A 63,716-nucleotide genomic window follows, 5' to 3' on the forward strand; every position below is an offset into this window, starting at 1 on the left:
TTGTCTAAGTTCCTATCAAGGGCAGTGACCTCAGAAATTTAGAATTTTTTTTTCAGCCTCTGCTGAAGGAAGATTCTTCACAAGTGGGAACAGTCTGGGGCCCAGAGGGGTCAAAGCTCAGCAGGGGATGCAATGCAGGGGTCTTCACTGTTTTCTTGACAGACTATCTCAGTATTTGTTTAACAGTTACTGTCTCACTCCATCCTCATCAAGAGCAGGACTGTCTTATCTGTGTTAAGATAATGGGACCTGAGGCTGAGACAAGGTAAGAAAACCTCCCAAACTGAGGGACAAGTTGACTCTCAAAGCCACATCTGTGTGACCTAAGCCTTGCTCTGAATCAGGACACCTGACTGGCTCCAGACGCCACCAGGGTCTCCTGAGGAAGGCGACCTTCTCTTCACCCAGCTGAGGAACGTCTTGCAAAGGCCCCTGGAGAACCAGCCTGAGGGCCTTCCGCTGCAGCCCCGCCCCCTCCACCACCTAAAGGATATGACGAAGAAATAAATGAAGGGGCTAGTGAAGCTATTGACACAGGACAGGAAAATTGCAGCCTGTGGTCGGCGTACATATCAAAATCCTCCTGAATCCAGATTAAGAGGAAGCAATGGATGCTATAGGGCAGGCCAGCACTGTGAACCCCACCGTCACACTCAACCTGGTCAGCTGTATCTGCTGGGAGCCACACAACAATCTGGTCAGCACGGCCAGGCTGGACACAGAATGAAGCACACATGAAAATCAGCCACCCCGCAGTGATGAAATCAAATGCCTGGCACCAAACATGGTCAAAATCCCCAAACAGCAAGGCACAGAACTTCCTCTCTGGGAGGCTCAGCAGCAGGGACAAGGCCCAGAACAGGGCACACATGACAGCTGACATGTGTCTTGGGTGGTGGCAGTGGTAGCAAATGGGACACAAGACAGACAGGTACTGGCAGGCCAGGGAGCAACCCACATGGCGCAGCAGACCTCTCCTGCCTCTCCCGATGCTCAGTCAATCTGTCTGTTCTGCTTCCCACTCTGTCTCTGGTGAATCCTCTCATCCCCCACACCTCTGGCCTGTACCCCAGTTTAAATAGGGGCACCTCACACCTACCTGCTCTAGTCTGTTATTTCCATGACTAAAGAAAGAACAGCCAGAAACAAACAAAACAAACAAGGAGAGGCCAGGCCACTGAGCACTTACAACACCCAGCAAAAGAGGATGTACTTTATTCTTTAGCTCTAGGACCTCCAGGTGCAGAATACATTACTATACAGTGCTGCCCAGACTATTTGCCTCTGAAGGTTCTAGAACAATGATTCTCTATAAGAAGAACACTGGCTGGGTGAGGGTAGGCAGAGGTTGTGGTTGATCATCTTGTGAGTTTTTGTGTGTTTAGTGAATCTGGCCTCTAGTGATTATCAGGTCATTGGGAAGGAAGTCTCAGGACTATATGACATCTTGATAAGCCTTCCTCAGACACCAGTCTCCCCTGAAACTCATGCTCCCCCATCTCCACCAACAAGACAAAGAGTTAAACTCTTGCCTGTGTCACTTTGGAAGACATTCTTTTCTATCAGCCTGGGCTGCTTACCAACTCTGGTAAAAAATAATAGAGGAAAGATAGGGATATGCTAAAGAATTACTTTCTTTCAAAGTCAGTGGTAGTTTTTTCAATTAGCCCAGGTCTACATGGCTCCATCTGTGGGTAGGGAATGTGAGGGACCTGGTGTACCCTCAGGAAGAGACAGGAGACAGGAAGTTTCCTCCTGACAGCCTTCAGCACTGGAACATTGACTGTGGAAGGTCTGATTAGGATAAAGAACCTTTTACTTTTTTGATATGCCTTTCTGTTGTGCTTCATTTCCTTCAAGTAGTCACATCTGTGAAATGGGAAGAATCATGGACACTAATTCACATAGCAGATGACCATTGTTTGTGCTCACAGGGACATCAGAATATTTCGAACATGCATACAGTCCTCTCAGGTCAGATTATTGAAGTCGAAGTACGGAGGTCAGTGAGCAGGCCAGTCCTCCAGGCATGACTCTAGCTCCTAATTTTAGACCTTCTGGGGACCATCACCATTGCCTGGGTGGGCTGCTGGTCTCTGCGATCATCCTCTGGTTCTGGGTTTCTACATGTGGAGAACATCTTCTCCATCTACGTCCTCAACTTGGCCAAGGTCAGTAACCTCCTAATTTGCATGATTATGCATTTGATACTGCCATAAATGCACCTTTTCTTATTATGATGATGGCGATTTTAGCTTCCTGACTCCTGTGAAGTTCTTTTCCTGCACCATTGAATCCACTCAACACCATAAGCTCTGAGTACTGCCTGTCTATCCTTGATCCATCTGATATTGTTGCCACCAACTGAGTTCACAGTGGTCATCATGTATGCCTAGCTGGGTGTTCTTGAAGGAATGAATATATTGTGTCTCACCATTTATCAAAGGTGACTTTGAACTGTGTCAATGTCTTGACTTTATCAATATCCCACAACTGGTTCTTCTGTTTGTGTTTCTATGTGGGTCCACTTTGTCCTTGTTTGTCATGGTCCAGTGTGTCTTATGGCAGAAATGGTTTTCCAGGCTGTGTGTATGGTCATCCTCCTCAGGTCCTAATTTTTCTTTTCTGCTTCCTGCCACTTGGCATCCTTATTCATATGACTCTGGAGAGAGGACAACATATCTTGCCTTGTTTGCCTGGGCATTTACCCATGAGGGGATGGGTAATTTTAGGTGCTTGATTTGGAAACTATATTCTTTCTCTTCTCTTTATTGCACACTAATTGTATGAAAGTTTTTTCTATTGAAGGTCTTACACACTAGAGTATGTTTTGTCTTGATATGGTGGATGGCAGAACCTATTTAAAGCGAACAGGCTTAGGGGTTCCTGGAGTGACCTTCACCCTGCCCTGTAACATGTGTACTATGCATGGAGAGTGGTGGAGGATGGAAGCAAGTAACTCTCAGAGATATCTGAAATGCTCATTCACGTGTGGATTTTATTAACGAGGATAGTTTTATTCACTAGAATGGCACGGAACTGAAGCCCATCAAATCTGGAACAAAGAACACAATTCAGGACAGACCAAAGCCAAAAGGTCACTTCTTGAAAAGGTCCAATCACTCCAGATCACAGGGTTCACACAGGGCAGGAATGTCAGAGGTGGAGGCAGACAGGACCACAGCGTAGTGAGTTAGCTGCGAGGACTGAATTACCCCTACATGTTCTCCTCATTCCTGCAGTCCCGGTGTACCTGTTGAGGCTGAAGAAAAGCACAGACTGTTTTTCTCTACTAGGGTAACTTGTGCTTTTTATTCATGAAACCGAACAGTTCAAAGCTTTGTTTTTTAGGTGCATGTCTTTTTTGGTTGTCTTGTCTCACTTATTAAACCCAAAGCTTAATAATGCCTAGACTTGTCTGGTTTTTGTTGTTGTTGCTCACTATTGTGTACTCAGCATCTAGTGCAAGTCCCGTAGAGACATGACTATTGGAATATCCCGTAGAGACATGACTATTGGAGACATGACTATTGGAATATCCTCATGTAACACAGGCAGAAGCTGAGGCTTGAAGAGTCAAAAGGATTTTCCTGAGATCACATCACCAGTACCAGCCCTGGCTCCGGAAACCTGCTGAGACCTCCCCACTGCTCTTGCCACATCTCCCATTATGGGAGGAACTCCCATGAAAAGTCTTCATGTGTACACAGGTAGTGAGAGAGATTCAGGGTAACAGGACCTGCTAGTTGTTCCACATATATATTTCCTTCCTCTCTTCCATAATAATTCTGATCCCAGGCTCTCTTCATGCTGGATAGCACCTGTGACTAGATGCTGGGTAATGGGAGGTGAGCAGAATGATTACTAGCTCCTAAGCTGGACCTTCCCTGGATTCTTTTCCTTTCAATGGAATGTTGATGTACTGGGGAGCCGGGTAGGACCCTCCCTCCCCAAGATGAAGTCACCTCTCTGTGGAAGGGTAACAGCAAGTTCAAACTTCCTTGATGTCTGATTCTTGGACTCACCAGTTCAGTCCCAGGAACTTCTCTCTTGTTTAAGTTACTGTGATAAAGAATTTCATTCCAGAGCATCCCAAATCATGAAATTTGAGTATATATAAATACCTGTGTATTCTTTCCTTTAAACATACACTCCATATTCAAGACATTGGTGATAATTGTGAGGGATTGGCCAAAGAGGTGGCACTCGATAGAGGAGTAGAAACAAATAAAAGTGAAATTGAGGAGATACAAAGAGAAATTGATCCATCACATGGAGATAGAAAAAGTCCCAGGAAATATCAACTGAGAGCAGGTTATAAGATGTGATGGATCTTCTCTGTTTGGCTTCAGATCTCCTCTCCATTTTCTCCATACTTTTGTATTCTGGGAGGAGACATTTCTGTGCTTCCCACATTGGGCTCCCTCTTCCTCTGGTTCCTGGTGCTTTCACTGAAAGGGAGACAATGACAGCAAGTGGAGGCAGGAGAAAGGGGACTTGGAGTTCTCGCTTCCTGGTTCTCTGCTGGTCAGGCTATGAGTTGGCAGGGGCTGAAGACACAGTCCTTGTCTGGTGGTCTTCCTCTATAGCTGCAGCTACAACTACAACTACAGCCACAATATCCTTCCCTTTGTCTTTCGAGCTCAGTAATGTTAAGCCTCCCTGCTATTACTTTCCTTAGAGGACAGTAGCCACCACCCCATGTGACGTTTCTTCAAACCTGGTCATTTTGGTAAATTGTCCCTTAATTAAACTCTTCTCATCAATCACTCTTTTAGAAGTCTTTTGTTTATTGCTGGGATCCTGAGATATAGAAATGAAGAGAACTTCCAAAAAGCAAATAAAACAGATGACTGCGTAATTTATAGCACTTTAATACTGTTATACACACGTAACTTATCTTGCCCCCAAATCAGGAAATCAACACATTAGTAATGATGGTAGCAAATTTGAATGCTCGAGATTGAAGACAACTAGGGAAAAGGTCCAATAAAGAGGAACAATTTCTTTACTGGAGTGAAGGTGTTTTCCTTTACTCTTTCAGATCTCCATGGATGAGGCTGCCAACCTCCAAAGCACCAAGAGGAAACATCCTTTTTTTTCAGACTTTCTCTGTTGGAGCTCCTGTCCCAGTGGAGTGAATGTGGATGTGCGCTGAGAGGATAAACTCAACTGTGGCTTTGGAAATAAATAATTGATAAATATGCTTTTCATCTATTCTTCCTGTTGAAGGTGACAGGCTTATCTGTATTGAAGGGAAGAAGCTTCTGAGATTTACAGTCACTTGGGACATCTTGTGCCCTGGAGAGGAACCTGCAGGAGCAGGAGTAGATCTGGTGCTGGAGGGAGGCTGGAGGTCAGCTCCTGTGATTTTCATACTGGGCCTGCTGGTAAGTGAACCTGTGCAGTTTTTAGTCACGAGCCCTCTAGTGATGTTTCTAATATTAGATTTGATTCTTTTATTTCCTAATTTGCCCATGCCTACCCTGTCTGGCACACTTCCTACAAGTTGTAGAGTCTTTTACTGTCAATTTAGTGTATGGGCAGCAATACCAAGCAATATGAACCTTTTGCCCTCCAATGGGAGGTTTTTTAAAGCACACCCTTTTTGCTGGTCATTCACCCCCTCCATTTCTGGCCCAATTGTTTTCTTTTTGTGTAGTATAGCATGCAGGTTAGTTTCTTTCCATGTGACACAGAAGTATATTATGTAAATGGCAAAAGACTTTCTGGATCCTATTCTCCAGAGCAGCAACTTATTTTAATTCTTCTAAATTTTTTTTAACTTATGATTATAGTTTTGATAGTGAAGATATATTTCTACTTTTTAATTTTTCACCATTAACAATAGGATCAACTGATCCTTCTATAAGAAGTAAAAAATTTAGTATATGACAGAAAATTTGGTATGGTCAGACTGGAAAATTAAAATAACTGATAATATGCTAGTAATTTTAATGAAAAAAATGGATAATGTACAAGCAGATGAAAAATATAAGAAACAACTGAAAACTCTAAGAAAAAGGTAATGTAGAAATAAAAACATTTAACAAAAATGAAGAAAGCCTTTGATGGGCTTATCAGTAGATGAGAGAAAGCCTTTGAAAGAATCAGTGAACCTGAAAATATGTCAATATAAACTTCCCAATAGAAAAGTGAAGAGAAAAAAAAAAAGACTGGAAAAAATGTATCAGAGTGTTCAAGAGCTTGTGAGTTAAAATTGTAACATCACTAAATGAGGATATCAGAAGGGGGAAGAGAAAAGAAGGAGCTGGCCCTCAAAGTCACTTCTGTATGACTGAAGCCGAGCTCTGAATCAGGATACCTGGCTGCCTCCTGACATTTCCAGGGTCTCCTGGGGAAGGCTGACTTCACTTTCATCTCCCTCAGGAATGTCCTGGAAAGCTCTCTGGAGGACTAATTTGAGGGTCTGCCGCCTACGCTGTCGATGCCTAAAGTTGCCAACGAAGAAGTAAATGAAGGGATTGGCACAGCTGTTGACACAGTACAAGACAGTTACAACTGTAGAGAAGTGTCTGGAGTATGCATTAATCCAGATTAAGAGGAAATAGTTAATGCCAAAGGGCAGGCCGCAGAGGAGGAAGGCCAGCACTGTGAGGATGACCGTGACATACAGCCTGGTTAGCTGAATCCGCTGGGAGCCACACAGCAATCTGGACAGCAGGGCCAGGCTGGACCCAGAAAGAAGCACAAATAAGAAAATCAGCCACCCTGCAGTGATGAAATCAAACACTTGGCACCAAATGACATCAAAATCCCCGAACAGCAAGGCGCAGAATTTCCCTTCCACGACACTCAACAGCAGGGACAGGCCCCAGAGCAGGGCACACATGACAGCTGACAGGTGTCTTGGGCGGTGGCAGCGGTACCAGATGGGGCACAGGACTGACAGGCAGCGCTCAGTGCTGATGGCGCTGAGAATGCTCAGGCTTCCAATATAAGTAAATATTGATGCTATTATCAAAAAATCAGGAATGGCGATTTTGATGGGCTGATAATACTCTATGATTACCTTCAGGATGTCCATAACCGCTAAGGAGAGAAAGAGGAAGTCAGCAACTGCCAGGTTGAGGACGTAGATGGAGAAGGTGTTCTTCTTCATGCAGAAGCCCAGGAGCCAGAGCACAACAGCATTTCCTGCCAGCCCAACCAGGGTGATGAAGAAATCCAGAAAGACAAGGACCAGGGTTACTATATCAGTGGCTTCAGGAAAGGCCTGGTCACTCGAATTTAATGGTGTCAGGTCGGTTTTCCAGGCTGGGACAGTTGGATCCATGTTCAGAAATGCTCCACTGGTGCCCCTGGGAACACAGACAAGATTTGATCATCTGCTGTCTGATCACTGATCTCGGCCACGCTACTGGTGGAAAAAATTGTCCCTGTTATGGAGGAGGGCAATGGAGACTTGCCTAGATTAACATACTTCCCGAAGGCCATGTAACCTTGGCATGTTGTAACCTTCACTCCAATCCAGTTCAAACTGACTCTAAGAACTGGACTATCTCCACTGCAACAAGGACCTTCTACTATCATGAGATTATTCTGTGATCCAAACATCTGCTCTCACCATCCTAGGTCATCCCTTGTTCCCTAAAGGCAGGAGCAGAAAAGTCTGGGTAGGCTGTGTGATATTGCTACTGGACTCTGACCTCAGCATTTCTTCTACTCTGGGACTGAGGTTTCCTCTTAGGGGCAGGAAGTCAGAAGCTCTAGACATGACCTATAGGCTGTGAATTGTCCACCCACCAGGGAGAAAGGAGATTATGATTTAGGGCTATGGAGTAGATATGACCTCGGGTTATTATAGATGTGACTACGGCTGGTCTTATCAGGCTAGAAATGGCCCAGTGTGTTAGCTTTATGGGGACAGGATATGCTCCTATACTGTCCATTAGAATGTCCATTGCCAGGCTCTGCGTGAGGGACATAGTGGGGAGTCAAGAAATTTTTAATCAGAAAATGAATGAATGAATGAATGAATGGGAGCCTAAATGTAGTAGAAATTTGGGTTCAATGGAATAAACATTTCAAATGTTAGTAACCAGAAAAAAACACCTACAAAAAATAAGATAAAGTCATTCCTCATTATTTCCTTTGTGGAAATGCTACACGAGAGAAGTCATTATGCATGAATAACTGGTGACGGTTCCTGTGAATCTGCACGTGTGGAGGGCCAGCGTGTGGCTCAAGGGAGTCCTTCAGGGGTTTAATTACACAATTTGGTGAGAGGATTCAGTGCTTTTCTAAAGTTCTCAGCATGTTAGAGGAGAAGTCAGAGAAGGAGAGAAAGAAGTGGCAAAGGGGCTGAATGGAGAGACATATGACGTGAGAATAGCTAAGGGAGATGAGTGACTGATTAGAAATGAGCTGTAAAATAGAAAGTCACCACCCTCTCTCCCCACATTATATGGAGTGGCATTTGCTTTGTTGTTAAGCGTTTGTGATGTGGTTTCTTTGAATTAGGGGTGGGGAATAGAAAAACTGCCTGTTTCTACACTGTGCAGAGCTTGGGATGAATACATAGATGCTCGTGTGAATTCCAATCTGGAGAAGGACTGACGCATCTGTGTGAGACCAGTAGCTGGTTCAGAGGTCTTTAGGTGTAACCTCTTAACCCCCTTAAGACCCCAACGAGGGAAGTACTTTTCTTCCCATTTACAGGGAAGGACAGTGCAGCACCTAGAGGAGAGGACTTGTGCCAGGTCTCATGCAAACAGGCGTGGAGCCTGGCTCTGGACCACAGGTCTGTGTGGGGGTCCTGGTCCTCGGCCAGCCCTGCAGCCCCACTGCCCGGGTGGAGCGTCAGCTGCTCACGCAGAGTGGGGAGAGAAGGCAGCCAGTCACGCTCCTACAAATCTCAAGGGGAACATCAAAATCATGGGATTTTATTCTAGATGAAGCAAATTTCACCCAGCAAGAAAGACAAGACTAGCAAATCAGGAGAAAAGGGGATAGATTTAGAAGTCAACCAGGAGCAAGACTCAAAAGCACGAGCCCTTTCTTTCCTTTGTCTGAAAAGACAGTTTTTGCTCCAGACCACAGTGGACTCATGTGGTAGGAGGCCTCCAAGTGGGAAGAGGATACTCCCGGGGCAGAGAGGCAAGGGCAGACTCATCCACCGTGTGTCTTCTAGTTCCTGCAGTCCTCGTTGTCTTCCACCAGGCACCTGTGCTTCTCACTCATGGAACAATCACAGTTTGCAACTCAGATTTTCAAGTATTTCCTTTTGTTTCTTTGCTTGTCCCTTACTAAACTCCAAGCTCAATGATGACCAGAATTGCCTGGATTCATTGGTTGTTGTTGTTCACTATATGTCCATTATATGTCCTTTACCACATGCATGTCTTGAGCCAATCTATTATAATATCCTCGTTTAACAGAGGAGGAAACTGAGGATTAAAGAGTCAAAGACACTTTCCTGGCAGCCCATTGGCTATAGAAATTCCAGCATCAGGGCCTCCCCGATGGCGCAGTGGTTGAGCGCTGGGTTGCAAAGCTGCCCGCAGCCTCTGCAGCACCGGTTCGATTCCCAGCCGCCGGATGAGGGTCCCACGTGGCGCACAGACCTCTCCTGCCGCCCGCTCCTCCCTTCAGCAGTGTACTTCATCAGTCTGCCTGTTCTGCTCCCCGCTCTGGCTCTGGTGAATTCTCTCACCCTCCTGCGCTTCTGACTGTACCCAGTGCTTGTATAAATAAATAAAAATAAAAATAAATAATAAAGAAATTCCATTATCAGCCCCATCCCCTGGGCCTTGCCTCATCATTCATTATGACAGCGGCTTCTTTAAAAATTTCCATGTGAGCACAGACTCTGAGAGTCAAGGACTGAAGAGACAGTTTGTTGCCCCTTTATCCGTTCTCTTCCTCTCAGAACTTCAGCCAGAGACTTCGGAGAAAATGACCCCACTTTCCAGTGTTCTATGTTTATGCTGTAGGTCACCATGAAGTCGGCCCAACCAATGGGAGACAAGCAGATGTGAGGCACTTTCTTCTTGCGCTCCACCTGTCTCTCTCTGCCCCTGCCAGGCAAGCTGATGCGTGGGGGCTATGAAAGAGGGTGAAGTCACCTTTCTGGGTAAGGAGAACAGCAGGTTGGAAGAACTCTGTTATCTGATCTTTGGGGTCACAAGTCCAGTCCTGTTTAAATCATTGTTATAATGGATTTCTTTCTAGATTAACAAAAATTATAGACTTAAAATATTTATATAAACCTTTGTATCTCCCACCATTAAAAACAAAATCCACATTCCATTCTCAAGGCATTTATGATTTATGACTGAGGGACTGAAGTGACTAGATTAAGATGTGCTAACAAATATATTCAAACAAACAATATAGGAGGATTATTTTATAGGACAATGAGGAGGTGCGAGGTGATCCAATTGCATGGAGAAAGAGAAAGTCCCAAGAAATTCCAACGTGGAAGAAGCTATGAGAAGAGATGGATCTTTTGCATTTGCCATCAGGTCACATTTCTATCTTCTCTACCCTCCTGCATCTAGGTGGAGATGTCTCTGTGCCTTGTGGACAGGCTCCCTCTTCCTCTGGCCCCTGGGTGCTTTCAGTGAAAGGAGACGCTGACAGGAGCTGGAGGTGGGAGGAGAGGGATTGGGGATTTTAATTTCCTGGCTCTCTCCCAGGTTGTGAGTTGCAGTGACTGTTACTCTATCTAAGGACATGGCCCCCGTCACCTGGTCCTCTCATACAGCCACAGCGGCAACTATAGCTACAGCCCCAGTCCTCTTGAGTTCTGCAATTTTTTTGCCTCTTGTCTTTCAAGCTCAGATACTTTAAGGCTCCTTGCTATTGCTTTCCTTGGGGAGTAGTGGTCACCATCCCCATGTAAGAATTCTTAATCCTGCCCACATTGGTAAATGTCCTGTAAGCAAACTGCAAATCATTCTTTTTAGGCCATTTGCTTTCTGCTAAGATCCTGAATGACACACAAAGGAAAGAAGTTTCAAAAGGTGAGTAAAACAGATGACTGGATGAATCTCAGCACCTAGTTTCAGGATACTTGGATGTATCCTCTCTTTCTCCTGAAATCAGGAAATTAATATATTTCACCACCACAGCAAATTTGATTGTTGGGATGAAGAGGAGAATGGAGAGAGATTCAACATGGGTAACTGTGTTGTCTTACAATTCAGATCTCCCACCAGTGAGGCTGCCAACATCTAAAGTGCCAGGAGGGAGCTGGTCTCTATTCTCTGCTCTTTTCTTGCTGGAGCTCCCGTGGCTCCCTGAATACTCCATCCCCAGATGGAATTATATGATGTGCACTAGGAGGAAAAATCCAATAGAGCTTCAAAAAGAAATAATTCATAAATGTACCTTTCTTCCATTTCTTTTTCTGGAGATGAGAAGATAACCCTCGCTGAAGGGAAGAGCCTCCTTGGATTGATAGTCACGGGAGGACACTTCTCTTCCTCAGAGCAGATCCTGTTGGAACAGGAACAGACCTAGTGCTGGAGGGAGGCTTATTGAGATCTGCTCAGCCCCTGTGATTTCCTGTTTAGGGACCTGCTGGCAAATGGGAGCGTGGAGTCGTTTGAGTCATGTCCCCTCACAAGATGTTTCTTAACTTTTGGTCCATCTCTAACCCTATCTCTCAATCTGCCCCTCCCTACTCCATCCGGTCCCCTTCCTGCTAGTGAAATTGTGGAGCCTTAGCTGGCAACTGTGTGCCTGGGCAAAAATGCCAAGCATGTCCTTAAATCTTAAGAACAGAATTATGTAATTTATAAATCACTTCTCAATAACTGTCTGCATATGTGTCCAGCTTATTAGCAGGTGTTAACATTCTATTACTCAGAGGTCATGAGCACCTGCTGCTAGCAGTATAGATCATACACTATGACAAGGAAAGAATAGGAAGTATCCCAATTATGATTCCTTTCTGTTTCCTTCCAAGATCCAGAACACATGGGTTGTAATTTTGTTAGAAAAGAAAAATGCTAAGTATGTGATCCTGCACTGAAAGGCATTGTAATAAAGAATAAATACACTCTCCTCACTTGTCATTCAAGGTCCCCCATGACCTTTTCCTTTCTTTATCATGGGAGTAACACATTCAGGTGTCCATTTTCTTTCCTATTGACATACACATTTATCAAAGAAATGGTAAATGTCTTCCTGAATCCTATTTCTCAGAAGCTACAACTTGCTTTAGTTTTTCTCCGAAATTCTTTTTTTTATTATTACAGATTTGAAGAAAAAGGTACATATTCATTTTTTAATTTGTCTGTATTACCCCCAGGATCAATAGACTCTCCATATAATATGTAAAGAATTTAAGATAGGGCAGAGATTTTAGATTTATCAGATGGGGAATTACAGTGTGATTAATATGCTAGGGTTCGAATTTAAAAAAAAAAGAAAAAGAAGAAATATTTGAAGGAATGTTAGCTGAGATTTTTCCAAATCTTTGACAGGCACCAAACCACAGATCCTGATAGCTCAGGTATTACCAAGCAGGATTAAAAACAAAACAAAGCAAAACCAGCATATACCACCATTTTCATTTTTTTATACTTTATTTTTTTATACTTTATTTTTTTATCTGTATCTTTTACATCATTGTCATCATTGTGAATTCACCATAAAATTCCCACCGCCAGTTCACCCATGAGCCATCACCATAGTCCCTTGTGCTCTTTTCTCCCCTGTTTTGATCCCTTTTCCTCCCCTTCCCTCACAGAATGTCTCTTATTTATGGTTGCGTGCTAGTTTTGTGGTTTTATTTTTATTATTGTTATTTTTTCCCTGATCCCTTATTTGGTTCCCCTATATTCCTCCTATAAGTGAAACCATTTGATATTTTTCTTTTTCCTCCTGTCTTATTTCACTGAGCATGATCCCTTCAAATCTCTGTCCATGTTGCTGTGAATGGCATGAGTTTATCTTTTTTGATTGCTGAATAGTATTCCATTGTGTGTGTGTGTGTGTGTGTGTGTGTGTGTGTGTGTGTGTGTGCGCGCGCGCGCATGTATCACATCCTCTTGATCCAGACATCTGTTTTTGGGCATTTGGTTTGTTTCCATATCTCACTTATTGTGAATAGTGCTGCAATAAACATAGGGATACAGGTATCTGTTTGAATTCGTGTCTTTGTGTCCTTTGGGTAGATTCCTCAGAGTGGAATTGCTGGGTCATATGGTAGCTCCATTTTTAGTAGTCTGAGGAAACTCTACACAGCTTTCCATAGTGGTTGGACCAGTTTGCATTCCCACCAGCAGTGTAGTAGAGTTCCTTTTGCTCCACATCCTTGCCAACACTTGTTATTGCCTGCTTTTTTTAATGTGTGCCATTCTCACTGGTGTAAGGTATATAACCACCATTTTCAATTCACTTTTAGTGTCTTATACTACAATGGTAGAAAAGTGATATTCTGCACTGTCAAACTCATTGAACCAAAAACAAAGAGTGAACCTTATTGTAAGCTGTGAACATCTGCTTATAATGATATATCAGTATTCTTTTATTGATTTTAATAAGGGCCAGACTAATGGAAGATAATAATGACAGAAGAAACTGATGGGAAGTGGGCCTAGGGAGAAGGAATATATGGGAACCCTCTATACTTTCTGTTACTCTTTTATGAACCTAAAGATGTACCATGTTACAAACCAATGTTACCACAATAAAAATTTATTTAAAAAGTGCTATTAAGATATAAAATCTATTAACAACAAATAGACAAACCAGAAACTGGATTCATATATCTAATAGATATAACTAACATAGAACTCATATTGAACATATATAAAAACTCTTGCAGGGCCTTCCCGTGGCGCAACGGTTGAGCGCTGGGTTGCGAAGCTGCCCGCAGCCTCTGCAGCGCCGGTTCGATCCCCGGCTGCTCCCCGGCCACCAGAGGAGGGTCCCACATGGCGCGCAGATCTCTCCTGCCGCCCGCTGCTCCCCTCAGCAGTACACTTCGGTCCTTCTGCCTGCTCTGCTCCCCGCTCTGGCTCTGGTGAATTCTTTCACCCTCCCGCGCTTCTGACTGTACCCAGTGCTTGTATAAATAAATAAATAAATCTTAAAAAAAAAAGAGTTTAAAAAAAAAAAAACTCTTGCAAATAAAATATAGGCTAACTTGGAAATATTGCCAGTTCAGTTACAGACCACCACACACGCAAATGATGCAATATGGCATGTTACATGTATTTTTTGGTTTCCTAGTGCACATGGAAGTTATATTTACAATACACTGTGGTTCCTTAAGTATGAAATAACATCATGTCTAAAAAACAATATGCCTTGCACTTTTCTGTTACAGAGATCTTCCTTAAACCTTATGTAACGATCTCTGTTAAACATTTTCCCCCTAGATCTTCTTCACCTCTCTCAACTTTCATGGAATTGACTAGAGTTCGGGCTTTGTTCTGCATAAGGCTTTGGCTTAAGGGAATATGTGACTGATCTGATCTATCTAGGGAGTTGGGAGGAAGATGGAGGAGGGGTCAATATGATAGTGGTGAATGGTAGAACATTGCTGGTGTTACGGTGTGGTATACACATTTATTAGGGTGTGAGCAATATTCTTAAAACTTATATGGAACTGTAAATCAATAGTATATCAATAAAACCGTTTTATCATGGTATAACTCCACATTTCTAATTTTATTATATCTAATTTTATTTCTCTTGCTTTTTCTGCCACATTTGCAGTTATTTCTTCCACTGAAATCTTGAACCCTTCAAATTCATCTATGGGGTTGAAATCAATCTCTTCCAAACTGCTGTTAACTTTTTGACCTCTTAATATTTTGACCTCTCATGAGTCATACATGTTCTTCTTAATGGTGAGATCTTTCCAGAAGTTTTCAAAGTGCTCTGTCCAGATCCATCAGAGGAATCACTATCGATGGCAGCTATCTAGTCAAAAGGCATTCCTTAAATAACAAGATTTGAAAGTTGAAATGACTCCTTAATCCATTGGCTGCAGAATGGATGTTGCGCTAGCCAGCATGAAAACATCACTTTCCCTGCACATCTCCATCAGAGCTCTTGGCTAACCAGATGCATTGTCATTGATTTATAATATTTTTCAAGAAATCTGGCTCCTCCCCAAGCACGAGGTCTCAGCAGTGGATTTCAAATATCATTAAACCAAGTTGCAAACAGATATGCTGTCACCCACCTTTGTTGTTCCATTTATAGAGCACAGGCAGAATAGATTTAGCTGTATTCTCAAGGGTTTTTGGATGTTTGGAATCGTAAATGAACATTGGCTTCAAGCTAAAATCAGCAGCTGTATTTGCCCCTGACGTAATAGTCAACCTGTGCTTTGAAGTTTTGAGGTCAGGCATTGACTTCTCTCTAGCAACGAAAGTCCCAGGTGGTATCTTCCTCCAAGGTAAAATGGTTTCATCTACACAGAAAATGTGTTGTCCAGTGCAGCCACCTTCATCTCTAGATAACTTCCTACAGCTCCTATACCAGAGCTGCTACATCTTGCACTTTTCTGTTATGGAGACAGCTACCTTCCTTAAACCTTATGTAACAATTTCTACTAGCTTTCAACTTCTTCGCCTAGAGCTTCTTCACTTCTCTCAACTTTCATGGAATTGACTAGAGTCAGGACCTTGTTCTGCATAAAGCCTCAGCTCAAGGGAATATATGACTGATCTATCTAGAATACTACAACTTTCTCTACACCAACAATAAGGCCATTTTGCTTTCTTATCCATGTGTTCACTGAGTAGCACTTTTAATTTCCTTCAAGAACTTTTCCTTTAAACTTACAACATGGCTAAGTGTTTGGTGCAAGAGGCCAAGCTTTTGGCCTATCTTGGTGTTCAATACAATGTCCTCACTAAGCTTGATCATTTCTGGCTTTGATTTAAAGTGAGTATCAAGTGGGCCTCCCTGGTGGCGCAAGGATTAAGACACAACCTGTGAAGCTGTCTGCAGCCACTGTAGCACAAGTTCGATTCTCAGCCAGCCAGGGAGCAACCCACATGATACAGCAGACCTCTCCAGTTTCGCCCGCTGCTCCCCTCAGCAGTGTATTTCACTCAGTCTGCCTGTTCTGCTCCCCATTCTGTCTCCGGTGAATCCTCTCACCCCCCACATCTCTGGCCTGTACCCCAGCTCTTGTATGCATAAATAAATAAATCTTAAAAAAAAATAAAGTGAGTGCCAAGAGGGAAGGTGGGGGAGGAAGAGGTAGTAGGGGAGCGAGGCAGATGGCATATGGGCATGAGTGATTTGGTGAAGTGGCACATGTGCCCATATAGAAGAACAAAACTTCCTTTGACTTAAGCACTTAGGGACATTACAGGATTACTCCCCCATCCCTTGATCCTTTCTTCCTCCTGCCTCCCTCTTAAACTCAGAATCCTCTTTTCATTTTTAATGTCTGCTACTTTTGGTAAGTGTATTACTTCGTCAAATAATTTACTATACAAATGTTCAGTATTTGTTTTGTCATCCAGACTTGCTTTCCTATAAAAAAGTAATTTCCTCTAACTCCTTCCATTTTGCTGTAAATGGCAGTATTTCATCCCTGTTTATGGCTGAATGGCATTCCATTGTATGGTTATACCACATCTTCTTGATCCAATCACCTAGCTATTATAAATAATCATTACAGGTTGATTAATTGACCTAATTTAAATACTGTATCTCAAGGAATAGGGATGCCCAAGGAGGGAGATAGAGACTGTGAATGGCTGGTCAATGGAGCAATCAGTCCACAAGTTTATTAATTAAGTACATAGTCTTATAGGGGCATGGTTCATGGATTCTCAGAAGCAATTCTAATAGTAATATCATGATCACTCACCATAGAGATGGTGACATAAGATAGTCTTTGCTTTGTTCTCCCTCACAAGAGGAACAACTGACAACTATTCAGTAAAGAGTCACCACTGCAAGCATCTGTGTGATGGAAGGTGCATGGAAGCGGACACAGAGGTGGTGTCTGGGGGAGACAGAGATGGAAGATCCTGGGGAGAGACCCTGGGGAGGAGAGTGATGGCAGCCAGTAGGTGCATGGCCTTGTCTTGGATGAAGCTGAAAGAGGAACAGAGGTGCTGAGCCAGGCTGGGCCACAGCAACAGAGGAAGCACTCTGTACTCTACTCTGCTGTTCTGAGTCCTTGGCATCTGCAGTGGGGCTGTGAGGTGTCAATAATAGATATTAGAAGGCTGAGTCTCAGATGTAAACTCTCAAAGAGGAGGGATCATAACAGGGCAGGCCATCCCACGGACCAGCCACATTCGTTCATCCAAGGCAGCGGGAGGCACTGTCTGAGCCCTTCTCCTGCTTCACCAATACAGCAGTAGCTTGTCCACCACACCCTGCTTTCCTGCAGCTAATGCAGCTGCCAGCAGTAATCTAAATAAAATAGATGGATAGATAAGTAACTAATATATAACTAAACAAATATATTAATAAAACCAGAGCACCACCTGCTGGAATAGAAAAAGTTCAACATCTCAGTTCTAAATTTGTGATCTTTGTGGTTCTTACTTATGATGAAGGGATATTTTCTTTTACTAGCTTTTAAAAAAAAAATTTGACACCAAATTATGGTTATTGAAATAAAGTGGTTTACATCTTTGTATCTATTCCAGGGGCCATAGGTTCAAACCTCTACAAATGTATACTTTTATACCCTGCCCACCACCAGCACCCCAACAATCATCTACCATGTTCCATTAAGCCCTGTCCCTTCTCCTGCTACCCTCTGGTTGCCCAGTTTTGCAGTATGATGTTAAGAGTTTATTATCTGGAAATTGGACATGTGTCCAGATGACTCACTGCAGGAAACCCAGATGATCAGTGACTCTGTAGAGAGACAGGACTGCATCATCCCCAGGGACCACCGAGCCCCTGTTTCCAGGCCCTGCAACCAGAGGGGGTGCCATGGAGAGGGCAGACTGGAGACCAAGGCTGGCAGGAGGGGGCAAGATGGCTCCTCCCTCCTCCGCAAACTGAGGGTGCCAGGAAGCTTCTACCAATGTCCAGCAGGCAAGGCAGCAACCCCTGCTTAAATGGCAGCACCTCACACCTACCTGCTCCTGCTGCCCGTGATCCCAATGGGCCTCAGCTGCTCCTGTTGGCTGCTGTCCCTGCCTGGGCTCTACCTGTTTCTATGACTAACATCTCTGCCTAGGCCTCACCTGAATGTATCGGGCTATGATCTCTCATTCTAAAGCGAGCAGGGTGTCAGGTACTCCGTGGCCAGTGTTCTCAGAGAAATAACCCCAATATCTCAGGCCTCACCTGCTCCTGCTGCCCTCCATCCCATCTGGGCCCTCTGGGATCTTCAGAGAACAAACAAGTGTGGTTCTATGGACAGCGCCCTAGTTCAGATTCCAGAGTGGACAGCACCCTGCGGCCAGTGGGGTTGGTTTGCACTCACTCTTTCACACTTCCACTTGAAGCCCACCTTCCCAGCCTGGGGACTTTTTTTTTATATATATAATGAGATAAGAGCTGAGTGTGGAACAAGAAACCGAACTAGAGGCTCAGCTGAGCTGGGGAGCCCCGTACAGGCCCAAGGCTGGCCGCCACTGGCCCTGAGGGTTCCCACAGCCGTACCAGGAATTACTTTGGATTTTAGGCCCCTAAAACAAGCGATAACAACAACAAAAAATATGCAGGTAATAGACATCATCAACATCATAATCTTCCGTGCAGCCACCAACAAGAAAGCCACCTACTCAATGAAACGCTGCGAGTCACCATCTGACAGGCCCTTGCATCCAGAACTTGTGACTCAAGTTAACATGAAAAGGACCAATAACCACCTGGAAACATCACTCAATTGTCTTCTTAGGGGCCGAATTTGAAGTTGGTAAATTGAAGAATATTCACACTCAGAGGCAGTCCACACCCACCCTTGGGACCTGGAGGTGAGGCAGCCATGGACACACTTGACCACTGTGGGGTGGACAGAGAGGGTCCAGAGGCTGCAGGGGCATTTTCTTGATTTGTAGGACTTTGATTTTATGAACAAGTCCTTGATACACTTGATTTAACCTGGATTAAGGAGGGGGCGACAGTCAGCTGACTGTTTCCCATAGTCATCAACCCCCAAGCCACTTACATAATAACAATTGTTTTGTCCCAGCTGCGCTGGGTCTGCAGGCAGTAATGTTGCATGTATATTTGGGACCATGTTCATTCCTGCAGCCAGACTGTCACTTGTATTCACATTCTGCGCACTGGGTGCGCGTCCCTCCTGTGACTCTCTGCAGACTTCTTCTAGATATGTTTGGGTATTTGTCCCCACAATGTTTAGAATCAGCTCCTGTGGACCCCACAGTCACTTCCATGACATCTCCAGGTGCTCCTGGGCAGGGGGCGTGAACTCAGTGAAAGGGGACATATTCAGGGTGTGGACATTCATCAGGGCACCTGCACTGTGGGTTATGTGGAGTTATGTGGAGAGTAGGAACAAAAAAAGTACACTGTACAGCCCTAAATATATGAAGTTGAAAGTCAGGTGACTCTGATCTTAATGACAGAGGTGACACATGTGGCTCCTCTGCAACAGGAGGGGTGACTAGAAGGGACATATGGGGCTCTCAGAGGGGATGAAAATACCTTATATCTTGGTTGCTTGACTGAGATTTGAGTCATGGATGTATTCATTGCCAAAACATGAAATTGCAAACTTATGAACAATGCAAATCACCATCTCTTGTTGATATTATCAATGATAACATAATACCAATAAAGATGCAACATGTAAACTATCATTTTTTAGCAAATGTGAAGTTAATTTTGTATGTAATCAGATGAATGAAATGCATGTTTTTAGCTCTTAAGAATAAATGATAGATCTCATATAGATCCTGTCCTCAAAGAACACAGAATGTAGGAAGAACCATTGGAAACCTGCTGTGAAGGACTAGAGAGCCCCAGAGGGAAGAACAAAAAAGGTGCACATGGGATCCCCTAGAGGCATGTGAACAGAAACCACAAGGAGACAATATTCTTTTTAGATGTTAGCTCTGCCTTAGTATTGGTGGATCTGGTTGTAATACACATGCTTGCAAGAGTTGAAGATGGGGAAGTGTTAACTGAAAGGTGGTGTTCAAATCTGGTACCTAGCAAATGAGCCCTGGCCTGATCTAAACATTCCTGAAGTTATTTGTTCATTTCACTGTGTCATTTGTTCAATATAAATTTTAAGCTAGGGAGATATTCTGAGGTCTATCAAAATCAAAGATTACTCTTTGGAGCTAGCCTGAATTTCAACTCTTTGAATGTTATTCAGCAAAGTGTAGGAATATGACCAAAGGACTTGTCATTATGTAACGTTCCTTTAGTTTTGTCCGTCTCAGTGAACACAGAAATTTGGACTTTTCACTGCTCAGCATTCCGTGTCTGCTGAAGGGGATTCTTCAGAAGTGGGAAGAGTCTTGGATTCAGAGGTGGCAAAACTCACCTGGGGACACAGTGCAGACCCCTGGGTCAGGCTGTCTGAGAGGCTGGCTCTGTGCTTGTTTAGCAGGTGTTGGGTTGTCACAGTCTGTCCTCATGAGGAGGAGAATTATCTCACCTGTTTTAATGCAAGGGGCCCAGAGCTGAAAAAAGTTATGAAAATGTCCCACACTCATAGGGACAAGTTGACTCTTAAAGCCACCTGTGTGTGACCGAAGCTGAGCTTTGAATCAGGATATCTCCCTGCCTCCCGACATCTACGGGCTCTCCTGGGGAAGGCTGCCTTCATGAGTGTCCACCTCAGGGATGTCCAGTACAGTCATCTGGAGAGCCAACTTGAGGTTCTTCCACCAGCTCCCCTGTCGCTGCTTCCACCTCTGCCTGCAGGAGCTGACCAAAAAGTAAATGATGGGATTGGCACAGCTTCTGACACAGGACAGGACACATGCAAGCAGGTCGAGGTGATAGGGGAGCAGGTCAATATCATCCTGAATCCAGAACAAAAGGAAAAAAAGGATGTCAGAGGGCAGGCCAAAGAGGAGGAAGACCAGCATAGTGAGGCCGAAGGTCACACACTGCTTGGTCAGCTGTGTCCACTGGGCTCCACACACAAGTCTGGTCAGTAGGACCAGGTAGGATCCCAAGAAAAGCCCAAATAAGAAAATCAGCCATATGCTAGTGATGAACTGAACAATTTGACACAAACCATCATCAGTGTCTTCCTCCAGGATGTCACAGTAGAACCCTTCCAGGATGCTCAGCAGCAGGGACAGGGCCCAGAGCAAGGCACACACAACAGCTGACATGTGTCTTGGGTGGCAGCTACGATACCAGGTGGGGCACAGGACAGACAGGCAGCGCTCAGTGCTGATGGCACTGAGAATGCTCAGGTTTGCGATGCAGGCAAGGGTCGTCACAGTGCTGAGAAAGTTGGCGATGGAGGAGGAGCTGAATTGAGAGGAGGTGATGAGTCCCTGCAGGGAGAATATGATCTGGAGGATGAGATAGAGGACGTCAGCTGCCGCCAGGTTGAGGATGTAGATGGAGAAGGTGTTTCTCTGCGTGCGGAAGCATAGCTGCCAGAGCACAGCAGCATTTCCTGCCAGCCCAATCACGGCGATGATTAAATAGAGCAAGTCCAAGATCAGACTCTCGAAGTCAAAATTCCCAGAAAGGTCCAAGTCAGTTCCATTCCTTGTCATGGTTGGATCTATGCTCAGAAAACTTCCACTTGTATCTCTGGGAATACAAAGCAGAAGTGAACGTTTGCTGAGCCATCAGTGATTCATGGTCAGTCTGTTACCTGGGAATCGCTGTATAGATGTCTTAGAGAAAGGAAGGCCTGTGGAGACCACAGAGTCCTTGGAGTCCTGGATGCTGGATTCAAACCAAGTTCTCTCTTATTCTAAAGGCTGCGCTATCTCTACCTCTTCTGACATGGGAATACCCTATGGTGCCTATGGTCCTACCACCCCTACTTACTACTTAAGCCATGTCATACTTGCAGGAAGAAGAGAGACATCTGGCAGTTTTTGTGAGACAGAGACAGAACTGTGACCAGCATTTCTTCTATTGTGGGAGTGAGCTTTCCTCCTAAGGGCAGGGTGTCTTAAGCCCCAGGCCTGGCTTACCAATCATCACAGTGCCAGAGTGGTTCACGTGCCAGGGAGAGAGGACTTCCTGAGTGTCAGGAGGGAATACGACCTCTTTCTATGACAGTTGTGAGTACGCCAGGTTTATTGAGCTAGAAGTGACCCAGTGTGTGGGCTATTTGAACAGAAAGATTTTTTCTTATCCATTGTCATGTCTTCAGTGCCCCGCTGTGTGTGGGTGACACAGTGGTTCTCAAAATATTTGTGATCAAATGAAGGAGTGCATCCATAAGGAGCCCAAGGGTTGTAGAGACCTTGGGTTTAATGTCAAACTAAATTTTCCAAATGAAACAAGTCACCAGGAAACATGAATAGGTGTGAACCTTCCTCTGGTCAAATACAGTGTTGTAAATGAATGCCTCAATTAAAAAAAAAAGAAAAAAAAAGAGATAAATGTAGGAAATTTCATACTCATTATTCTGTCTTGGAAAGTACTGCTGTGTTTGGAAACATTCACTATGTCTGCCCACTTAACTCCACATTCCACCATGAGTTCTTCCACCTAGGGAGGGCCAGTAAATGCTTTGGTGATGTACCTGGAGAATTAAAGTACATAGTGTAGTGCGAGGAATCAAAATTTTTCTGAATTTCAATGCATTGTAGAGCAGAAAGGGGCAAGCTGGAAAAGGGAGAGGTGGCATGGGGCTAACCAGAGAGAAGTGAAGCGTGGATGTAGCTCAGTGATTTGCCATGAACTGTGCAGTACAAGTCTGCCTGTTCTGTTCCGCTGTGGAATGGCGAGCCATTTGCTTTGCTGAGAAAAGCATTTGCGAAATATTTCTTTGGCAAAGAGCTGGGAAATAGAACAAGTGTTTGTCTCCATACTGTGCACGGCTTTGAATGAAAAGACACATCTTATGTAAGGCCCAACTTGTCTCAAATCTGGGGGAGTCATGGCAGCTGATCCAGTGCTTTTCCAGGACAACCTCTTTTAATCCTCTTCAGAAATCAGTGAGGTAAATATTTTATGCCACTTACAGATCAGGATTGGAGCATGAAGCAGGAGAAGGATATATGGCAGGTCTCATGCAAACAGTGGTGCAGCCCAGAGCAGAACCCACAGGTTTTATATCAGGGTTCTGTTCTTAACCAGCCTTGAAGCCCCACAGCCAGGGTAGAGGGGTCATTTATTCATGGAGGGAGTGGAGGACAAAAAGCAAAGTAGCAATGCTCATACAAATACCAGAATAACAAAACTGTGGGGTTTGTAGCTTGGATTTAGCAAATTTCCAACAGTGAGCCCAAGGAAGCAATCCAGTAAGGAGGGACATGGATGTGAGTGGAAACCCAATAGGAGCAAAACTCAAGAGCTTGAGTTCTTTCTGCTTCAGAAAAAATAGCCACTGTTCCACTCAGCAGAGGACGCACGTGGCAGGAGGCCCTGAGTAGAAAGAGGACATGTCCTCCTGGGGCAAGGACTGAGCCCTCACATGCCCTCTTAGTTTCCGCAGTCCTGGTGACCTGGCGAGAAGACGAAGGAACAGCACATCCTCTTATTCTCTCTCAGAATGACTTGCGCTTTTAGTTTATGGGACTGAACACAGCCTGCACCTTTGCTCTCAGGTGGGTGTCTATAGCTGTCTCCCCCAGTGAACTAGAGATCAAGAGGCCTACCCCTGCCAGGATGGTGTTGTGGTCTTCAAGTCCCAGCATTAAATGCCCATTTTGAGAGAACATCCACCGCTGCATCCTCATGGACACAGAGAAAGTGAGGTTAAAGAGAACAAAATGTTTTTTTTTTTTTTTTAAGATTTATTTATGCATACAAGAAGTGGGGTATAGGCCAGAGGTATGTATGTGTGGGGGGTTTGAGAGGATTCACCAGAGACAGAGCAGGGAACAGAACAGGCAGATTGATGGAAATACACTGCTGAGGGGAGCAGCGGGCGAGACAGGAGAGGTCTGCTGCACCATGTGGGTATCTCCCTGGCCTGCCAGGAATCGAACTTTCTGCAGAGGCTGCGGACAGCTTTACAGTGCTGTGGTTAACCCTTTGAGCCACCAGGGAGGCCCGAGGACAAAACGTTTTGTGATAATTAGGTCCAAGACTGATGTGGGTCTTGGGTCCCCACCTGTAGGTGTTCCCTCTGTTCTTGCCCCATCATTTGTGTGTGTGTGTGTGTGTGTGTGTGTGTGTCTCCCAAAGGTCCCTGTGAGCACAGACACTCAGGAGACCCAAGTATAGAGACTGCTAGTTGCTCCCTCTATCCTTTCTCTTCTTCCCAAGTATTATCATTCTAAGAGTTAGGGACAAGTACAAGGACCTCGTTTTCCAGCCTCCCCTCATTCTGGACAGCATGAGCGGTTGGCTGCTGGCAACAGAGGTGAGAAGTAAGCATGAGCTCCTGCGATCTTGCTTCTCTCCCCGGGGCCGGGGTGCTGTGCTTCCTGAGGCGCGGGCCCGCAGGCTGCAGCCCCTTCTCTGGCCGAGGAGAGCAGCGGCTCGGAAGGGCCTGCTCTGTGGCCCCGCCAGTGCTGTCGTAGTCACCCCCTCTTTCCTCCAAGTCTCTGTGATAGGGGTTTCAACGAGAATTGTGAAAATCATACACTTCAAATATTAATAAATATCTTGCACTGCTGTCTTTTAAAATAAAAACTACATTCCTAATTAAGGCATGGTGGAAATAGAGGTTTTTCAGAGAAGCGGCACTCGAGAGGTGCGGACAATTAAACAACTAACCAACCGACAAATCGAGAAGATGGAGTGAGAAATTTTCTATTCTCCTTGAGAAAGTGAAAAGGCCTTTGGAAATACGTCTGGGGAGGCGATAAGCAGAGGTTGACCGTCTCCACTTGCCATCAACCCCCATTTACATCCAGCCCACCCTCCTGAATCCTGGGGGTGACATCTGTCTCAGGGATGGGCTCCCTCTCCCTCTGGCTCCTTCTTTCAGTGAAAGGGAGACACTGACAGGAGAGCGAGTTGACGTTTTACGTCCTGGCTCCCTCCCTGCCAGGCTGAGTTGCAGGACTGTGTTACTCTACCCAAGGGCCTGGCCCCCACAGCTACAGTTGCCACTGCAGCTAGAACACAGAGATCCATGAGAGTCTGGTACCTACCATATCTTGGAAACAAATAATTGATAAATGTACCTTTCCTCCATCTCCTTCACGAAAGTGACAAGGTGCGCTGAAGAGAAGAGGCTCCTGGGATCGACAACCACTTAAGACACTTCTGTGCTCTGGAGAGGAGCCGGCACTGGCGGGAGAGGAGCCTGGTGCTGGAGGGACACTTGTCACAACTCTGGACAGCCTCTGTGGTTTCCTGGACAGGGACTTGCTGGCAAATATGAGCCGGAGTCGTAAATGACACAGGACCCCTCACAAGGTGTTTCTCAGCATTGGATCCCGCTCTACTCCTGTGTTTCCCCTTGGCCCACTTCTACCCCCCCTTCCCTTCCTGCAGAATTGTTGCTGTGGGGTCTTTTGCTGTCAACTCTGTGCCTGGGCAGCAGTGTTAGCCTGGGAGGGTTTAGAGCCAAGAATCAAAGACCCTCATTATTTGCCAAGCATGCCCTTCCCAGTCTGTCCTAATTTTTTTCTTCATTGTAACAATATACAATGAAATATTACTCATTGTAAAGGGGGCCAAGTACTTAGCTACTGCTGACTAAGGTCAGCTGCATCTGCTGTGAACCACAGAGCAATCTGACCAGCAGGGTGGACACAGATGAGCAAAAATCAGAAAAGCAGCCACCACGCAAGTATGAACTCAAATATCCAATCCCGAAATTGGTCATGACCCCTAAACAGACAGTCACGGTACTTCCTTCCAAGATCCTCAGCAGCCAGGTTGGGGTCTAGAGCAGGGCCCGTGTGGCAACTGACAGTGTCATGGGCTGTGGTGGTGTGACCAGCCTGGCACAGGAGGACAGGGCAGTGCTTGGTGCTGGTGGTGCTGAGAATGCTCAGACCCATGAGGTAGGTAAAGTTCTACACACTACAGAAAAAGGTGGGGTGGAGAGTGAAATGGAATAGAAGGAGCAGGTACATTCCTCCAGGGAATGTGCCACAGAAGCACAACCCATTTTGTCTCTCATGAGAGCCTTAGTAGTGTGTGTGTGTGTGTGAGAGAGAGAGAGAGAGAGAGACAGAGAGAGACAGACAGACAGACAGACAGACAGACAGACAGACAGACAGACAGAAGCATTTTGGATGATGATGGGTCATTGTTCTGCAAACAGGAGAAAAAATAACTAATGGAGCTTAGATCGGAAATGACTCAATGACACTAAGAGACAAAACAGGAAGTAAAAAACTGTGGGGCAGTTAAGCAGATGAAGGGGAGTCAGACCCTGCTAGGATGAGGCTATACATGGAGAGCACACACCTCGGCATTAGGACGCCCAGGGTCCCCAGGACAACAGCATTTCTTACAAACCTAAGCAAAGTAATGATGAAAATAAGCAAAGCCAGAGTCAGGATCCCCAAGGTAAAAGTTAGAGGAGAGCTCTGATCACTTTCACTTGTTGGTGTAATCCTGGTCCTCCAGGCTGGGACAGGGTACTCCTGTATAAAAACCTTCCATTGCTGCCCTGGGAACAAATCTAGAAACTGTTTGATGATCCCTGAATCCCATGGGCACCCTGTTACATGGAATTCTGTCCCCATGCTACAGAGGAGATTTGCAGAAATGAATACTCTCACAGGGAACCACATAACCTTGGAGCACTAGAACCTGGATTCACACACAGTTCTCTTTGACTCTAAAGTCTGGGCTCTCTCTACAGACCTCTCTACTGGCGTAGGAATGATTATAACTGGATTATATCTCCTCAGTGCCACTTGTCCAGGGCTTGTCTCATACCAAAAAATTTCCTGAAGATGAAAGCTTTAGTGTCTGTGAGGCAATCTGAGAAAGCAGTGGAGGGCTGTGGGCTCAAGCATTACTTCTTTCCTGGACCAGAAATTTCCGCTCAGGTGCAGGAATTCTGGAAAACACTAGGTGACCACAAACCACCTATATGGCTGAAAATGACCTAACTGCTGAGGTGAAAGAACAAGCTTTAGGGACATGAGGGGAATGTGCTCTTTTGCTAAAACAGTGTAAATGTGATCCTGCCACGTGAGCGAGAATTGGTTCTGGTGTCAACTGTAAGGAAGACAGAAACACTGTTTATATCCCTACAGGCCAGCTCTGTGCAGGGGTTCTTAGTAAATTTTCAATTGAAGGTATTATGGCACACAAAAGAAATCTAAAAAGAATATTTCATTCATTGCAGTTCTTCTTGAGAGCACAGAGTGTGTTTGAAAGAATTACCTATCTGTTCCCAGATAACTATGTGCCTTTGAAGTGAGGGCACAGGATGCCTTTGCTGAGGACCTAGAACCATTCTGAAGCACCATTTGTGAGTAGGAATTGGAGCTGAGTGTATAGGGAAGGAAGAATGGCATGAGTCTGGGTGTGTGCCACATAAACACAACCCATTTTGTCTCTCATGAGAGCCTTAGTAGTGTGTGTATGTGTGTGTGTGTGTGTGAGAGAGAGAGAGAGAGAGAGACAGAGAGAGAGACAGACAGAGAGAGAGAAGCATTTTGGATGATGATGGGTCATTGTTCTGCAAACAGGAGAAAAAATAACTAATGGAGCTTAGATCGGAAATGACTCAATGACACTAAGAGACAAAACAGGAAGTAAAAAACTGTGGGGCAGTTAAGCAGATGCTAGAGATAGTTCCTATTTGCCCTCGCGACCACTTTTCCAGCCTTTTCTACTCTTTGTGCATGCCAAGGGGCTTCTTTGTACCTCCTTGGTTGGATCCTTTCTCCAGGTTCCTGGTGGAATGAGCCACTGTGAGACACCCCTAGGAGATGGGAGGGCAGGGGTTACACTTGGGCTTTTCACTACCCGGTCCTCTGCCTGCGAGGCTGTGCTGGCAATGACACGCTTCTCAGCCGGTCCGCAGTTCCTCTCCCACTGCTGCAGCTACTTCCTTCTGGGTGAATGTTGCTTTAAGCCTAGTCCCTTTAAGCCTAAAGGCAGAAACAGTCTCACCAATGTTTGCTGAGGATGCTTTACCAAGCATTGCTACTTCTGAATCCTGTCCGTGTTTTCAAATAGTTCCCTCATGAAACACCTCTTGGTTACCCCAGGTTGGGCTTTTTTCTCCTGGGACTTAAGAGAACTTTGTAAATCATTTGAACAAGTCTGGCTTAATGGCAGTTTAGATCTAAGTGAAATGCCTGCATTTACTTTGATCCTTAAATTAATATGAGAAGCAAATTTCCCTCTGTGACAGAAGATTTGAGAGATTGGGATCAAAAATAGAATATGGGGCCTCCCCTGGTGGTGCAGGCGGTTGAGTGCTGCGCTGTGAGGCTGTCTGCAGCCTCTGCAGCGCTGGTTCGATCCTGGCTGGCCAGCGAGGGTCCCACATGGCGTGGCAGACCTCTCCTGTCTCGCCTGCTGCTCCCTTCAGCAGTGTATTTCGTCAGTTTGCCTGTTCTGTTCCCCACTGTCTCTGGTGAATTCTCTCACCCTCCTGCGCATCTGGCCTGTACCCCGATTCTTTTATAGATAAAAAAAAGAATAGACTATGGGGAGATGGTTCAGAGCGAAGAAAGTTGCTGGGTCTCCCTGTTATAGGGCAGGGAGAGGGGCACCCCAGACCCTACAAACCTGCCTGCTCTAAATAGGTTCTGCCACCCGCTGCATCAACACAAAACATGAGACTTTAATGAAAAGGAACTTCAACACAATTAGGAAACAATACAGGAAAGGCAAAGAATCTAGTTTCTAAATCAAGCATCCAGAGTTACCCGTCCCCTCGTGGGTAAAAGTCCATCCATATGGGATTGGCCCAGAGCAAGGCCCCAAAGCCTGCCACAAGTCTAAAGCATCTTCCAGTGGGGACGCACAGAAAAGGATCAGAAATAACCAGACAAGTCTGGAGGGAAAAGAGCAAAATCAAAGTCAAGACAAAAACTGCCATTGTCACCTCCCCACGGGTCTCACCCACATCTGTGTCACCCAGTCCATGACCAAAAAGCAAGTGCAGTTTCTTCACGTGTCTCTCGACTCCATGCGCCTCCTCCAGGTCTCCTTCTGGCTCCATCCTGCTCCTTCCTTCCTCAGTCTCCTCTGCAGCTTCTTCTTCTCCCTGCTCAGCTCCACCCTCCTTTTGGGTTGGGCAGGAAACCTGGAACCTCCCCCTTTCCTGGGGACTACCCTGTTACAGCCCTATTCAGATCTCCCACAACTGGAGCCTCTGGTACCCAAAGTTTCGTGAAAAGAACTTCCTATCTCTTACCTCATACTGAGGAAACACTGTGATCCTGGGATAGAGCACCCCAAATGAATAACAAAGAGGGTGGAATCTTAGAGCAAAACTGTAAGTGGCTCTAGATAGAATAGTTTTTGATGTATCATCTTCCCCTTCTCCCATTCTTTGTGTTAGAGGGGAGGCTTGATCTGTGGTCTTTCTACAATCAAGTGATACCAGAGGGCATTTCTCTGTCTCTAAAACGGGAGATGTGCACAGGAACTGGAGAGGGAGCTGGTCGCTAGCAAAGTTTATCAAGATGCTGTGCAGGACTTGTGTGTGGGCATCTCAGGAGCTCTTTGTGACATGATCCTTCACCCATGTATTTCTCTTTTCACACATCGGACTGTCTGAACATACCATATGCTCCCTTCTTCCACAAAGGTGCTATTTTGAAGCTAATGTGGACAAATGCTTTTTATTCATGGAATTGAAGAAAGTTTGCAGCTCTAAGGGTTAAACGTGTGCCTTTTATTTCTTTTGTCTGCCTTACTAAACTCAAAGCTCAATACTGTCCACACCTGTGTGAGTTTATTTTGTGAATGTTGCTTCCTGTTGTATCTCCAGCATCTACCTTAGAGACCACCTATTGTAATATCCTCAGGTAACACAGCAATTCCTTGATCCAGTCATCAACTGAGTTATTCAATCAACAGATATTAAGCTCAGGAGATATTTTAAGTCTTTCCTAAAGATGACTGCTCTTTGGGTATTGATTTAAAATTAATCTAATGTTAACTAATCTGTTAATGTTATTGAGACAGACTGACCAAAAAAGGTAAAATGTAATGTTCTTTTAGTATAGTAACCAGAGAATTTCCTTCACCTAGCTAAAGGAAGATTCTTAAAATGTGGGACTATTTCTGGACCCAGAGTTGGCAAAGTTGGGACTAGGGTGAAGATCCTGGATCAGATCACTCTTGAGAGGCTGTCTCAGAGTTTTTTTTTTGAACAGGGGCTATTTCACTCCCTCCTCAACAGGAACAGGAATATCTTAAGAGAAGCTAAGAAAACCTTCCCAACTAGTAAGGACAAGCTGGTTCTCACAGCCACATCTGTATGACTGAAGCTGAGCCATGAATGAGGACACCTGGCTACCTCCCGACATCTCCGCGCCCACTGCCAGGAAAAGAAAATCATCCCACCCACACACCCCACCCCGCGAAAGCCACTGTCAACCAGCATCCCAGAGGGGGAGAAGCCCGCACCTGACGGGGCAGAGCTGAGATGCAGCCAGGGGGCGCCGCAGCCGCAAGCCCCGCCCACCCAACTGCGCAGGCGCGAAGGCGTCGCTAGGGGGCGCCAGATCCCACGAAGGGGAAGGCAGGCCGACGTTGCCGTCTACCCCCTGGACTCCTGGACGGTGCAGGTGCCTCTTTTCACCAACTCTCTCCCTCCGCAGAGCAGCAGCACCTGCCTGCCCGTGCCTCTGGCCTGCCCCATTGAATCGAATGCCGGCCTCAGTTTCCCTCCCCGGTGGAGCAGCGGGTTGAGCGCCACGCTGTGAAGCTGTCCGCAGCCTCTGCAGGTCGAGTTCGATTCCCGGCCGGCCACGGAGAAACCAACATGGCGCGCAGACCTCTCCTGCCGCCCGCTGCTCCCCTCAGCAGTGTACTTCGGTCCTTCTGCCTGCTCTGTTCCCCGCTCTGGCTCTGGTGAATTCTCTCACCCTCCCGCGCTTTTGACTGTATCCCAGTGCTTGTACAAATAAATGAAATCTAAGAAGAAGAAAAAAGGAAACAGAGTGGAAAATGGTTAAATTTGTGGACAAACCTCACTGCGGCAGACTCATGTCTGACTGAACCGTCCTGCTCTGGGCAGGGGACAGGGGCTTTATGCAAAGGGGAAAGAGGGGAAGCTGAGGGAGGGTCTGCAAAGGGGAGGGGGAAAGGGTGGGCCCAGATGGGCGAGCTCCAGGCTGCTTTCCTCAGCTCCTGGGAAAGGGAGAAGACACACCTATCACACGAGGGGGGAGCTGCCAGAGATGGGGAGACCAACTTGTGCATTCCTCCCTGAGGGACCCGTCACTTGCAGCTGCATCAGATGCGCCCCAGGAGCTCAGACCAAACCTCACATTCGTAATAAACGCTGTTTTAGCTACACACTTCCTCCTTTATTTTTGTAGATTTATTTCTTTATGCACACAAGAGCTGGGGTACAGGCCAGAGGTGGGGGGGGTGAGAGGAGTCACGAGAGAGAGTGGGGAGCAGAATTGGCGGATGGACTGAAATCCACGGCTGATAAGGGCAGCGGGGAGAGGGGGAGGTCTGCTGTGCACAGTGGGCTGCTCCTGGTCCGCGGCGGGAGGGGGCCGGGGAAACTCGTCCTGCAGGGGTTGGCCAGAGCTGGGGATGTCCATCTGCACCCCCTGCCCCCCCCGGGAACTGAACTGCTTACGGGGAATTGAATCGTGCTCGGCTGAGCACGACCTGAGCTGCAGGAGAGAAGGCGCCGCTGTGGGGATCACGATGGAGACCGAGCTCAGGACCGACCCGCCTCTAGCCACAGGCAGACAGTGACCGCGCCCCCTGCCAGAAAACGAAAATAGGCCCCCCAAGACTCCCCACCGTGCGCACAAGCCCTGGGCAACCCGCACCTCTGATGGTGAAAAGCCGGCACCTGCCCCAGCAGAGCTGAGAAGCCCCAGGCGCCGCCCCAGGTGAGCCAGACCCCGCCCCCCCCGACTGCGCAGGCGCCTGAAGCCCCCTGGACCCTCGACCCCCTGGGCCCCGTACCTTATTTTCAGCTGCATTGCTCCTTTTCGTCCTCTTCTGCTCCTTGCTCTCTGCAGCAACCTTTATTTCGCAGCCCCCAGTCTCAGGTGTGCCGAGTAAGCACGCCCACCCCTTCCGACAGGTGCCCACCCTGAGGCTGCCGACGCGAAGCATGCACTCCCAAACGCCCCTTTTTTCACTACCCCAGGTTTGCCACAAAGGCATTTGGCGCAAACCCCGAAAGGAAGCAGTCTTCCCTTACCCCTCAGTCCATCTAGCCGCTTGCTGTCTCGCCACCATCCCCACCTGGTTTCTCCTGGCCAGTGAGCCCTGCAGCCATGAGCCACACAGGTGGACGGCGCAACTGAGCGCAATCACGACAGACATAGCAGAAACCCGCTCCTTCCAGCCAGGGCACCCCGAAGGGCTGAATGAGCCGCTCCTTTGCACGCCCCTCCTCGCCATGATCCCTCTAGACTGCCCCCCAAAGCCCCGCTTACTCCAGGGGGAACCACTGCTCAGTCTCCGCGGACTCCGCCGTCCCAGGCAGGGGCGTCGGGCTCTGCTCGCAGGCCTTCTCTGGGCTGCGGATTCAGCACAAGACACACCCCACACCCCCACCCCAGCTGTGCGCACTGAGGTCTGAGACGCTCAGCTCTCTTGGGGGGAACAGCCCAGCCCCAGGGGTACTCACTGCCGTCCCCGCCGCACCAGGTCTCACCACCGGTGCCACGCGGGCCCTGCGCTCAGGGCAGCCTTTTGCCCGTGGGCACGGCCCGGCCAGGGAGACCGCGCTCCCCGCGGGGCCGCTCCGTGCCCCTCTCCGCCGTGGGCTCCCCTACAGGCCACGTCCCCGCCTGCCCCCTGAGGTTCCTCCGCCCTCACCCTCATTCCGAAGCCAACGGGGCTCGCCCACAGGTGCCGCGAGGAGACTCCGCTGCTCGGGGAGCATCCGCGGCCGCGTCCCACTTGTTCGGGGCTCCCCACCTCAGCGCGTCTGAGAAGCTCTTTGGACTCTCCAGCCTGCTGCGGAGAAGCGCCCCAGACCGCTGACGGCCACCCCGACTCTCCTCTCCGGGGGCGCACAGAGGATCCCCTCGCTCCCCCACCCCCGGGCACCACAGGGAAGGCGCCGCCCGCGCCAGCCCCCAGCGTGCTCGGGAGTCCCCGCCGGCCGTGGCGGGTGCCCGGCAGCGCCCGCAGCGGATGGGGCGTCGGGCTCCTGCTCCCCTGCGGCTGCGTCAGCGGCTCTGGGTCCTGGGCGGGTCCCCGCCTGCAGCTCGCCCTCTCCTCCAGGTCTAGCTCTGGCAGCCCGGGGCCGCGTCCGCCTTCTGGGGTCCTCGGCGCCTCCAGGGTCGTCCCCTCCCCTGCCACAGGCAGAGCTTCGAGGGGCGCTCACCCCAGACCCGCTCTGAGCTAGGCCCACGTTAGTCCGCGGCGCCCCCGCCGGGTGCACAGTCCTCCCGCCACCAGCGCCGGGTCCGGGGCCGCAGGGAGGAGCCGCGCCCCTCGCTCCCGCCCGGGCCTTCGGGGGCCGCGTCCCTGTTGGCTCCGGGTCCTGACTCCCGGGCGGGGCGTGGCGGCGGCTGCGGGGCCGGCTCCGGGGGCTCCGGGCACACGGGCAGAGGGTCCTGGGGCTCCCGGGGGCTGGCGTGGGCCTTTCGCGTTCTCCCCGACGGCGCAGCTGGGAGACCCCGGGGGCGGGGCAGGCGGGCGGCCCGGGCCCGGGGGAGACTCCCGGCCCCTGCGAACCCAGACTCTCCCGCTCTCTGGGCCGGCGCGGGCGGGCGGACCGGGGCTGAGAGGCCGGTATCCGGGCTGGGGGGGGGGGAGCGGACTGAAGGGCGGGCAGGCCCCCCGAGCCCCTGGGGGATCTTGACTCTCTTGGGGCTCTCTCCGGCGTTCCCGCGGGGTCGCCTCCGGTCCCGGCCGTTGCGCGTCCTCTCTCGCTGGGGGCCCAGAGCCCGCCGGGCCGCGGAGACGCCGCCTTATATGCGCCACCCGCGCGCCCCAGGTGTGCGCCCGCGCCCGCCCCCGCGCTCCCGCGCGCAGGGCCCAGGTGATGCCCTCGAGCCCCTGGCGCCCGAGCCTGAGCGGCGGCCTCTCCCGCACAGACCCCCGCTCTGGCCCTGAGCGCCCCACCGCGCGTGCACTGGATCTTTTCGGGGCCGCCCCGTAAAGGGTCGCAGTGTCTTGTGTGTTTCGGGAGGGACGTTGGGAAAGGAACTGACTGACCCTGCGGTGGCTGCAAACGCGCGGGGACTTTCCCGGCAGCGCAGGTGCTCCCGATCCACTCTCAGAGCCCCTCACCGCGGAGCTCACCTCACGCGCAGCCCTCTGCGTGTTCTCATCACAGTCCTCCATTTCGCATTTAGCCAGAATATTCCAGGGACCCAGCACATCGCCCCCCCCCCAAATTAATCGTCTAGGTTCCCATGTGGAATCCTATCCCCCCGCCCATTTCAACCCTCAGCACCTGCTCCCACTGGGTGGCGCATCTTCCTCCATCTGATCCACTTTTTCGTTTGGCAGCTCTTCCTGACAAACTCCTCATTTCCACAACCAGGATGCATGTAGTGTGTGCCCCTGCCTGCACTGGGGGGAGGGGGGAGGCTTTTCTTTTTCCCCAAGAGTTACTAATTGTGTACACAAGCACTGGGGTGTAGCCCAGAGGTGGGGGCGGAGGGTAGAGGGTGCACCAGAGAGAGAGGCGGTCAGAGCAGGCGGATCTACTGAAATTCCCTGGTGAGGGGAGCAGCGGGGAGTCGGGAGGGTCTGCTGCGCCCTGTGCGCTGCTCCTGGCCGGTGGGGATCCATCTCTTGCCGCAGTGGCTGGCAACAGCTTGACTGCGCTTTCTTTAACCCCTGCGCCCCCAGGGAAGCCCCGTGGGGGTCTTTTCTCTTGACTCTTACGCTTTGGGTTTCATGTTTGTACATTTATTTATTTATTTATTTATTTATTTATTTATTTATTTATTTATTTCCCTCATGGCTGCTGATCAGTTTGTTTCCCCAGACTCAGGGCTGACTTCCCAGGTGGTGTCGACCAAGGGGAAAATCAAATTACCATTTCTATGGCGGGTTATCCAACCACCATGACTAAAACAGGGCGGTATTTCAGCTTTCCTTCCACTCTCCGGCCCTCCCACCCCCCCATACACACAGAGGCCCTGTGAACCTTGCTGACAATGACCACATTTTCCTGGCGGACTTTTGCACAGGAGGTTCCCTCTGCTTGAAGCGCCCTCTGTGTCACTTCATTGATGTCATTGTCAAGTCATCGCTCCTCAGAGACCCCCCCAGGATCACTCTCACTCTGTAACAGCACCCCCATTACCTCCATCTGTTTTCCTGACCTCTCCTTCCCAATACCTGTTAGTCCCTGACATTTTTCCCGTTGGCCTGTCCGCTCTCCCCTTTCCTCTGACCCTCAGCAACCTGGCTGGCTTCTTAGAGTCCTGTAAAGGGCAGGACTGGGCACAGTGCAGGTTCTCTGATCCCATGCAGACCGGGTAAAGGAGTCAGAGTCCTCAGTAGTTTTGCAGGTTTTTTTATTGGGGTTCACCAGGCATATGGCAGGCAGGGGTGCTGGCTGGGGGGCTGGGAGGCTGGCAGGCCTCCCAGCCCCCAGCAAGTCTTCACTCTATCTGGGCTCTCTGGTGTTTGTTCTGCTGCTTCTCGTTTTCTCTTTCGGCTTCGGCTTCTACTGCTGCTGCTGGCGTCCCCGTGACGCCGCCCTTAAAAGCACCGTCTTAGCTCAGCTGAATCCCATCTACCTATGCCCACACCCTATTCCAGGTGCCCGCCATCAGGCATGCATTCAGGACAAGGATCCATCATCTATCCTGATGGCGGAAGGGCAGAAAAGCCTGACATTTTCTTTACCCTACAGTCCACCCCCTCAGGGTTTTCTGCCATACAGTCTATACATACATATACAATTTTCTAAGCAAACAAACAATGCAGCCATGGCCCACAAAAGCAAATACATCAAATATAACAAAATACAATATAACAAAATACAACAGAACACAAATAAGTCCAGGCAGGGCACCAACCTAGAGCAAAAGACAATTATTGGTACCAGCAGATGAGCCACCAAATCTGCTGCCGAAGGCACTGCTCATACGAGGGAGGGGAATCACTCACGCCATCTACTATAACACACCAGGAGCCGTCAGGCTTCCTGGCCTTCTCTGGCTGTAGTCTCGGCTACAAGGCACACACAGCATCCACCCCCAGGATGCACTAGCTCTGGGATTGGCAATTTTATTCTGTTGGGGGTAATCGCCAACCCTCAGGGTTTCTGTCTGCTGTCGCTCCAACACTCGGCCTTCACGGCCACCCATGCGACTCGCAGACCCCTGCACTCAAGCCAACTCACTGCACAAGCACATGGGTTGGGGATCAAAACTCTACATGTGGCTTGGGCTCCACCCCAAGCCACGTTCCCCACCCGTCCCCCAAGGACAGGTTCCTCAGCAACTCACCCTCACTCAAGAATGAGCAGGGCATCACCCACAGGTGATTTTACGAGACTCACAGTTCTTCAGCATACCCAGGCTGCTTAACAGCCACTCAGGGCTTCTCAACTTAGCATCAGTACCAGCTTTTGCTTTCTTAGTTGGCTTTTCTCCTCCACCTGGATGCTGGGCATGCACAGGCTGCTTTTGGCCATCTAGGCCCACTGGCCACCCCCAGATTCTCAAAAAAAAAAAAAAAAAAAAAAACATAACCTGCCAAGGTCCTCCACCTTCTGGCAGGATTGTCAGTCCAAGTTTATCAGTCCATGTCCATCAGTTGAAGTCCATTGGCCTCTCCTTGCGTCAGCAACGTCCTGCTGCCTCAGGGGTCATTGGCTGGTCCTTTCCGGTGTCGTTGGCTGGTCCTTTCGGGCATCTGCTTCACGCCAGGTCTCATCCTGTAGCTCGTGGACGTATCCATCTTCTATACCGCCATGGCGCCTCCAGCATCGTCACAGGCAGTCTTTTACTCCTTAGTCCCTCCAGGTCTTCGGAGGGCTCCGATACCCGTCTGCATGGATCCTGCCGACTACGCCAATTGTAAAGGGCAGGACTGGGCACAGTGCAGGTTCTCTGATCCCATGCAGACCGGGTAAAGGAGTCAGAGTCCTCAGTAGTTTTGCAGGTTTTTTTATTGGGGTTCACCAGGCATATGGCAGGCAGGGGTGCTGGCTGGGGGGCTGGGAGGCAAGTCTTCACTCTATCTGGGCTCTCTGGTGTTTGTTCTGCTGCTTCTCGTTTTCTCTTTCGGCTTCGGCTTCTACTGCTGCTGCTGGTGTCCCCGTGACGCCGCCCTTAAAAGCACAGTCTTAGCTCAGCTGAATCCCATCTACCTATGCCCACACCCTATTCCAGGTGCCTGCCATCAGGCATGCATTCAGGACAAGGATCCATCATCTATCCTGATGGCGGAAGGGCAGAAAAGCCTGATATTTTCTTTACCCTACAAGTCCCTTCTTTTTTCTAGGAATTTTACTTTTCTCCCTCACCTGCTAAGTCAACGGAGGGATTTTGTCTTTGTCATTCTCACTCGCTTTCCAACAAAGTGTTGGAGGGCAGGGTGAGGACACCCCATCACCCCCAAACCTGCCCGTTCTCAATAGGTTCTGCCAAACAGCGCATTGAGACAAGACATGCTAGTGCGTGAGGCCTTTCCTGGAAAGGAACTTTAATACTTTCAGGAGTGCAATGAAGAAAATGGGAGAGATACACTTCCAAATCCAGCACCCAGAGTTCCCTGCACCCCCCAAAGGCCCAGCCCAACAGGGTTGTCCCAAAGCAACCCCAAGTCAGAAAAGGGTCCCAAAGAGCCAGAACCCCCCACCTTGGCCCAGGGGGCAGAGGTCACTCCGACCAAGATCTGATCCAGCGCCCCCTCCTGTGCTTCTGGGCTGGGCATCCTTGTTTCCCAGGCCTGTGTTCACACTGGGAGGTGTGTGGGGTCTGCTCAGCTGCTGTCCATGGGGCCCGCCCATGGGTGCCTTTCCGGAGTTAGGGCGTGTTCTCTCCTGGGCCTTCTCACAGCACAGGGCTCCTCTCCTGCGGTTCACTTTACCCTTCCTGTAATAATGGTGGCCAAGTGTCCGCCCAGGGCTACAGCGACGGGGTCTCCTCTCTGAGAAGTGAGCACGGGGCTCCTTTGCTCGCTGTGTATCGGGGTCATTGGCTTCATTGCTCGTGTGTGTGTCAGTGTTGCAGATGAAGCCCTGGTCAGACACAGGGTGTGTGTGAACACTTTATCCCTTTCTGGGAGTTGCCTTTTGCATGTGTGTGATTTTTTTTTAAGATTAATTTCCTTTATGCATACCAGAGCTGGGGTGTGGATCAGAGGTGAGGGAGGCAGGTGAGAGAACTCACCAGAGACAGAGTGGGGAGCAGAACAGGCGGATTGCCTGAAATACACAGCTGAGGGGAGCAGCAGGAAGGTGGGAGAGGTCAGCTGCATCATGTGGGTAGCTCCCTGGCCGGTGGGGGATCGAACTTGCACTGCAGCGGCTTAGGAAAGCTTCACAAAGCAGTCTTTTTTTTTTTTTTTTGTAGGACCCTCGCCGGTGGCCGGGGATCGAACTGGCGCTGCAGAGGCTGCGGGCAGCCTCGCAACCCAGCGCTCAACCGCTGCGCCACCAGGGGAGGCCCCACAGCGCAGTCTTTAGCCCCTGCGCCACCAGGGAGGCCCGCTTTTTAAGTCTGTATAGATCTCACTTGTTCAGTTTCCCTTTGGACAAAGAGAGAGAGAAGGGAGGGTTGAAGCTAGAAAATGTGCTCCATCAAGGGCAGGTGGCATTAGGGGTCGGGAGTCTGCCCCCAGGCACTTCTCAGCTGCAGGAGGTTAGGGCGCTGCAGGTCCCAGAGATAGTGGCCTCCTTCTTATCAGCAAGGTGCTTGCTGAGCAGCTCTGTGGTGCCTCCTCCTGCATCAGTCCTTGGCCCCAGGCTGGTGTTCCTGGTCACACCTTGTGGCGCATCCCACCCGCCTGGAGAGATCTGGCCGTGCGCTCAGGGTGGATTCCAAAGGCACCTCCTAAGATTGGGCTCTGACCTAGGGACCCGGCGGCTCTGACCTGGGGCAGGAAGGCAGAGCTGCAGCTCACAAGATGGCGGCTGAGCAGGCTGCTCCGGGTTCGCAGACCCCAGGCCACCGGCCTGTGTTACAGGGCAGGGAGAGGGTCCAGGGGGTCCAGGGGCCAGGGGGTTTCTGGCGCCCCCTACCGACGGATCTGACAGTGTCACTTTTGCGCCTGCGCAGTCGGGTGGGCGGGGTCTGGCTCACCTGGGGCTGCGCCTCGGGCTCCTCAGCTCAGCTGGGGCAGGTGCGGGCTTTTCCCCTTCAGGGATGCGGGTTGCCCGGGGCTTGCGCGCGGTGGTGTGTCTGGGGGGGTTGCCTATATGCATTTTCTGGCCGTGGGCGCGGTCACTGCCTGTGGCTAGATTGCGGTGGCCTCCCTGACAAGTGACCTCGCCCCTCCGCCCAGGGTGCTCCGGGCACAGGCTGTTCCTCGGGGTGTGAGTGCGAGCGGAGGGTGCAGGTGTCCCTCTAGACCCCGGCGAGTGTCGGCCAGGGCCAGGGGGTGCTCAGTGGGTTCGGGGAGTCCTGGGGATGCAGCAGCTGGAGATGGGGGGCGGGGTGCGTGCGCCCCTGCTCTGCTTGGAGCCCCCCCTGGTGTCTCAGGGTCGGGGGGGTGCGGGCGGGGCCTTGAGTGGCGCGGCCTCTCCTGAGGGTGGGCGGGGAGAGAGGCCCTGGCCTGGGTGGCACCAGGACGGGCCGGCAGCCGCTGCCCGCGCCGGGGGGAACTGGGGTCAGGAGCCCCCGCACCGTCCCGGGGCAGGAGGACACTGCCCTGAGCTCAGTCTCTCCATCAGGATCGGAATGGCCGCGCCGTCTCTCCTACAGCTCAGATGGTGCTCAGCTTCACCATGAGAACTGGGGACCATTTCAGGTTATGTTCATGGGCTTCCTGGGCAGCAGGGAGGGTACAGATGGAGATCCCCAGCTCTGGCCAGCCCCTGCAGGACGAGTCCATCCCCGCGGGCCCGGAGCAGCCCACAGGGCGCAGCAGACCTCTCTGTCCCTCCGCTGCCCCCCTCAGCCCTGGATTTCAGTCCAACCGCCAGTTCTGTTCCCCACTCTGGTCTCTGGTGAATCCTATCACCCCCGCACCTCTGGCCTGTACCCCGGTTCTTGTATAAATAAATCAATCTTTAAAAATAAAAATAGCCTTTTTCTAATTATTCCCACAGAGCAGGCTTAACTGCTGCACCGGCCAGAGACAATTCCTGGAGATCTAGAATGACTGATAGGGAGGGGATGCCTCTGCAGTGCCTTCAGCATTGCTCAGGTTGTTACGAGGCAGCCCCGATACAAAAACGGGTTGCGTGACTGTGGGTCCTCACCTGCGCGCTTAAAAGGACTTATCAATACTCTACTGCAGGCACACACGAAAGGTTAATAAGAGGTTTATTCACAAGGGAAGGGCAAATGAGGAAATGTACAGCTCAGGGAGAAAAGTGGGAGACAAAGTCTTAAATGCGTCCTACCCGATCCGCCGATCTGGAATCTCAAATGGCACTCTGAGAGCTGGCCGCGAGCCAGGAGGCCACCGAGAGAGCGAGCCCCCCCCAAGGCCCACGTATTTGGTGTTTTTTTTTTTTCCTTTTTATTTATTTATTTATTTGAAAATAAATTTTATTTTTATATTCCCCATACAATTGCAACCCCCTTATTTTGACCCCAATCCCTCCCCTCCCCACCCCCCACCCCCATAGAGTGCTGAGTAATATTCCATGGTGTATATGTACCACATCTTCTTGATCCAGTCATCTATTTTTGGGCATTTGGGTTGTTTCCAAAGCTTAGCTATTGTAAACAGTGCTGCTATAAACATAGGGGTGCAGGTGTTCCTTGGAATTGATGTTTCTGTGTCCTTTGGGTAAATACCTAGGAGTGGAATTGCTGGATCATATGGAAGCTCTATGTTTAGTAGGTCCAGAAATCTCCACACAGCTCTCCATAGTGGTTGGACCAGTTTGCACTCCCACCAACAGTGCAGGAGAGTTCCTTTTTCTCCACAACCTCACCAACATTTGTTGTTGCTAGTTTTTTTAATATGTGCCATTCTCACTGGTGTAAGATGGTATCTCATGGTAGTTTTGATTTGCATTTCCCTGATTACAAGTGATGGTGAACATTTTTTCATATGCCTGTTGGCCATTTGCATTTCCTCTTCAGAGAAGTTTCTTTTTAGCTCTTCTGCCCATTTTTGACAGGATTATTTTCTTTGTTGTTGAGTCTCATCAGCTCTTTGCAGATTTTTGTGATCAGTCCTTTATCATTAGTGTTGTGTGCAAAAATGTTCTCCCAGTCGGTGGGGTTTCTCTTTGTTTTTGTTATTGTCTCTTTTGCTGTGCAGAAGCTCTTTAATTTGATGTAGTCCCAGCTGTTGATCTTTGCCTTCACTATCACTGCTTTGGGTGATGTGTCTATAAAGATGTCTTTGATGTGCAAATCCCGTAGTGTTTCGCCTATATTTCCTTCTACGTATTTTATGGTTTCAGGTCTTATGTCTAGTTCTTTAATCCATTTTGAGTTGATTTTTGTGTATGGTGTGAGGTAGTAGTCAAGCTTCATTCTTTTGCATGTAGCGACCCAGTTTTCCCAGCACCATTTATTGAACAAACTTTCTTTGCTCCAATGCATATTCTTTGCTCCTTTGTCAAAGATTAGTTGACCATTAATCTGTGGGTTTATTTCTGGATTTTCTATTCGATTCCATTGGTCTGTGTGTCTGTTCTTGTTCCAATACCATGCAGTTTTGATGATTATGGCTTTGTAGTATAGTTTGAAGTCTGGGAGTGTGATGCCTCCATTCCCTTCTTTTTTTTTCAGGAGAGCTTTGGCTATTCGGGGTTTTTGGTGATTCCATATGAATTTCATCAATAATTGTTCTATTTCTTTGAAGAATGACATTGAAATTTTTATTGGAATAGCATTGAATCTGTATATTGCTTTTGGTAGGATGACCATTTTAATAATGTTTATCCTTCCAATCCATGAGAAGGGGATGTCTTTCCATTTCTTTGTGTCTTCTTCTATTTCTTTTAACAGTGTTTTATAGTTTTCTTTGTATAGGTCCTTTCTCTTTTGTTAGATTTATTCCCAAGTACATGATTTTTTTTGTTTTGATAATAAAAGGGATGGTTTTTTTGATTTCTTCTTCTTCAGATTTATTGTTTGTATATAGAAAGACTACTGAATTTTGCGTGTTGATTTTGTATTCTGCCACTTTACTGAACTGATTGATGAGTTGAATTAGTTTTTCTGTGGAGTGTTTGGGGTTCTCTATGTATATTATCATATCATCTGCAAATAGTGATAGTTTGACTTCTTCTTTTCCTATTTGGATTCCTTGTATGTCTTTCTCTTGTCTTATTGCTCTGGCTAGGACTTCCAGTATTATATTGAAAAGCAGTGGTGAGAGTGGACATCCTTGTCTTGTTCCAGATCTTAATGGAAATGCTTTCAGCTTTTCACCATTGAGAATGATACTGGCTGTTGGCTTGTCATAGATGGCCTTTATGATGCTGAGGTATGTTCCTTGTATCCCAAGAATTTCAAGGGCTTTTATCATGAATGGGTGTTGCACTTTGTCGAAAGCTTTCTCAGCATCTATTGATATTATCATATGGTTTTTATATTTCTTTTTGTTGATGTGTTGGATAATGTTGATTGATTTTCAGATGTTGAACCATCCTTGTGTCCCTGGAATGAATCCTACTTGGTCATGGTGAATTATCTTATGGATACATTGTTGGATTTTGGTAGCTAAAATTTTATTGAGGATTTTTGCATCAGTGTTCATTAGGGAGATTGGCATGTAGTTTTCCTTTTTTGTGTTGTCCTTGTTCGGTTTTGGTATTAGTGTAATGTTGGCTTCATAGAACGTGTTTGGTATTGTCCCTTCCTTCTCAATTTTTTGGAAGAGTTTGTGAAGGATAGGCACTAATTCGTCTCTGAATGTTTGGTAGAATTCATTTGTAAATCCATCAGGTCCTGGGCTTTTGTTTTTGGGGAGGTTTTTGATTACCATTTCAATTTTGCTGCTTGTAATTGGTCTGTTTAGTTGTTCTATTTCTTCTTTATCTAGCTTTGGGTGATTGTAGAGTTGTAGGAATTTGCCCATCTCCTCTAGATTGTGGAACTTGTTTCCATATAATTGTTCATAGTAGTTACTGATTATTCTTTTGATTTCTGCTGTGTCCGTTGTGATTTCTCCTCTTTCATTTATGATCCTGTTTATTTGTGCTTTCTCCCTTTTTTCCCTTGTGAGCCTGGCTAGGGGCTTGTCTATTTTATTTATTTTTTTCGAAGAACCAGCTCTTGGTTTCATTGATCCTTTGGATTGTTTTTTTTATTTTCGATTTCATTTATTTCTGCTTTGGTTTTTATTATTTCTTTTCTTCTACTGGTTTTGTTTTTTGTTGTTGTTGTTCTTTTTCTAGATCTTTGAGCTTCTAGATTAGGTTGTTTCTTTGAGTTCTTTCTTGTTTCTTGATGTGGGCCTCTTTTGCTATATATTTTCCTCTTATTACTGCTTTTGCTGCATCCCATACATTTAGGAAATTGGTGTCCTCCTTGTCATTCAATTCAAAGAATTTTTTAATTTCTTCTTTGATCTCCTCATTAGTCCAGTGGTCTTCCAGAAGTGTGGTTTTCAATCTCCATGAGGTCGGAGAGTTCCTTGCCTTCTTTTTACGGTTTATTTCTAGTTTGATGCCTTCATGGTCAGAAAAGATGGTTGGTATGATTTCAATCTTGGTGTATCTATTGATGTTTGTCTTGTGCACCAGTATGTGATCGATCCTGGAGAATGATCCGTGTGCGCTTGAGAAAAATGTGTACTCTTTTTTGGGGGGTTTAGTGTTCTATAGATGTCTGTTAAGCCCAAGCGCTCTAGGTCCTTATTTAGAGCTTTAGTGTCTTTACTTATTTTTTGTCTCGTTGATCTATCCATTGTTGATAGTGGCGTGTTGAAGTCTCCCACTACATATGTATTTTCTCTGATGTCTGTTTTCAGAGATGACAACAGTTGTCTGATATATTTTGGTGCTCCTTCTTTTGGTGAATATATGTTAATGAGTGTTATTTCTTCTTGAGGTGTTGTCCCCTTGATCATAATGTAGTGACAGTTGGGGTCTCTTTTTATCTTTTTGAGTTTGAAATCTGTTTTATCTGATATAAGTATAGCTGTCCTGCTTTATTTTTTGGTCCATTTTCTTGTAGGATTGTTTTCCATCCTTTAACTTTGAGTCTATTTTTATCTTTTGTAGCTAAATGTGTTTCCTGGAGACAGCAAAAGGTTGGGTTTGGTTTGTTAATCCAGCCTGCGACTCTGTGTCTTTTTATTAAAGAGTTTAGCTCATTTACATTTAGAGTTAATATTGATATGTTAGCATCTGTATTTGCCATTGTGTTTGTCTTTCCTTTGATTTTATTTATTTATTCTTTTAACAACTTTTTTTTTTGGCCTTCTTTCATTGTTATTCGTCCCTCTGAGGTTCTGGCTTTAGGACTCTTTGTAGTATTTTTTGGAGTGGGGGTTTAGTTGTATGAAATTCCAGAGTTTCTGTTTGTCTGGGAAGGTCCTTATTCTTTCTTCATAGAGGAAGGAGAGCTTTGTGGGATAGAGTATTCTTGGTTGGCATCTGTTTTCTTGGAGTCTGTTGACTATGTCCCTCCACTCTCTCCTTGCCCATAGTGTTTCTTCGGAGAAGTCTGATGTCAGCCTGATTGGTTTCCCTTTGAATGTTATCTGTTTCCTCCCTCTTGTCAGCTTCAATATTTTTTCCTCCTCCTGGGTTCTTGGAAACTTTACTATTATGTGTCTTGCTGTATTTTTCCTTTCGTCGTGGAAGTTTGGTGTTCTTCTTGCTTCTTGTATATAAATTTTCAGCTCCTTCTTCATGTTTGGGAAGTTCTCTTCAATTATTTCCTTGAATATTTTCTCTGTTCCTAGGTCTCTCTCCTCTCCTTCTGGTATTCCTATAACTCTTATATTTCCTTTCCTCATGGAGTCAGATAGTTCCCGAAGTCTTTCTTCGGTCTTTTTCCTTCATACTTCTCTTTCCTTTTCTGTTTTGATTCTTTTTATTTCTGTGACTTCAAGAGTACTTATTCATTCTTCCATCTCATCTATTATGCTTTCATTGCTTTTCCCAGAGTTCTTTAGCTCCTCCATTAATTCTTTGATCTGCTGCATTTCTTTTACTTCCCTCTTTAGGGACTCAATTTCATTCTTCTGATCTTGATTATTTTTCCCTTATCATTGTTTTCCTTTATGACTTCTGTCAGTTTTTTAATCATGGCAATTTTAAATTCTCGTTCTGGAAGGCTCAGAAGTTCTTCTGAGTTACTATCGTTGCAATCTAGGGGGTGGTTTTCTTTTTGTGGTGTGCTTTTTTCCTGAGGAGTTGCTAGGTTGTGTGTGGTTCTTCTACTCCCTACTGTCTGTTTTCTAATTTGCCATATGCATTGGGACACTATGTTGCCGGGACTGGCTGGCATCTTGGGTGCACTTCTCCACTCCCCTCTGGCTCCTCCAGGAGCCATCTGTCGGTTTCAAGCAGTCTTTACTGAAGAAAGATCCCTGTTCTAAAATGCTGATGTGGGGACACGCTCCCCTGCATGCCTGGTCTGCCCCGGTGGTGGGTTCCCTCTCCCCCTCTGGGCTCGGACTGCAGGCCCGAAGGGGCCTGGTGTGGGCAAACTTCCCTGCTCACCTCTGGCCCCTCCGGGAGCCTTCTGCTGGTTTCAGGCAGTCTTTACTGGAGAAATGTCCCTGTTCTAAAATGGCGATGCGGGACACACTCCCTGTGCACCTGGTCTCTCTCTGCCCTTTTCCGTATTTGGTTTTTATACCAAATCTGGCTGCTTAACTCCACCCTCAGGTCTCAGCAACCTTCCCTTTGGTTTTGAGTGGGGGTAGAGTCCACAAAGCCTGTATGGAATTAGCTCAGGACATCCTTTCCCCCTACCAATTCCCCCCTTTCACTTTTTGCCACCATTTCCATGGTGATAAAGATCAAATATATGGATGCTGGGATATAGTCTCAGATGAAAATTTTCCAGGGTTCCGGTATGAAAGAAAACCAGTCCCTCTAGGTATTGTTCATTGTGGAAAGCAAAAGTCCTCCATTCCTGGAAAAACAGTTCATCAGTCCAAGCCAAAAAAAAAAAAAAAAAAACATCTGGAGTCATTAGCCAATACAAGACAGCAAATACATCAAAATTACAGGAAAAAAAATCTTAAAATGGTTCAACTTGTGTAAAAACAAATTCAACCTTGATCCCAAATTTGTGAACTGCATAGCAAAAGTTTGCAAACTAAATGTACTTTTAAACCATATTACCTATTTTTGCATAAAATCACAGGGCAGAATAACTAAACAGCAATCTTAGCTGGCTTTGTTGGAATACTCCATATAGGATCAGAGTGAACTGTTGACATCCGGTCCATGTAGTCTTCAGGAACAAAGTTGGTCTCACCAGACTCCACCTGGGTTTTCCTCTTCTTGAGGGTACCAGGGACTTTTCATTGGGTTATCCATTCCTGCCAATGGAGGCAAGCTTCCTCACCTTCTTTGGAGGTCTCTGGAACCCTGTGAACAAAGCAAACAGGTTCTCCTCTTCTTGGTTCAGCTCTGTTTCAACTTTCTGGAAGAAGTCCACGCAAAGCCACACAATGAAACTTATGTCCAAAGTACACATTTCTCTCAGACTTAAAAGAAGTATCTGGATGAGTTTGACAACTTAGACTATTCAGTAATCACAAATTCTATCAATTTTTATATAACTATTGATAATTTTCTAATGTGGCATTTCAGAAATATGAACGCCTTGCTAAATATTGTTTGTAATAGATTCCGGTTTGCTCAATGATGCCTATGTGATGACTTCTCTAAAACCTTACCAAAATGATGTACACAATTCATGACCTTTTTACTAGAGAAAGATACAACCCCGTGAACTCAAGAACTGTATGATGCTGTATGCACTGTATGCACTCAGATTCTTCTAGAAATTTCCTAATTATGTTTATATATGAGCTTGATCAGTATCTTTGAAATGTTATTCTGAAGAAAATAGATCATATATATAATATTATAATAAACTTTTCATTAAACCATTAACTGTTCTTGGGCCTTCCCGGTGGCGCAGCAGTTGAGTGCTGGGTTGCAAAGCTGCCTGCAGCCTCTGCGGCACCGGTTCGATCCCCGGCTGCTCCCCTGCCACCGCAGGAGGGTCCCACATGGCGCGCAGACCTCTCCTGCCGCACCCGCTGCTCCCCTCAGCAGTGTACTTCGGTCCTTCTGCCTGCTCTGCTCCCCACTCTGACTCTGGTGAATTCTCTCACCTTCCCGCGCTTCTGACTGTACCCAGTGCATGTATAAACAAAACAAACAAACAAACAAACAAATAAATAAATAAATAAAACATGCCTCAGGTCCCAGCAACCTTCCCTTTGGTTTGGAGTGGGGGTGGAGTCCACAAAGCCTGTATGGAATTAGCTCAGGACATCCTTTCTCCCTAACAACGTGAGACCCCCTTTAGAGCATTTATTTATTTATATTGTCTTAGGGTCTTCCCTGTCCTTAAAGACCATCTCTCTCTCTCTCTCTCTCTCTCTCTCTTTCTTTTCTTGCATCGTTGTTCATTTTTTTAGTTATTGGTGTCTCTCCTCAGGGGTGGTCCCCATAGTGCTCCCACCAAAATAACACCTGTGCCCCATCACCATAATCCCTTGTGCTCTTCCCTCCCCTCCCCCTCCCCGCTGGGTGCTTCAGGTCCTGGTCAGCATGCTAGGGTTGTCTTTTTCTCTACCTTTTGTTCAGTTTCTCTATATTTCGCACATAAGTGAAACCACCTGATATTTATCTTTCTCCTGCCTTATTGTGTCTAGCATCATTCCTTCCAGCTCCATCTATATTGCCACCAATGGCATGAACATGTCTTTTTTGATTGCTGAGCAACATTCCGTGGCGTAACTATACCACAACATTTTGATCCATTCATCTGTTTTCTGGCCTTGGAGTTGTTTCCATATCAGGGCTATTGTAAACAGGGCTGCAATGGACACAGCAGTTCAGGTTTCCTGTTTTTTTTTGTCCCTTAGGTAGATTCCTAGGAGTGGAACGCTGGATCATGTGTAGACCTGTTTTCAGCGTTCTGAGGAAACTCCGCACAGCTGCCCATGGTGGCTGGATCAGTTTGCGCTCTCACCAGTGGTGTCAGAGGCTCCTTTTTCTCTGCCGCATTCTCCTTTTTCTTCTCCAGCATTTGTTGTTTCCAGTTTCTCTCTCTCTCTCTCTCTCTCTCTCTCTCTCTCTCTCTCTTTTTGTGGGACCCTCGCCTGGTGGCCAGGGATTGAACTGGCGCTGCAGAGGCTGCGGGCAGCCTCGCAACCCAGCGCTCAACCACTGCACCACCAGGGGAGGCCCTCCAGTTTCTCTTTTTTAATGTGGAACATTCTCACTGGAGTGAGGTGGCAGCTCATTGTGGTTTTGATTTGCATTTCCCTGATATCAGTGATGCTGAACGTCTTTTATGTGCCTGCTGGCACATTTGCATTTCTTCTTTGGCAAGGTGTCTTTTTACTTCTGGCACTTTTTTTTTGACTGGGTTGTTTGTTTTTGTTGAGTCGTGTAAGCTCTTTGTAGATCTTTGACATCAATCCCTTAGCTGTCATGCAGTGTGCCGATATTTTCTCTCATGCAGCGGGTGTCTCTCTGTTGATGACTGTCACTTGCCGTAGCCCCAGCTGTCTACATTCTCCCTGGTTTCCTTGCTTCTGGAGATGACTCCTCAAAGACATTTCTGAGGATCATGTCATTGAGTGTTGGCCTATGTTCCCTTCTGTATATTCTATGGTGCCAGATTTCACATGCAAGTCTCTCATCCACTGGAGTTGGTTTGTGTATGGTGTGAGGTAGCGGTCTAGTTCCATTCTTTGCATGTTGCAATCCAGTTTTCCCGGCATCATTTATGGAAGAGGCTATTTTTTCCAATGTATATTCTCTGCTCCTGTCTCATAGGTTAGTTCACCATATATGGGTGGTATTATTTCTGGGCTTAAATGTGATTCCATTGGTCTCTGTGTCTGGTTTTGTCCCAACACAGTTTTTATGAGAATAGCTTTGCCGTGTTGTCGAATGTCTGGGAGTGTCAGACCTCCATGATTCCTCCCTTTTAGTCAGGAGAACTTTCGCTACTTGAGGTTTTGTGGTTCCATATGAATTTGAACAGTATTGGTTCCATTTTGTTGAAGAACATCATTTAAAGTTTCATCGAAATTGCACTGAATCTGTAAATTGTATACAAATAGGAAGTCCCATCTAGGTATGTTACTTTTTCCCAATTATGGAACATTCATCAAACAGAGTGTTAATAAAAAACGTAGGTGCTATTTTCTATAAATTCTAAAAAGACAAAGTAGGTCTGTTCTCCAGATGAAGAAGGAATGTTTCAGTTAGAAAGGCAAAGGCATTTTATCATAGAATAGAAGACCAGTTATTGATCGTATAATATTAGGATATTCTTCCCCCTTTCTGCTGATGGAACACTAAGTAAGATCGTCCTTTTGTCATCTGCTTCATGGTGCCACCAGAGAAAATGTTGCACTTAAGTGACTTAATTGTATGCTTTATAAAGGAATCAAGGAGAGGAATGAAGTCAGGAAATTCAAAACGTGAAACTGGAAAACATGAAGTTGATAATGAAGTTAGAGCCACGCCTCTGGTCATGTGTGTCTGTCAAATCCACAACCCTGGATGCAGGCTGATCACCTGCCACTGGCCAAGGCAGGGCCAGACCCACTGATCTGTGGATGGTCCTTTCTGAAGCTGGGCCTGGGGTCTGAATTTGTACCTGGCGAGCAAGGGCACGTCACTGCTGTCCTGTGGGGGCTGGTTCATAGCCTCCTATCTTTGCCTCCTGGGGAGAGGAAAGGGAGGAACCAGATGTTTCCTGAGGGCTGTCTGCAGTGCTTCCTTCGGTCCTCACTGCCCTCACAAGACAACCTGTTGTGTCACGTCATTTATTTACAGCCTCGAAAAGCTCTTCAGTGGCTCCCACTGTCTGTGCTCAGGCTAAAGTCCAAGCCTCGAGACAAGCTTACGAGAGTCTTGCCATCCGCTCCTGCTGTCTCAGGCCCGCGGCCCCTCCCTGACAACCTCCTTCTCTCCCCCCCACCCCCATTCACCTGACCGAGGTGGTCTCCAGCGTCATTCCACAGCAGCCCTGCCTGCCCGACATCCCTCGTCAGGTGTCCCTTCCGGGGAAGGCTGTGGCGTCTCAAGCTCCCTGTCACAATTCTTGTGGATCTGTTGAGGTTCCCTGTGGCCCCGATTGCTCCTGAGGGTGCTCTGAGCTGTGGGCTCGGCTCAGTCTGTGTCCCCCTCTAGCAGACAGCGGGAGCTCGGCAGCAACAGGTGAAGGGGTCGTGTCCGCCTCTTAGATTGTTTCCAGTAGTTGTAAGTATGAGAAAATGCTGGTAGTATTTTTACAAATAGAGATGTGTGTGTGTGTGTGTGTGTGTGTCAAAGCATTTCCTTTGGTCATAGCACAAAACTTGAATTACTATTTCTTTAAATACAGACACACACATATGTGTAACATCCCAAATGCTAACAGCTAAATTCAGAAGGGCGACACCAACTCATTCTCTTCTCGGAATGAGCGAGAATCCCTATTTCAGCGGGTTCTTGCCCCGACGTCATTCTGTCTCTCCACCTTCAGGGCTATGACGTCACACACTCCCGCTTCCTGCTCCCCCTCTGTGCGCCCCCCCCCACGACTCTCTGGGCTGCGTGCCCCCCTCGCCTGGCCTACCTGCCCCTTGGCCGTGGCTCCGTCCCCCCTGCGTCTCCTGCTGGCCCTGGTTCCACCGCCCGCCCATGTCCCGCCTTGGCCGCACCACCCCTCTGCGCCACCAGGCGGCGCGCGCCGCTGCTCCGTCCCTGGTTTGCCCCGTGAGCCTCTCCTTCCTCAGCCTTGCCCCGCCCCCTGCGTGTTGATGTCACGTCACTGCGCGTTGATGTCAGAGCGGGCGGCGGGAGCGGAAGTGGCGGAGTCTCGAAGCCAGGAGCGCCCGCCCCGTGGAGCTGCACTGCAGACCTAGGAAGGAGAAGCCCCTGGGGGGGGGGGGGGGCAAACCGCAGGAGGGGGGAGTGAGCGCCACCTGGTGGTGAGGCGGGGAAATGCGGCCTCGCGGGGAATCAGGAGGCGCGGGGCGGGGCCGGCGGGGGCGGGGGTTGGGGGGCGCAGGACGCCCCTTCTCTCACTGTGGGGGGCAGCGGTTTGCGGGGACCCTCTGTGGCCGGGGTCACCGTTCCCCAGCATTTGTTTAATGCACATGGACACGATCTGCTGTTTCAATGGTGGTGGAAATTTTAGGTTCGTAGTATTTTCAGAGATGTGGGCTCTTCGCCTCCGTTTCCGTGTGATTTTCTAAACTTCAGCCGCAGCAGGATGAGCGGGGGCGCCCCCGTGAGCGCCCCGGGGCTTTCCCGCTTGCCCCCGGGCCCTGGAGCGCCCCCCCTACACCCGCACCTGCAGCCCCGCCCTTGCACCTGCTCCTGCAGCCCCACCCCTGCCTCTGCCGCTGCTTCTCCAGCATTTGTTGTTTCCAGTTTTTCTTTTTCAGTGTGGAGCATTCTCACTGGAGTGAGGTGGTAGCTCATTGTGGTTTTGATTTGCATTTCCCTGATATTAGTGATGGTGAACGTTTTTTCTATGCCTGTTGGCCATTTGCATTTCTTCTTAAAAAGAAGTGTCTTTTTACCTCCACCATTTATGGAAGAGGCTATTCTTGTTCCAATGTATATTCTTTGCTCCTGGGTCATAGGTTAGTTCACCATTGGTCTCTGTCTGTTTTTGTTCCAATACTGTTTTCATTATAATAGCTTTGTAGTATTCTTTGATGTCTGGGAGTGCAATACCTTGTGGGTCTGCTGCTCCTAAGCGGACTGTTTGGCCACCATTTTGTCACCTGTAGTTCTAAGCAAGGTCAAGATGGCCAGGTCAGTTAGGTGCAGAGCCCAACCCTTCAAGGTGCCCTTTCAGGTCAAACAAGAGCACAAAGCTGGAGCACGCTGGGAAGGCTATGCATCAGGAGGTATGACCGGGAACGCCTGGGGGCCTGAGGACCGAGTTGCTAAGATTGGAACCATGGCTGGGGATTAGGGTGTGACCTCAATAACAATACCAAGTCATCAAGCAGATGAGAAGTGCCTGGAGGGCAGACTCACAATCCCTGATCTTTCACATTCTTCCCCTTTCTTTAATCTCCTATCCCTTAATCTCCTCCCCCTTTCCTTTTGCTCCTCGTCCTGACAACCCCGATGCTGTGAATCAATGAAAAGGCCAGGATCTTATGCTTCAGCAGCATCCTGCATTATGGAGCCTGCTCCACGACTCCCGTTTCTTTATCAGTGTGGTGTTGCCCGAAGCAAGGATACCTCCTTTCTCCCCCACCCTTTCAGTCAGAAGAACTTTTGCTACAAGAGGTTGTTGTGATCCCATCTGAATTTGAGCCCTATGGGTTCCATTTCATTGAAGAACACCATTGTGATTTGTATTGGAATTGCATTGAATCTGTAAATTGCATGCAAATAGGAAGTCCCATCTAGGTTTGTTACGTTTTTCCAATTATGGAACATTCATAAAACAGTGTTAATAAGAAATGTAGGTGTTATTTTCTGTAATTTCTAAAAAGTTGTTATTTTCTGTAATTTCTAAAACAGACAGAGTAGGTCTGTTCTCTAGAGATGAGGAAAGAATGTTTCAGATGGAAAGGCAAAGGCATTTTATCATAGAATAGATGAGCAGTTATTGATCGTATAATAATATTAGGATATTCTTCCGCCTTCACGCTGATGGGACGCTAAGTAAGATTGTCCCTTTGTCATCTGTTTCATGGTGCCACCAGAGAAAATGTTGCACTTAAGTGACTTACTTGCAGGATAGTGCCAGTGTGCTTTATAAAGGAATCAAGGAGAGGAACGAAGTCAGGAAATTCAAAACGTGACACTGGAAAACATGAAGTTGATAATGAAGTTAGAGCCACATCTCTGGTCACGTGTGTCTGTCAAATCCACAATCCTCGAATGTGGGCTGGTCACCAGCCACTGGCCAAGGCAGGGCCAGACCCACTGATCTGTGGACGGTCCTTTCTGAAGCTGTACCTGGCGAGCAAGGGCACGTCGCTGCTGTCCTGGGAGAGGAAAGGGAGGAACCAGATGTTTCCCGAGGGCTGTCTGCAGTGCTTCCCTCCGTCCTCGCTGCACTCACAAGACAACCTGTTGTGTCACGTCATTCATTTACAGCCTCGAAAAGCTCTTCAGTGGCTCCCACTGTCTGTGCTCAGGCTAAAGTCCAAGCCTCGAGACAAGCTTACGAGAGTCTCGCCATCTGCTCCTGCTGTCCCGGGCCCGCGGCCCCTCCCTGACAACCTCCTTCTCTCCCCCCTACCCCCATTCACCTGACCGATTCCATCTCAAAGATCATACCCCAGCAGCCCTGCCCGACGCCCCCTCGGCCAGGAGCGTGTCAGGTGCCCCTTCCGGGGAAGGCTGTGGCGTCTCAAGTTGTTGCGTCTGTCGCGGCGTCTGTCGCGGTTCCCTGAGTCCCGATTGCCCCTGGGGGTGTCCTGAGCTGTGCGCCGGGCTTGGCTCGTGTCCTCGGCATCCAGCAGACAGCGGGCGCCCGGCCAAAACCTGGGGAAGGGGTCGTGTCCGCCTCTCGAGTCGAGGGGATACTTTCCTCTGTACAGATAAGGAAACGCAGGCTCGGGTGTTAGAGAAAACCATTCTCCTGCCCCCGGGCCTGCCTGAGCAGGCAGGACCCTTCCATTTTGGCCGAGCGGGTGGTCTCGGGGCTCCGGCCTGTCGGCTCCTCTGTCTCCTTATTCAATGCAGGCGGGAGCGCAGACCTGGCACCTTGGGCGGGGGGAGGTGCTGGGGCAGCCCCGCCCGCCTCTCTCAGCAGTCAGGGGCCTCGATGCCTGGAATGACCCTGCCAGGCGGGCGCTCATCCCTCGTGGGCAGTGAGGGGATCGTGCGGTTGTTGCACGAGGGGTGTGGGGGGCGTGCGGGGGGGCTTCCAGCCACGGGGAGGGCGCAGGTGCTCAGAGAGTCTGTGCAGCTTCCGTCACAGGCGGCAAGGGACCGGGGTGGTGGCCACGGCTGCAGGGCGAGCTCCGGGGTGGAGCGCGGTGCATTTTCACCTTGTTCCGTTGAGTTCTCCGCTCAGAGCGCTCAGAGCACAGCAGTGATCAGACCTTCCCGCGCCCGTGGGTCTCCTGGGCGCCCCCTCACACTGCGGGTTCTGACCCGTGGGCTGCTCAGGAGTGAACCCAGACCTCTGTGCTGCTCCGTGCCCACAACGCAACCTGCCAGCGCCTGGCGGTTTTCCACGTCCAGCCCTCCCTCCCCTGGTCCTCCCGGCCGGCGCCCCCCCCTCTGCCATCGGCCGCCCACAGGAGATGCTCCTCACTCTCGCCTCCCTCTGGGCTCCCCTCTGCCCAGATGGAAGCGCAGAGGGTGATGCCCCGCTGGGTCCTGCAGGGCCAGGTTCCTGCCCCCACCCCTGCCTGCCCCGCCCCCCTTAACCCTCCACCCTCCACCCCACAGGCCCAGGCCGGGACTTCACTCCAAGTCTTATGGGAGCCCGGCCGGGAGAGGACGGGACTCACAGTGGCGTCACCCACCCGATGGTCCCGCTGCATCGTGGCGGTGTGGAAATTCAAAGTGAGATAGAGGTAAATAGCCCACGTGTCCTCCAAAGATGGTGACGATGTAAAAATTGTAAGATGAATGGGGAAGGCTCGAGCGTCCTTACGTCTGGGGTGGAAATGTTGGTGTGGATGTCCATTTTGTGGGGCCTGTGTGCAATTCCATTTCAACATTGCTCAAATGGGTTGAGAGTAGAACATCTGTTGCCATTGCTACTTTGGAAGTCATCCTGTCACAAACAATAAAGGTCACGGCCAGACATGGCAACAGCCGTCTGCTCTGTGTCAGTGGCTTCCTTTCATTGACAGTGGACAACATTCATTTAACAGGTACCTTTTTGTTTTTTAATTTTTTTTAAGGATTGATTTATTATGCACACAAGAGCCGGGGTACAGGCCAGAGGTGGGAGGGGGGGTGAGAGGATTCACCAGAGACAGAGTGGGGAGCAGAAGAGGCAGATTGGTGATTGAACTCGTGCTGCAGAGGCTGCGGACAGCTTCACAGTGCTGTGCTTAACCCCTTGCACCACCAGGGAGGCCCTAAAGGGTACCTTTTTAGCCAATAAAAACAATCTGGGCCTCCCTCGTGGCACAGGGGGGTTAAGACACAGCCTATGGGGTTGTCTGCAGCCATTGCAGCACGCGTTTGATCCTTGGCCAGGGAGCTGCCCACACGGTGCAGTAGACCTCTCCTGACTTGCCTGCTGCTGCCTCCAGCAGCGGATTTCTTCAGTCTGCCTATTCTGCTCCCCACTCTGTCTCTGGTGACTCCTCTTACCCTTCCATACTCTGGTCTGTGCCCCAGTTCTTGTATGCATAAATAAATCAATCTTAAAACAAAACAAAAATAAAATCCCCTTTTCAAAAAAGGGGATTTAAATGTTGGCATTCTTTGGTTCCTTGAACGCCTCTTGCTATTCCCAGTGTTTTTTTTTTTCTTCTTTCTTCCTTTTCCTTGAGCCTTAGCACCTTTTTCATGTATGATGTTTCTGACCCTGTACGGTTTGCAGGCGGGCAGGCAGAGAGGCCCTGGCTGGGGGCAGCACAGGGTCAGGCTGGCAGCTGCTGCTGGCGCAGGGGGAAGCTGGGGATCAGGAGCCCCTGCACCATCCCGGGGGCAGGAGGTCGCTGCCCTGAGCTCGGTCTCGCCATCGTGATCCCCATGGCAGCGCCATCTCTCCTGCAGTTCAGGTCGTGCTCAGCTTCCCCGTGAGAACTGGGGACGATTTTAGGTCATGACATGGGCCTCCCAGGGGGTGCAGATGGAGATCCCCAGCTCTGGCCAGCCCCTGCAGGACGAGTTTCTCCCCCACTCGTGGGCCAGGAGCAGCCCATAGACCTCCCTGTCTCCCCGCTGCCCCCCTCAGCTGTGGATTTCAGTCCATCCACCTGTTCTGCTCCCCAGTCTGTCTCTGGTGACTCCTCTCACCCCCTGCACCTCTGTCCTAGACCCCAGTTCTTGTTTGCATAAAAATAAATACATCTTTTTAAAATAGATAATTTTAAGAATTAGCTTACTGCCTCATAATTTCCAATATTTTGAACTGTGAACTATAACACCCGTGTGTAAGGGCAGAGACTATACACGTCGAAATTTAGAATTACAAAATGAACTCCCATTAACTGGGGGAAGAATCCTAAGACCACACTATATCATAATCTTCCCCCCAAGTAAGCAGGAATATGTGGCTGTCGTCATAGTTATTTCCCTTGCCCTTCATGACAGTTCATCACCTAAGTGTGTGTCACTCAGTGCATACCTAACACGCGATTTCCATTTTGTCTGGTATTTAAAATTTAAATCAATCCTATTATGTTCACTTTATATCTAGAATAACGAATGCTATGCCTACAGTTTTATATCTTTCCTCCTTCATTTAACATAACACAAGAGTTTTCCAAGTCATGTCAAACTATTCAGAACGACTGTGCCTCATTGCTACATTTGTCTCGTGTACGTAGTGCTACATATTTCACTCTTTCCTGGAGTTTTGACTTAGGCTGTTTCCAGTATTTGTAAGTATGAGAAAATGCTGGTTAGCATGTTTACAAATAAAGATGTGTGTGTGTGTGTGTGTGTGTGTGTGCGTGTGTGTGTGAAAGCGTCTCCTTAGGTCATGTCTCAAAACCCGAATTACTATTTCTTTTAACACAGACGCACACATCAATATAACACCCCAAACGCTGGCGGAAGGGCCACCCCACCTTGTTCTCTTCCCCGAATGCGCGAGAACCCCTGTTTCAGCGGGTTCTTGCCTCCACGTCATTCTGTCTCCCCATCTTCGGGGCTCTGACGTCACACACTCCCGCTTCCTGCGGCCCCCCCCCCGCACGGCCTCCGCCCGCCCGTGTCCCGCCTCGGCCGCACCGCCCCTCCGCGCCACCAGGCGGCGCGCGCCGCAGCTCCGTCCCTGGTTTGCCCCTGAGCCTCTCCTTCCTCGGTCTTGCCCCGCCCCCTGCGTGTTGTCACGTCACTGCGCGCTGACGCGAGAGCGCCTGCGGGAGCGGAAGTGGCGGAGACGAGGAAGCCGGGAGCGCCCGCCCCGGCGGAGCGGACCCACAGGCCGAGGAAGGAGATGCCCCGGGGGCAAAGCACAGGCGGGTGGGGCGCGCGCCGCCTGGTGGTGAGGCGGGGAAATGCGGCCTCGCGGGGAATCATGAGGAGGCGCCGGGGCGGGCGAGGCATGGGCGGCGAGGCCGGGGCGTGCCGCCCCATCTCTCATTATTGGGGAGCAGTGGGTTTGGGGGGGCTTTCTGTGGCCGGGATCACTGGTCCCCAGCGTGTGTTTAATGCACGTGGACACGATCTGCTGTTTCAATGGCGGCGGAAATTTTTGGTTCGTAGTATTTTCAGAGATGTGGGCTCTTCGCCTCCGTTTCCGTGTGATTTTCTAAACTTCAGCCGCAGCAGGACGAGCGGGGGCGCCCCCGTGAGCGCCCGGGGCTTTCCCGCCTGCCCCCGGGCCCTGGAGCGCCCCCGCTACACCCGCACCTGCAGCCCCGCCCCTGCAGCCCCGCCCCTGCAAATGCAGCCCTTCCCCACCCCAACACTGGCTCCTGCCTCCCCAGTGAACGGGCTCGCCTTGGCACTTGCTTCTCCGGACTTGGGGTGAAGTCCTCGCCTGCGGGAACCCGGTTTCTTCAGGAACCACCCAGAGCGAGGGAAGGTGAGGACGTCTCCCTGCCGGTGGCTGCCTGCAGAGCGGTGAGTCAGGGGACCCGGGGCTGGGCGGGCTGGCTGTGGAGAGCTCTGCGCGGGTCATTTTGGGTCCTGGAGGGACATGGGGGTCAGGACATTCCTGAGTGTGACCCTGTGGGTGCCTGGCGCCCCTGAATGAAAGCGCATCCCCCGTGTTTGCTCCCCGCTCCTCCCTGCTACACTGACCAACCCCCGGATGGGATTTCTGGGCTCTGTTCTGTTCCATTGATCTGTGTGTTTTATTTCTGTGGACTTAGACTATAATTTGGGGAATGTATTGTAAACTTTTCTGGGGCTGACATCCTTCTCCCCACACCAGGTCTAGCAGCAGGAGGGCAGAGTCGAGTCCTAGTCTCCCGGGGTGCTGGTTCTGACCTAGTGGGTTGTGTGGTGCCTGGGACTCTGCACTTCTCATGGGGTCTGAGATGCTGCCCGTGCTGGGCCTGGGCCCACGTCTGGGGGCCGAGGCGTCACTCCCTGTTGTGCAGGTGATGTGGCCATTCAGAGCCTTGAAGGGGGTTGACCCTGGAAACTGCCTCATGAGGCGACTTTACAATAACCCTTGAATAGAACCCAGGCTTTCCTGAACCTTGAGTGACTAGGAGCCACATGGCCTGCCATACTCTGGCTACAAGTCTTTGGTTTTCTAAAACGGGTTGTTATTAACAGATTCAGTGTATTGAAAGCAGTGGCCCTCTCTGCATCACTGAAGGACCAACCTGAGAAACGCCACAGCAGTGACAGCTGGGCGCCGTCACCCATCGGGGTGGAAAGTTTCTTCATGGGGAGCATATAAGACGCTGAAGGGCCCTTTTCTAAGCTCTTGAGATCTTTTCTCTATAGATGGTGCTAAGAGGATTCCTCCTATTTTTGGGGATTGTGTAAACCACAGTGATTCATGTGGGAACTGGACATTTTGGAGATAATCCACTTTACCTTTTTTTTTTTATTTTTAAAGCTTTTGTTTATTTTTTCATAGAAGAAATGGGGTGCAGGCCAGAGGTGTGGGAGGGTGAGAGGATTCACCAGAGACAGAGTAGGGAGTAGAACAGGTGGATCTACCGAGCTACACTGCTAAGGGGAGCATCAGGTGAGACAGGAGAGGTCTGCTGCACCGTGTGGGTAGCTCCCTGGCCAGGCTTGAACTCAGACCATTGTGGTAACAGCACTGAGATTTAACCCCTGGGCCACTGGGCGGAGGGAGGCTGCACTTTACCTTTTAATGTGTTAAACTGATGTTACCTCCTTCCTTGCCAATCCCTCTGTTATGCTCGCTTTGGAGAGAAGTTGAATTTCTCTGGAAAGGAGAAAGGAATCGGCATTTATTGAGCACCTGCTGGAGCAACAAGTTCATCGCTTTAGGTACGTGATCTCCATTAATGATGCTATAGAGATATTATTCCTACCCTGTAGTCGTGGACCTGAGGTCCAAAAGGGATCAGTGACTTCTCTGAGAGCAAAAAATAAGCACAAGTGCTGCGGACCAGCACAGCAGTAGACGATGAGGCCATCTCAGGGTTGAGAAAAGCGTGCAGGGTGGTCAGGGCGTCGGTGAAAGAAATGACAAACAGACACACTTCAAGAGTGAAAATCTGAGTGTAATTTTCTTTAAGTTTGTGACCAGTATATATATGTTTTCCAAAAGCACAGGAATGAATATCCAAGAAATTAGCTTGCTCTTGGGCTCAGTCTATCACCATCAGGGAGGTGATCTACATAACAAACAATGACCATTATAGAAGAAAGAAGGAAGTTTAGAAAGACAGATAAGGGATTAAAGTTTGTCTTGTAGTGGTTCCTGGTGGTCGTTATCTATTGATAAGCTTCTGCCTTTTCAGGGAACTTCCGCTGCTCTTCCTCTGCTTCAGGGTGTTATGCTGTTCTCCCCCTGCGTGCTGGTTGCCCAGCTGGACCTAGGGAATGTTAACCCTAAAGGTTACTGCAGGGGGAGGTGCAGCACACAAGGGCCAGATCTGTTTGGACTCCCAAATCTTTGTGTTTTGTACTGAACCAGAGGTTTTAAAATGAGGGTAAATTGTAACCTTCTTGGAGGCCAGGAGGAGGGAAGGCGTGCGGGTGCCCCCACCCATCCTCAGAACAGGTCCTTGGGTGCTGGGCGTCCTCCTCCATAAGGAAGGAGTTTCGGCCTAAAACAAGACAGAACAAAACTTTCATGTTTCAATGCACCACGTGAAGATGCTGTCATTAATATTGAACATGAATGACTTAATAGTTTAGAATGGCTCTAACCCCAAGCATGATTGCTACTCGTAAGGGGCTGCAGTTAAAAATAGCCTTTTTCTAACGATTCCCACACAGCAGGCTTAATTGCTGCACCTATCAGAGAAAATTCTTGGAGATCTAGAACAATTGGTGAGGAGGGGATGCCTCGGTAGTGCCTGCAACATTGTTCAGGATGAGACCCCTTTAGGAGCATTTATTTATTTATATTGTCTTAGGGTCTTCCCTTTCCTTAAAGACCATCTCTTTTTTTCTTCTTTTTTTTTTAAAGATTTATTTATTTATTTGTACAAGAACTGGGGTAGAGGCAGGATGTGCGGGAGGGTGAGAGGAGTCACCAGAGACAGAGTGGGGAGCAGAGCAGGCAGATTGACTGAAATACACTGCTGAAGGGAGCGGCGGGGGAGACAGGAGAGGTCTGCCACGCCATGTGGGCATCTCTGTGGCCGGCGGGGATTGCACCGGCACTGCAGAGGCTGCAGACAGCTTCACAGTGCTGCACTCAGCCGCCTGGGCCACCAGGGAGGCCCTTTTCTTCTTTTCTTACATAGTTGTTCATTTTTGTCTAGTTATTGGTTTCTCCCTTCAGGGGTGGTCCTCATAGTTCTCCCACCACCATAGCACCCATGACCCATCACCTTATGCTCTTCCCTCCCCTCTATTCACCCTCTCCCTCCCACTCCCTGCTGAATGCCTAAGGTCTTGGTCAGCCTGCTAGGGTTGTCTTTTTCTTTACCTTTTGTTCTGTTTCTCTATATTTCACATGTAAGTGAAACCATCTGATATTTTTCTTTCTCCTGCCTTATTGTGGCTAGCATCATCCCTTCCAGCTCCACCCATATCACCACAAGCGGCATGAATTTGTCTTTTTTGATTGCAGAGTAATAGTCCGTGGCATAATTATACCACAACGTTTTGATCCATTCATCTGTTTCTTTTGTTTCCATGTCATGGCTACTATAAATAGTGCTGCAATAAACACAGGAGTTCAGGTTTCCTGGGTGTTTTTTTTTTTTTTTGGCTCTTAGGTAGATTCCTAGGAGTGGAACGCTGGATCATGTGTAGACCCATTTTCAGTGTTCTGTGGAACCTCCACACAACTGCCCATAGTGGCTGGACCAGTTTGCGCTCCCACTGGCGGCCTCAGAGGCTCCTTTTTCTGCTGCTTCTCCACCATTTGTTGTTTCCAGTTTTTCCTTTTTAGTGTGGAGCATTCTCACTGGAGTGAGGTGGTAGCTCATTGTGGTTTTGATTTGCATTTTCCTATATTAGTGATGGTGAACGTTTTTTTGATGCCCGTTGACCATTTGCATTTCTTCTTTGGAGAAGTGTCTTTTTACCTCTGCCCATTTTTTGGACTGGGTTGTTTGTTTTTGTTGAGTCGTGTAAGCTCTTTGTAGATCTTTGACATCAGTCCCTCAACTGTCATGTTGTGTGCTGATATTTTCCCCCATATGGCAGGTGTCTCTGTGTTGACTATCTCTTGCAGTAGCCCCAGCTGTCCACATTCTCTCTGGAGAAGAAACCTTGCTTCTGGAGAAGAAACCTCAAAGTCGTTTCTGAGGATCGTGTCATTAAGTATTGGCCTGTGTTCCCTTCTGTGCATTCTATGGTGCCAGGTTTCACATGCAAGTCTTTCATCCACTTGAGTTGGTTTGTGTATGATGTGAGGTAGTGTTCTAGCTGCATTCTTTTGCATGTTGCAGTCCAGTTTCCCCAGCACCTTTTATGGAAGAGGCTATTCTTGTTCCAATGTATATTCTTTGCTCCTGGGTCATAGGTTAGTTCACCATTGGTCTCTGTGTCTGTTTTTGTTCCAATACTGTTTTCATTATAATAGCTTTGTAGTAATCTTTGATGTCTGGGAGTGCAATACCTTGTGAGTCTGCTGCTCGTAAGCGGACTGTTTGGCCACCATTTTGTCACCTATGGTTCTAAGCAAGGTCAAGATGGCCAGGTCAGTTAGGTGCAGAGCCCAACCCTTCAAGGTGCCCTTTCAGGTCAAACAAGAGCACAAAGCTGGATCACGAGGTGTGACTGGGAACGTGGGGGGGGGAGGGGTGCTGAGGACCGATGCATAACAAAGGACCCCAGATCAGTGGAAGCCTTGTTGCTAAGATTAGAACCATGGCTGGGGATTAGGGTGTGACCTCAATGACAATACCGAGTCATCAAGCAGATGAGAAGTGCCTGGAGGGCAGACTCACAATCCCTGATCTTCTCCATTCTTCCCCTTTCTTTAATCTCCTATCCCTTAATCTCCTTCCCCTTTCCTTTTGCTCCTAGCCCTTACTTGACCGATGCTGTGAATCAATGAAAAGGCCAGGATTTTGTGCTTCAGCAGCATCCTGCATTAAGGAGCCTGCTCCACGACTCCTGTTTCTTTATCAGTGTGGTGTTGCCCGAAGCAAGGATACCTCCTTTCTCCCCCACCCTTTCAGTCAGAAGAACTTTTGCTACAAGAGGTTGTTGTGATCCCATCTGAATTTGAGCCCTATGGGTTCCATTTCATTGAAGAACACCATTGTGATTTGTATTGGAATTGCATTGAATCTGTAAATTGCATGCAAATAGGAAGTCCCATCTAGGTTTGTTACGTTTTTCCAATTATGGAACATTCATAAAACAGTGTTAATAAGAAATGTAGGTGTTATTTTCTGTAATTTCTAAAACAGACAGAGTAGGTCTGTTCTCTAGAGATGAGGAAAGAATGTTTCAGATGGAAAGGCAAAGGCATTTTATCATAGAATAGATGAGCAGTTATTGATCGTATAATAATATTAGGATATTCTTCCGCCTTCACGCTGATGGAACGCTAAGTAAGATCGGCCCTTTGTCATCTGCTTCATGGTGCTGTTAGGGGGAAAGGATGTCCTGAGATAATCTCATACAGGCTTTGTGGACTCCACCCCCACTCCAGACTAAAGCCATCAGGACATTGGGAAAGACAAATCCCATCACCACCAAGGGGAGGGTGGCTGGGACCTGAGGGTGGAGTTGGGCAGCCAGGTTGGATATAAAAACCAAACACGTGGGCCTTGCTCTCTCTCTGGCTCGCGATCGCTCGCCTCCTGGCTTCACCGCTCCTGGCTGGCGGCCAGCTTCAGAGAGCGCCATTTTGGGGATTCCTGATCGGGGATCGGGTAGGACTCATTTAAAACTTTGTCTCCACTTTTCTCCCAGAGCTGTACATTTCCTCATTTCCCTTTCCCTTGTAAATAAACCTTTTATTAACCTTTCACGTGTGCCTGCAGTAGAGCATTGATAAGTCCTTTTAAGCGCGCGGGTGAGGACCCACAGTCAGGCAAACCGTTTGTATCGGGGCTGCTCTACAACAGTGCCACTGTTACAGCCACTGTTTTGTTACAAAACAAAAATAAACTCCCCTTTTTAAAAATGGGATTTAAATGTTGGC

At 48.4% G+C, this 63,716-nt stretch overlaps 2 protein-coding genes and 2 long non-coding RNA genes across 4 annotated transcripts; 1 reads left to right on the forward strand and 3 right to left on the reverse strand.

Annotated features, from left to right (window-relative positions):
* Nucleotides 1-6,072: 6,072 nt before the first annotated feature.
* Nucleotides 6,073-7,405, reverse strand: LOC119254593 (mas-related G-protein coupled receptor member X2-like). The gene is made up of 2 exons (XM_037521697.1): nucleotides 7,034-7,405; nucleotides 6,073-6,692 (listed from the first exon to the last, which is right to left on the reverse strand). Exons 1-2 carry the CDS (start codon nucleotides 7,295-7,297, stop codon nucleotides 6,573-6,575), a joined length of 384 nt encoding a protein of 127 aa, XP_037377594.1. The 5' UTR covers nucleotides 7,298-7,405; the 3' UTR covers nucleotides 6,073-6,572.
* A 12,596-nt stretch (nucleotides 7,406-20,001) lies between these two features.
* LOC119254594 (mas-related G-protein coupled receptor member X2-like) lies at nucleotides 20,002-25,344 on the reverse strand. The gene is made up of 3 exons (XM_037521698.2): nucleotides 25,176-25,344; nucleotides 21,137-21,669; nucleotides 20,002-20,918 (listed from the first exon to the last, which is right to left on the reverse strand). The coding sequence occupies exons 1-3, from the start codon at nucleotides 25,184-25,186 to the stop codon at nucleotides 20,914-20,916; spliced, it is 549 nt and encodes a 182-aa protein (XP_037377595.2). The 5' UTR covers nucleotides 25,187-25,344; the 3' UTR covers nucleotides 20,002-20,913.
* Nucleotides 25,345-31,450: 6,106 nt separating this feature from the next.
* Nucleotides 31,451-32,757, reverse strand: LOC119254595 (uncharacterized). The gene is made up of 5 exons (XR_005127312.2): nucleotides 32,559-32,757; nucleotides 32,321-32,388; nucleotides 32,080-32,139; nucleotides 31,742-31,872; nucleotides 31,451-31,670 (listed from the first exon to the last, which is right to left on the reverse strand). It is a non-coding gene; the product is annotated as an uncharacterized LOC119254595 (long non-coding RNA).
* A 25,261-nt stretch (nucleotides 32,758-58,018) lies between these two features.
* LOC129146593 (uncharacterized) lies at nucleotides 58,019-63,361 on the forward strand. The gene is made up of 3 exons (XR_008553490.1): nucleotides 58,019-58,066; nucleotides 59,348-59,422; nucleotides 62,588-63,361. It is a non-coding gene; the product is annotated as an uncharacterized LOC129146593 (long non-coding RNA).
* The last annotated feature ends 355 nt before the right edge of the window (nucleotides 63,362-63,716 follow it).

The sequence above is a fragment of the Talpa occidentalis genome, unplaced genomic scaffold (genome assembly GCF_014898055.3).
Source record: "Talpa occidentalis isolate TD23 unplaced genomic scaffold, MPIMG_talOcc4v2.1 talOcc4.3, whole genome shotgun sequence".
Taxonomy (NCBI): Eukaryota; Metazoa; Chordata; class Mammalia; order Eulipotyphla; family Talpidae; genus Talpa; species Talpa occidentalis.

Excerpts from the sequence above, each read along its gene's own strand:
- LOC119254593 (XM_037521697.1), bottom strand. The coding sequence starts at position 7,297 with ATGGATCCAACTGTCCCAGCCTGGAAAACCGACCTGACACCATTAAAT. Across the intron at positions 6,693-7,033 it reads CGGTTATGGACATCCTGAAG|CCTGGCCCTGCTGTCCAGAT; the intron begins GTAATCATAGAG and ends TTCTGGGTCCAG.